Genomic DNA, 72089 nt, shown 5'->3' with positions numbered 1-72089 from the left:
TTTCAAATTTTAATTCGAAAGGTTTAGATCTGAATTTTGGATTTAATTCGAATTTTATGTACTTCTTTTGTATTTATGATCCAGATTTATCCATTATGTTTTGTTCTTATTCTCTTAGATCTGAATTTTCCTTATCTGTGAGTTACAAATATGTTTCTATCTGGTTTTTATTATCTGAAAGCAACATCTTCATTTCATTAAAAACATGTTTTGAAAACTGTAGATTTAAACGGTCAATACTACTGGTTTACTGGTCAAACCGGTTAAATCGGGTAACGTCATAAATAATTTAAAAATATAGGCATAATTTATATATTACATAAAATTATTTAGTATATTATGTTTTTATATATGAATATTAAAAGAGATATATTAATTAAAAAACAAAATAATAAGCATAGAGTGAATGTATTTTTTTAAGTTGTATTATTCAAAAAATAACAATTTATATAAAGTATTACTAAAAACCGCCAGTCATTTAATCGATTCAACAGTTAAACAATCACTCGTAAAAAAACAGTCAGTCTAGCTAGTTTTCGTTCGGCGGTTTTTAATCCGACGAGTCGGTCTAGTTTTTAAAATATTGTTTCCATGATCATGAAAAGGTATTAAACCAAGATATCTAAAAGCGAAGATGGAAAATATGATGCAAAGAGTAAGAATGACGAAAGTGAATTAGGAAGGTGATGGTGATGATGATCATGTGGTGGTGGTCAGTATGGAACTTAGAAGTCACGTTAGAATCAGTGGATGCCAAAAAGTGCCAACCAACATATCTAATCTATCATGTACAAAAAGTGCCAGTCACACCGCCTACAAGTCATTTTGGAATCAAATGTTTAAATATTAAGTTATACTGTATGTAAATTTTGACATTTATATATTTATTAATAAATAAATGGCTGCTATTTCAATTTATATAGTATATTGGATTATATATGACTAAATTTATAAATGACATCGTCCTCAACCATTAAAAGTGCAACCACCCAACTAACAACGGTGATGGGTGATCTTTTCTCTTCATACATACATGCAATCAAACACAAATACATACATATATATATATATATAAATAAAATCTATTACTTCTGGCTCTAGATTCAATTAGTTTCACAAAACATTTCTTTAATACTTTTAAAAATACAAAACTTAACGCAACACCTTGGTATTATTAGGCTAAAGGACCTTCTGTATGTACCTTTAATACATAATAGTCGCACTTTTGACACTACTGATAGTTTACAAATATGAGTAGCAACATTAATCTTACGTTATATAGAGTAAATATTTTAATACATACTCACTACTAGAAAAATGGCTTTAATGACACGTACACTATGACACGCGATGATCTATGACTTGCAAAAGCGGGTGTCATAAAAAAATGTCGTAATTTCAAAAATCTGAGAAATTTATGACATCATATTTGTATGTCATCAATTCTTTGTCATAACAAAAAAAACACTATTGCACAAAAAACTATGCTTGTCATGTAGCCTTCTAAAATTTAAAATATGCCGGTTCTTTTATTTTTCACCAAATCCCCCAAAGTTTTCAAACCCTAAACAAAGAACAAACCAGCCACCGCTCACTAAATCCCCAAAGCCAACCCTAGAAGAATGAAGGATCAGGAGAGGACCTTTTCAGGTAGTCTTCACCGAATTCAGTTGTAATGTTTAATATTCTATGTAGGTTCAAAAGTTAATTTCTATAATTGATGGAATTTGATCCCATATATTAAAATACCAAACTTGATTTTGAGAGAATCAAGAAACGGTTTGGGATAAGTGGCCAGCAATCCGGGAGAGCTCAATAAGCCCATTGAAGTTCCTCTGTATGAATTAGATTTATTTATGTTTTTGTGTTTGATTTTGGATCTGTTACGTTTGCCCCTATTAATTTGTGATGACTTTTGCTCGATTGGGTGTTGTGTAGTTGAATTGAGAAAGCATATCAACCGTAACATGTAGTTACAGAATAAAGCGGATCATCATGTGGCTTTTAAGGTATTATTAATTTAGGTCAATTAATTAATATAAGGTATTATGTTCATGTGATGATGTTGATTTTGTAACTCTAATTTTATGAAAATTTGGTACAGAATTGAGGTTCATTGTTGAAATAATGAACTAAGGACTTTGTAGTGTGAGTTTTTTAATATTTTTGTTTTAGTTGTTTGGGTCAGGTCTGCCGTCATATGGGTCAAAACGGGTATTTTTCTTATAGCTATTCTTAGTTATTGAATTTCATATATTGAAGCCATGTTTTGATTTGTTATCACATCAAATAATGAACAAAAACTGAAGTTGAAAAAAGGCATTAATATAAAATAATTAATGAAAACTCCTAGTTGTTTGTATCATTATGGCCCTGATACGGATCAAAATGGTTAGACTGAAAGAATAAATCGAAGAAATCAAACAGAATAATTAATAGACTTGAAGTGGTAAACTATCTCGATGACTTCCATGATAATACGAGACTTATGATAGATAAACTTGTTCTTGGATAAGAATTTGCTCTGATGGTCAACTTGTGATGAACTAATGGTCAACTCTAGACTGTTGATTTTATGTTTTGTGTTTTAATATAGGGTTGGAGTATTAATCTTGTGCAGCTATATAACTCTTCCTCTATACGCACTCCTATAACAGGTTAGACAACGGATCAATTTGAATTGCAGTTTATTCATAAGGCTAAGGGTAATGGGGCTTGGTTGAGCCCCAAGTGAGCCAATCAAAACCCGACACGTAGGCGATGACGTGGACCTGGATCAAGCCTTCTCGTTCGCGCCCCTGGTCACATGAAGGGTGTAGTGGTGTTCGCGATCCCCAAGTGATCCAACGGCTATTTTTTAAGCTTGTTCGCCCCGCGGTCCCGGTCACCCCCCTCGTCCGCGCCCCTGATCACATGAGGGGTGTAGTGGTGTTCGCGAGCCACGTGATCAGCCACCTGGACCACGCCCACCCTTTCACCCCCCACTACCCTTGGCCTAACAGTCAAGTGTTGATATTTAACTAAAAAAACAGTTGATCCCATTAACGATAGAAATGAAGTGCCATGAGAATGTGTGGAGATTAAAGGATGAGATATTTTGATCTTAACCTTAGGTTAATTTACTTCGCCGAAAGGGAGCAAAATGGGTCGAACCATTATTCTTATTCATATTTTAAGGTCTAAGTCAAACGAGAATGGTATGAATTCTATTTTTTTATAACTGTATCTGAAACGTTTAGCTGGTATTTTAAAAGAGATTAACCTGAGTCTGAAATAGTTGATTTAATAAGCATAAAAGCTGTTGCATTTTTGCTGCTGTGTTTTTTTTTTGTTGCTGCGTTTTGCTGTCAAACTGTATATTATTTTGATTCTATGTTCATGATGGGGCAAATTTAACTTAAAATGTTACAACTGACATCAGTGGCAATATGTCTGTTCTTAAACCAATTGAGCTGCTTAAATAGAAGCAAATCAGCTGGTTTGGTGCTTGATTTATATGTTTTGGAACTAGGCTTAACAATTTTTAACATGGAACCGTTTTTTAAATGAGCCACAATAACAGCTCAAGCTCATTTAAGCTTGGCTCAATTCGAGTCTTTTAACAAGCCGACCTTGAGTAACTCACGAGTTTAGTTTTCACCCCATGGCCTTATTGAAATAAAGATTTCGATTTTTGCCTAAGTTATATTCTTTGTTTAATTTTCTTCTCAGGTTAGGGGGTAGGCAACACTGAATACATGGATGCGGATATTTCGTGAACGGTCAAGTTTGTGGCACCTTTAATTTTCCAGTGATAGATTGTATAGAAAATCAATATTTTTGTTAACTTGGGAATACTTGTAATATTTGACTAAGGATGTTTAATTTATGAAATGGATTAGTTTGCTATATATGTATTTTATTTGTATTTTGAGAATTTAATTGTCATATATCTGTAAATTAGTAATTATAGACAAAAAAAAATATATTTAATAAAAACACCTAAAACCATGACACGCTAGCAAGTCATATTTGCATGTCATAAATGCGAGTCATGAAAGTGTGTCATGTTTTAATGACACACCAAATGCACGTCATACTCAGTTTATGACATGGGCTTCAATGACACACATTTGCGTGTCATATGCACCTTTAATGACACACATTGAGTGTCATTAAAGGCATTTTTTCTAGTAGTGAATTAATTTAAAGTACAAAATTGTAAGAATTAAATAACGATACATTGTTATTTTTTAACTTTAATATTTAAGACAGTTATGCAATCGTATAGTCGTTTTTCTTATATTTTACTATATATATTTAGCGGTATGTACAATTTTTCTTGAACTATCAACAAAGATTTTATAAAAACTAGTATGTACAAAGTTTTGTGTGGATTTAATCTTTAAAGTTTGTAAAATGTTTAAGTTTCTTCTTTTTTTTTTTTTTTGTGAATTGCATAATATACCATTTGTAGAAATTTATGAAGGTATCTTGCTGTTCTTGAAAATTTTAGCAAGCAAATTTACTACTAAACTAGCACGACAATTTGTATAAATTGTATAAAATTTAATGTAAAATACAGAGAGAAGTATGATACAGTTTTACAACATCAAACCTCAAATAAAAATTCTTGAAATTAATATTTGAAACGTGCTTTAGTTAGAGCAAAGTAAATAGAGCTATGCAAAAACACAAAGTCGCGTTATAAATGTACTATGGTCACGAGCAATAAAATATGATTGAAAATAATAAAGAATAATATATCTATCTAAGACAATTAAAAGTTCCGTGTATTATAAGATAAAAATGACATGTAGATTACATAAACATTAGACTTTTTGAACATACTAGAACCTAAGATTGAGGAATCCAAGAAACACCTTTCTTTATATTTTAATCATATGGGCCTCAATTATACACTCTATTTTTCTTTGGAGTTCTAGCGTTACGTGCGGAATTGATAGGATCTCGAAGTTAACTTTGTTAGCAAAGGGAAATGATGAGGTAGAGTTTTTGTATTGTTCGATGTGGTGAGATGAAGGAGACTGAGCATGTTTTTGTCTCGTTTGGCTTGGCAAGCCGTATATATTTATTAGTGTAAAGTTCCACACATTTTTGCTTTTATGGTATTCGGGATCTCCTCGACTAATATAAATTTACTAAGTTTCCGAAAAGGATGGCGGAAGCTTTTCTTGCGGTTTACCTTGTTTCGATATGGTGCATATTGAAGACAAGAAATGAAATGGTGTTTAATGGCTTTTCAACTTCAGTGAGTGAAATTGTTTTGTCATGAAAAGATTGGTGTAGATTTAAAATCTAACCATGGTGTTATAATTTTTTGGTTGGTGATATATTTTACTGTTGCCCACAGGTTGGGGTGTAGCAACTTCCTATGCCCGGACCAATTATTTGTTTTGAGCTTTGTCTCGTAATAAATTTGTGTTTTGTTGGTCGTTAAAAAAATGACGAAAATAATATGAAACAAAGAAATCCGTAATGTAAATATAGAAAAGAAGATTTTATATCTACACCACATCCTAAAGAAGACAGGACAACCAATCTATGTAGCACATGAACGGGTACGGGATCGGGGTGCGGGGATGATACGGGAACAAGGAACAACAAAACTCAGAAATTCAAGATACGGGTAGGGCAAAGGTACGACAATAAAAAAAATAAAAAAAAATAAAAATATATTAAACAAATTCCAAAATAGATATATATTGTTTAAGAATTGAGTATGTAACTTTAAAACTAGGGTTACAAATGAAATATACAAACTTAGAGAGACTAGATTGGAGAAAAAGCAAACTTGTAATCAAATTATTTCTTAAAAGTGTAATAAAAGAAATTAGAGGGCATTAAGTGACAAAAAAGCAAAGTTGATTAAAAACCCTAAAAATAGTTTAAAACAACGCGGCTTCTATCTCATTTTCCAGCTATCGGTTTCTTTTCATCTCCCGTTTTTTCTCAACTTTAGTTGTTCCGGCGATGTATTCCAGCAACAACGTAAATGCTTCATGGCTGAATATTGACGACAAAGACAATGCAATCCTAAAATTTAATGGAAACGTCCTCAAAACATTTTGGATTCGTCCACATTAACCGGGAGCGTTTAAGAAACGCCCTCATGGCGTTTCCATCCCCAATGCATCCTCGGGACGAGTACTGGCTCTTAATTGTCGTCCATGTGCTACATAGCAGCCAATAAAAGTATATATTCAAATCAACTTATTCTTAGAAAATTGTTTCGTTTTTCTTCACAATTCCGTTTAGTGTTAAAACCTAAAATCAAAGTTTTCATAGAAGATTTCCGACATTCACTCTGATTTTTCCCTATTGGCAAATCTGTAAGCATATATTTCATGCTTATAGTCAAAATGCATGATCCCATCTGAATAGAATGTATCGTGGAAGAATATAGAAAACGTTTTTTTATTTGTTTCAAATAATTCATTTTATTAATTTAAAATTTAAATATAGCTCGTGTATCAGGTTCTAGAGCTAGATGAAATAAACAAATAATAAAATGAAATTACTTAGGTTTACACTTCTAGCCTAATTTTTCTTTTAATTCTCTTAGTTATAACCCTTTTGTCAAAATTATTTTGGGCCATAACTCATGAATAGTTATGATTAATGAGATAAGAGGATTACAAAGAAAATTTAGACTATGATTGAATGTGATTACTATACACAAACATCATTATTTTTGTTTATTAGAATAGTAAGACTATGTCACAAAAGTTAAGATATTAAGGAAAATGATTTGATTTTAAAATGAAAAAGTAATCTAAGAAATCGTATATTATTATTATTATTATTGTTGTTGTTGTTGGTAGATTCATTTGTATATTATTATATATTATAGGGATATTGGTTTTTAATACTCTCAACTTTCCCTCATTGGTAGATAACACTTCCAACTTTTGATTTGTCATCCACCACTCCCAACTTTCACCCTATTTTCCTGTACCACTCCCCGTCTAAATGAACACTAACCTCGTTAATGTTTTGGACTAACAATGTCATTCAAATTAGTTTAGGGGGTAAAACAGAAATTGTAGTTTTAACACACAACCTCCATTTCCGGTGACCTCGTTTTTCCGGCGACCTCGTTTTTTCCGAAGAATTTGAGTTTTTCGGCTATCTCGTCTTTCAGAACACCATATCCATCATTTCACCGAGCTTCACATATGAATTTGAGTTTTCCGGCGAGTTGCAGGTTTCCGGCGAACACCATATCCATCATTTCACCGCCCACCGCCCCAAAACTGCAACCCCCGCCCCCTCGCCACCACTAGTGTCTCACACAGCCACCTTTCGGGATCGCCCGCGTGCCAGAAAATCGAGTTGCAGGTTTCCGGCGAGCACCATCTTCATCATATCTCCACCGGTGTACAATCTTCATGATCTCCATCACCTTTTTACACCTCTGAACCATCTCCATTTTTTGAAAGACGAGATAGTCGGAAAACTCAAATTCGTCGGAAAAAAGAGGTCGCCGGAAAAACGAGGTCACCGGAAATGGAGGTTGCATGTTAAAAATAAAATTTCTGTTTTACCCCCTCAACTAATTTGAATGACATTTTTAGTCCAAAACATTAACGAGGTTAGTGCTCATTTAGACGGAGAGTGATACAGGAAAATATGGTGAAAGTTGGGAGTGGTGGGTGATAAATCGAAAGTTAGGAGTGCTATCTACCAATGAGGGAAACTTGGGAGTATTAAAAACCAATATCCCTATATTATAAATTAAAACTGAGGTTGTTTACATATTTCAATTTCAGTTTTAGTTTTATTTTTTCTCATTTAAATTGCAATAAACATTATTTATTTTATTAGTAACTAGCTTTAAAGTCTGTGTGACACACGTGACGCTTAAAAGAAATGCAATTAAGCTATAAAATTAATTGAGGTATCTATCTAGCAGTAGATCCTTTTGATTCAACGTCAACTATGCTACAACCCCGGATCGTCGGTGAAGAACATTATGAAACTGCACAACAGGTTAAGCAAACTTTATAACGTTACAAAGAACTTCAAGATATTATAGCTATTCTTGGATATTAAGTTTAAACTAATAAAACTATATTTTATCAAGTTAAATGGTTTTATAAGTATAAATTATATTTTCTAATCGAATATCCATACGAATACGTGGTGGATTGTTATACAACTCCTTCGTAATCACAAAAAATACGCACTTGGTGATTTTATAAGTTTTTATATTTTTTTAATGAAATAACAAATTCTAACAAAAGATGATAAAATGTTTCATTAATAATGACATAAAAACATCATATATAAAATTAGCATTAATAAAACATGCTTGTACTATAGTTTTGAAAGAGATAGATGAAAACTCCATGGATCCATGGAGGTTGAATTAGAGTTGTCACTTTTACTTGAAACCCGAACCCAAGAAACCCGAGCCCGAACCAAAACTAACCTGACCCGAAAAACCCGAACCCGAGAAAAGGCCAACCTAACCGAAACCTAAGTAATCTGGCTTGGTTCTTGGGTTTGATGTCTATGTTTTGGGTCAACATGAAAATTCCAAGTAAACTATTTGTTTAAAAACATAATATTATTATTAGGTATGTACACGTACAGGGAACACTATACGCATTCCACTTGTTCTTATTCTATCTATTATAGTTGATCGACTATTTATTGTTTAAAAACATAATGTTTATTTTGCCGGGTTATGTTTATTCATTATTTGGTTATTTACATAAGGGATAAAAAAGTGTGCGTTGCTTTAGTTTTCACGTTGTAGCTTTTATTTACTTTTTTATTTACATTTTGTTTTGTTAGACACCCGAAACTCAAGTAACCAACTTGAAAAACACAAACTCAAACAACCCTAACCAGAAAAACTGTGACAAATTTGGATTGGGTTTCAGTTCTAAATTTAGAACTTTGAAACCCGAAGAACCCGACCCGAGAAGCCATAAACCCAAAAGGCAAACTCGAAGCACCCCTAGGTTGAATAAATATGTGAGAATAAAATTTTTATTCATTCAAAATTTATTTCCTATCATTTTAGACCTATATTTGATTTCATTAAAAATATAAATAATTTAATTATATTTACATAAATACTTGTATATTTGTAATTTCTATAATTTAGGTAATTAGTTATTTAATTAAAAGATGAACTGATATGTTTTGATTACACTGACATAATTATGATTTTATTAAAAATAGAAATTAATTTGAGCGGGAAATTGTGGCTAGGAGCCTATGAATGAATCTCCAAGTGACACGTGTCCCAGTTATTTTATTTTATTAGAATAGGTAGATTGTCCAATTTTAGAATATATTTAATCTTTATTATAATATGGAAAGTTCTAAAATGCATATAAAAGAATATTAGGAATTTGAGCGGGAGTCAGGAAGGAATATGAGACTGTCACATCATCTTTATTATTTTACTTTATTAGTATCGGTAGATTTTTATAGTTTCTTTAAAAATATTTTTATAAGCATGTACATTGAAATTTATATTAATTTTGATTAAAAGTAGTAAAGTAAATTCTAAAAAGTAAAAAAAAATATATATGTTGTAAATTCCATTTGCAAAATAATATGTATATTGCGACTCGTTTTATCTTGAATTTTTTTCTTTATATAATGTTCCTTTTTAAATGGATTTACACCTTTTCTTATTACATTTATATCTCCTTTCAAAATTTTTTTTATATAACTTATGTTAATCGTTTCCATAAAAAAACACTTAAATGGGATAAATTGAATGGAGTGAAAAAGAATTGGATATACCATAAAAAACGTTTTAACATAAAGGCATTTTTTAATAGAAAATACAATAATGTTCTTCGTTTTATCATGATATTTTTTGTAGGCTAAATACCTTTTCTTAAACATTTTTAAGCCATTTAAAACCTTTGTATAAGTTATTTATAAAATGAATATAATATTTTAAAGAAACTAAAATAATAGTTATAAAAACAAAAAAGACATTTGTATTTGTAAATTATCGTTTTACAAAACGTTAAAGCCACATCATCCATAGAAAATAAAAAAAACATTTAATATTTTTTTAATAAAGTATCATGACCCGAGATAATGTTTTTTTTTTTTTTTTGATAAAATATCTAAGTTTTAATTAATAAATTATTTTAGATTAATAACCCAATAAGCTTAGGAGTGTGAGAAAAAGTTTTAGGAAATACCTAATTTTGTATATACTTTTAATCAAATATTTTATTTTAGTAAATATTTATTCCTCTCATCCCATATTAACAAATACTTTTATTAGAATGCTTGATTTAAATTGCGATTTAGAATAGAAGAAATTAAAGAGACCCATAAACCATGATTATTGATTAATATGTTTTTTTATGTATGTACATATATGAAATAATTTTTGTTATATAGAATGTCTAAGGTTATTTGTAATTATATGTAGATCATACAAGTTTCATTAAAAATGTTTTTTTTCTTCTTGATTGGGTCGCTTGTTAGCCTAAACATTAGGTAAGCGTGTCAAAATAGTGAGTTGGTTTGAAGTTTGATAATGTTTCATTTTCATGAATATCAATATTTTTATTATTTTGAGAAGGTTGGTTTCGACATCAAAATGTTAAGTCAAATTGTTGAGTTGGGATGTATATATAAAAAATAATCAAAGAAAAATACAACACGTTATCATGTTAACTCAACATTTTAACTTGTTTTCTCAATAGTTTAACTTCTAGTTTTCTAACTAAGTTGATTTAGGTTGCTGAATAACATGAACGAGATTAAAACCGTATCTTTTAATGATGTCGAGAATGACAAATACATTTATGTTTTATATAAAGAATTAACAAGAAATGACAAGAAACCAATGCCTCAAGCCCTCAAGTATTTTCAAACTTAATATTTTACTAATTACATCATTGTAACAAACTCAAAGTAGCATATAAGTCCAATAATCTTTTGACAATGTAACACCACGGTTAAATTTATTATTAGTCTACAACTTAAGCCATGGCGCAGCTTAGACACGAATGTCGGGGGAGGAGGGGGGTCGAACTCAAAATGTATTTAAAAATTCATAAACGAGGGGGGGGGGCTTAGACTTTTGGCCGGAAACGGGTAAATTTACACTACATATAAAAATTTTCGGACAAAAACGGCTAAATTTACACCGTTGCACGAAAAAAACAGGGGGAGCCGGAGCCACCCATGGCCCTCAATATCCTACCCCATTGAACTTAAGTGAATAGAGGTTATAGTAATTTTTTATTATATGAGACGAGAATAAATATTAAGATTATCTTTTTTTTTGTTAAGATTCGTTTACAGGTCGGCCTGCAACTCAACTGAAACTATCTACACGATTGATCAATTCAGTATTTGGGCTGTCTTATTTTAGGTCTGTTGAATATGACGTCTAATGATTGAACTGACGAATCGACTCAGTGGTTAAACCAAAATTTAAAAATGTATATTTTACTTTATTTATTTTGTTCTAAAATCTTATCAAACGACTTATTTGCCACTTCAAACTTCATATTTTGTTTATATCATATTTGTATTTTGTTAAAACTAAAAATCAAATAAAAAAAAAAGAGTTCTGTATTTCATTTTAAGTTTGATATAGAAATATAGAATTACTTACACGCCTAGTCCCCGGTGGTATGTTCGTATTAAGGATCATATACATATTAATTAAAATTTACAAACTTAGTTCAAAGTTATACACACAGGTAGGGGTGTGCATGGGTCAGTTTGAGGGGGTTTTGAGTCAAACCCATAACCATAACCGATATGCCGGTTAACGAATAATCATAACCATAACCAATCCGTTATGGCGGTTTCGGTTAATCGGTTTTAAAGGTTAAAGCGAGTCGGTTATAGGTCGGTTAACTGTGACCAAAACAATGTTAATGGGTGTAACAATGAACAAAAAAAGAACGCTTAAGAATAAGAATAAAATTAAGTGAACAAAGAACCTATCGTTAAATCAGTTGTCGTCTTCAACCATGAGATGATCGCTCATTTGTTGAGATAGTTACTTGTGAGGGTTATTATATATTGATTTTTGGAGTGGTTACATATATGCTTTCTGATTATGGAATACAAATATTTCAAACGCATATATTCATTTGATTGTGAAGATTAATATGGTAACCAGTAACCACTGACCAATATTATCAATCTAACGTAGGGGTATATTATGAAGCGTCCAACTGGATGCCAAAGAGTCAACATTCCCTCTCTCATATTAATTCTGAACCCCATTTATCCCGCTTCTTATTTAAATTGAACGGGTCGGTTCGGTAATGGCGGGTTTGGAATTATGTATAACCAAAACCGACTTGTATTTAGCGGTTTTTAAAAATTTGTAAAACCGACCCACCGGTTATGTTGGTTATCGGATAAAATAGGTTCGGTTATGTCGGTTACGGTTCGGTTATCGGTTATGACGGTTAACTTACACACCCCTACACACAGGTAGCACTAATGATTCCTGGTACAGATGGACGTAAACTCTTTTAGGTGAATATTAAATGATCAAAATACCTTTCATTGTTATAATAGAAAATATATACCTTTTTTTAAAAAAAGAATACTAAGCTTAATTTACATGTTCATAAACACATTACCCCCGTGATTAATATATCGTTATCAATAATAATAATAATAATAACAATAATAATAATACCACCGAAGCAAAGAAAGTAAGAAAGAAAGAAAAAGAGAAAATGATGGATCGATCACGTGGGAGGTGGTAGTGGTGTTGGGTGTACGCAATCCACATGGGAGTGATGAATGAATCTTTGCACGTGAAACTCTTTCCAGTAACATGTTCCTCAACACCCTTTTGTGGCATAGGATTCCGTGAACGCCGTTATTCTGAAACAAGGATACGATCCCTATGTAATTCTTATTATTTTTTTTACTTTTTTATATTTAATCAACCAAGTAAAAATGGAGATACAAAGATATAATTAAAACGGAATATTATTTATTTTATATAAAAGTGTAATGTATCATTTTAACTTATATTTAATTATAAATTAACATTTTCTATACTTAATTGTTTTTAAGATAAGTTATTTATTGTTATCTTAAAAAGCTAAATTCATACTATACTAAAGAGCTAGTTAGACCATCCTCTATGGTGGGGGGCTTCGAAGCCTCTCCATCGTGTCACGTAAGCATCGAGGGCATCGAAGCCCCACTTCAAAGATGCCCCGCTATGGTTTAATGCCTTAAGGGCGCCCTATTATATATATATATATGGTTGGTATCATTTAAGAGCTCCAAAAAAGTTAAGAACTCTTAGGAACTCTACATAACCAAACATTTTTAAAATTTTTTTTATATATTAACATTAGTTAAGAGTAGTTTTATCATACTTTATATAAAAAAATTTGATTAAATATATTAATTCACAAGTTTACATATGTGTAAATTTATGTAGTAACAAATTTACATATGTGTAAAACAAAAAATAGATATGTATAAAAACTAATTTTTAAAATTGTAATCGTAAATATAGATATACAAAATGATAAAACTACACTCACATAATATTAACATACAAATTTTTTTATAAAAGACGTTAGTTTTCAAGTGTTCCTTCAAGTTCTTAAATAATTTATCAGTTCTGTAATTATACTCATCATATATATATATATATATATATATATATATATATATATATATACATATGTATGTATGTGTGTGAGAGAGAGATGGAGATAGCTGCTGAGAGAGGGCCCACCCACATTCATCAACCGCGCCGGCTGTTGCATTGCCCTTTTCCTCGTCGCCCATGGTTCGTTGGCGCCCCACTATGGTGTTTGGCGCCCAAGTCGCCCAAAAACCCTCCTTGAGGGCGCCCCATAGTGGGTGGTCTTATGGAATTGAGATATTTGAATTTAAACGACATAAAGCAATCAGTATTGTTACAAGAATATAAATATTTTCTATATGACGATTGTTTAATAAGAATCAAATTCTATTGTATTGAAACATTGTTTAAATATGCTTCTATTGCCTAGATTTGTAATGGTTTATGGTAACCATTTAAGTATATTACGAATTCTTATTATTCTACAACCTAGTATTTAGAATGATTATAAATGAATGTATTAAACTTTTGTTATTTTAAATTAAAACAATACACCACCGCTTTAGTTGTGGCCAACTTTGCTGGACAAAAAAGAGCAAATATAAAAGTATGGAAAGGTGTGGACTGTGGCTGCCACATTTCTGCCATGTACGAGAATGTGTAGTATGGGATCACTCTATAAACAGCCAGACTCATATATTTAATGCTCTTATCTGTGAATTACCCATCTTGGAAATGATTTATTTTATAGTTTCTAAAAATTAATAGTAAATTATATAAAACTTTATTGTAATCGTTTGCCTGCCACTTTATTGTAATCGTTTTATAGTAAATTATATAAAACTTCGATTATTAATAGCAATAGAAAATTAATAAAATTATATCAGCAGGAAGCTGCCCAAATACAAAGTACATAGACATTAAGCCCTAAAAATTACCATAAACAAGAACTCACATAAACTACAAAATAACGAAGAACAAAATACAAACAAGAAGAGTTTGATCCTGGCTCAGAAGGAACGCTAGTCGTATGCTTAGCACATGCAAGTTGAACGGCATTTAAAAATTAGCCAAACGGTCATCAAAACTTATTTTGTTCCATGCAGTGGCTAACTGGCTAGCCGCTAAGAGTGTGTGAAGTGCAATGTGCGACGTCAATACGCCACTCTGGGCCAACACTTTAAAAAATTGCCCCCCCCCCCCCCCCCTCTTCCTATATGGAACAAAATGACAAATTTTAATGAATTTTCGTAGGCTTTAGTTGTTCCAACCACGTAACTTAATTTGAGAATCGGTAACACATTCAACTTAGCTCCATCTGGGCACGGTTTGGTTCGTTACAAAGCTCTCTCTTAGTAGAACACAAGCCCGTGAATAATGATCTAGATAACACATGTCATGATATACAAATAGATATACAAATACATTAATGGTGTTCAAAGTTAACCAAAAAAAAATCTAAAAATTTTCCCAGACAGTTTAATGGTTGTAGGAATCCAAGAATAAGGTTTAAAATGCGACTTGAAGCCTCACAAAGTACAATCACAGGTTCACATGTACATTTGGCAGAAAATTAGTTAAAAGAAATGTCACTTTGTGAGCTGAAATGTTTAGGGTGTATACAAGTCGATCGAACCTGTCGTGAGTTCTTGGATAACGGATCGCTAAAATTTTGAATCGAACGAGCTTAAACAAGCTTGAGGTTCACATATTGGCTAAGCCATTCGAAAAGCTCTTAGGGAGAGTTCGGTGTTGTGAGGCCTTATAATCTATCTAGTGGTGCTTCACCTAGGCTTAAACCAGGGAATATGGCACATAAGTGAGAATCAAACCTGTGACATCAAACAAAATAAACCCTTAGGTGAATCAAAGGTAAAACTCATGACCACATATTGAGCTTATCTAAGCCCACAAGCTTAAACGAATTCTGTTATTTATATAATTTTTATTTAATATATTATGTGTATTGGTTTTTTTATTAATCTCAATTATTATCTTTTAGTCGATGTCGTTCAACTAACGAATTAGCTGCTAATAGTCCCATCTTTTAACGTATCTGTTTGTAACGATCCATAACTAACGGAATCCTAACGTCGTTAGTTGCAGGTCGCCGTAAAAACGTTTTTGGCCGGAAAAATCACATTTTTTTTCCGGATAACTCAACATTTTTGTCTAAAACATCTTTGTAACCTTGGATCAGATATTTAGTAACATTTTTTAGTAAAATAATCAATTATTGATGTCGCTGGAACCCTAGAACCATCATCGAAATCGGCTGCTGGTGGTGGTTAGTTGGTGGCGGTGGCAGTGGCAGTGTTCAGGTGGTGTTCATGTTGAGTTTTCCAGCAACGAATATGATTTTTCCGGCTAAAAATGTTTTTTTGCCGACAACTTACGTATAATTAACGGCGTTAGGATTCTGTTAGTCGCAGAACGTTGAGAACAAATACCTTAAAAGATAGGACTGTTAGCAGCCAATTTGTTAGTTGAGACCGACCACAACCAAATAATTATAGTTAAAATTAATTAAACCAATACCAATATATTAAATAAAATACATAATCAACAATATTATATATAGAACTATGATATGTGTATTGTATTATATGAAAGTTAAAAAATCATTAATATATAAAAATTAATATTTAAATAATTTGTATATAATAAAGAAGTCAGGCACAAGCTTTAAAAAAATAAAACTCTTTATTTTTACACCAATAGTCTAAATAAGTAAATATGTATAGAGATAGTCGATAAAATAGTTATAATGTTCTTGAAAGGTGTATAATGATATGAACAACACAAATAAAAGTCCAAACTGTAGGGGTATGGTACTAAACCCGACTTACGACCTTAATTTATTATGTTTGGCTTATTTTATTATATGGACTAATACAATATTATTGGGCTGAGGGGGTTTTGTGGAGGTAACCCTAACTGGGCTAGGCCCATTAGGGTACCATGATGGTGGCCATGAGGCTCTCTATATAAGGAGGTCTCCACCTTCTTATTAAGGGGTCATGCTCAGTAAGAGCTGCCATCATATCATTTTTGTGTCTGTAAACAAGAGATCCTCGAGATTTCTTAGCAGTCACCTCCACACCCCTAAAAAGCCATTGCAGATCTCAAGCTAGTCGGAGAAGAAGATCAAGGCGCAGCTCGTTCATCCCGAAGACCCGGGAACATCGTCATGGATCAGGTCAGATTCATCTCATGTTTCTACATTGGCGCCATCCGTGGGACGGCAACGAGCTACCCTTCGATTTTCGTCTCGGTTCTTGGATCTGTTCATCCATTATTCAGATCTGTTCATCCATTTTCTCCCAAGAAAAATCCAGATCTGGAAGTTTACAGAAAGATGCTTCAAGATTTGTTCTATTAAAGCTCAAAAAGATCCATAGATCTAAAAGATGCTTCCAGATCTGTGTTTCTGGAGTGACGCAGATCTGCGTTCACACGCAATGGGTGTCGGATCCAAATCCGATTTTTCAGTGTTCAATGCTGGAATAAGTTCTAGATCTATGGCCACAAAGCAAAAATTGGGAGCAAAAAGGAATGCACAGAAGAATAACAGGCTGTGTACATCGGTGCTCCTCCATCACCACTAGAGCAACTAAAGTTAACAGTCTCGGAGAAACTCCGCCACCGCGGAAACCACCATGTGGGTTTTGCGCAAAAGACTGCCACCATGTGGGTTTTGCACAGAAGACCGCCACCATGCATGCTCGCCAGCGGGTCACCATTCCGCCGACATGCGTGAGCGCCCGCGGAAACCACCGCGGAAACCACCATGTGGGTTTTGCGCAAAAGACTGCCACCCGTGCATGTTCACCAGCGGGTCACCATTCCGCCGCCATGCACGCGCGCCCGCGGATCCTCACTCCGCAGCCATGCATGCGCGCCCGCGGAAACCACCATGTGAGTTCGAAAGACGACTCCATGCTTTTGGCTTTACGTAGAAGACTCCAACGCCATGCATGTGCGCGCAACCCTCTACCATGCTTGTGCGCAACTCGCCGCCATGCATGCGCACGCAACTCTCCGCCATGCACGCGCGCCCGCGAGTCACCACTCCGCCGCCGTGCATGCGCACTGCCAAGGATCAAGCTTCGCCACCATGCATGCACGCCCGCGAGTCACGACTCCGCCGCCATGCATGTGCGAGCCTGATTTTAATTTTGCATACATGTTTCATACTTCCCTTTATTAATTTGAGCAATATGACAACATTGTATTGACATCAAACTAAAAATAAAACGAAGTAAAACATACAGACGCGTTGACTAGTTTTAACTCTAAAACGTCAGGGCCTTAGCCCGATAATATGAGCCTTAGCTCAAATTACTCATAGCATCCATCCTACGTATTGCGCAGCTGGACCATAAAATACCTAAGCACAACTAAGGCAAAGCACATGCCAAAGCATAGTTGTTAAGGTTTCAGGTCGGGGCCGCGCATGGGATTATAATGGATATAGGCAGAGTAACACATAGTGACACGTAAAGGCTAAAAAACTCATTCATAATTCCCTATAATAAATGCGCGATAACGTCGCGCAAAAGAGGAATAATGAAATGCCAAGGCACGTGTCAGCATATTCAAAATATCGCAAAATAACTTGAAATATGACAACTGTTAAGGAGTAAGTAAAAATAATTTCCTTACAACCTTGTTCAAATTTCAATGTGTAAGCATACTTTATAGCACACGCGCGCGCCATCACGCATGCGCCACCGCGGTTCGATACACCGCCACCTCGCATGCGCCACCGCGGTTCGATACACCGCCATCACGCATGCGCCACCGCGATTCAATACTTCGCCACCACGCATGCGCCACCGCGGTTCAGTACATCGCCATGAAGCAGCAGCGCGTCGCCGCGGATCATGATGCGCCGTCACGGGTCAATACTCCGCCACCATACATGCGCACAGTCGCGGATTAACATTCCGTCAACATTCACACGTGCCACGACAAGTGAACCTCGCCACCGCGTAATGTCATTGCGCCACCACGCGTACACGCCACCGCGGGTAACCATCTGGCCGCCATGATACATGCCACCATGCATGAGTTTCACCGCTATGAAGCAGCAGCGCGCCATCACGTATTCGCGCTGGCGCCGAGCACACGAAAGGTCTGAACGTCTCTGATGCATGTCAACACCAACCAACCACATGCATTGACGATTTCATTTTAACCAAAGGGATGGAATTTCGCGCAACGCGCGTACAAGAAGAGAAAAAGAAAAAAACAAGCCCTATTAAAAAAGCAAACTATTAAGTCTAATATCTATCTTACCTCGCTCGCGCGAGACAAGACACACATTAGACTGGGGGGGCTTGAAGGGGTATGCACCCGCCTTAACATCGAACGGGGCGGGTCAACCTACAAGATATAGATAAGAGGCTTGAAATCAGGATGTCATGAAGACACAAAGCCAAAACCTATGCGCGTGGTGCACATCACATGCTCACGCATCGCATCTGTGCGTGGCACATCACATGTTCACGCGTCACATATGCTCAGGCATCACATGCTCACGCGTATCACATCTGCGCGTGGCGCATATCACATGCTCACGCATCACATATGCTCACGCATCACATATGCTCACGCATATCACATCTGCGCGTGGCGCATATCACATATGCTCACGCATATCACATATGCTCACGCATCACATGCTTGAAATCAGGATGTCAAGACAAAGCCAAAACCTATGCGCGTGGTGCATATCACATATGCTCGCGCATAACACATCTGTGCGTGGCGCATATCATATATGCTCACGCATCACATATGCTCACGCATATCATATATGCTCACGGATCACATATGCTCACGCATCACATATGCTCACGCATATCACATCTGCGCGTGAGAATAAAGAGGACCTCACGCATCCCCAGGATAAGCGCATATCACATATGCACACAACCAACCACGTCCCTATCCAAATCAAGATAAGGACAACCATGATTGTGCTCATCAGACAACCTTCCAGAAGGTATCTTTTAAGGAATAAAGAATATTCTGATGTTGACAGCTGCCAATGAAGGGTGGACAACTCAGCAAAGCCCATGTGCCACCACGTGATGGCACATGGGTCAGGTGAAATACCTTGGTCAGAGAATAATCAATGAAAAAGCACCAGGTGTCCCAAGTACACGTGGCGCGAAGAGATAGGAGGAGGCCAAAAAGGCCCTAATTGGGTCTGAGCCCAATCATTGGAAACCCTAATACTATAAATACCACACCACCTCCACAGGTGGAGCCAGGCAAGAAAATATATTCTAAGTCCTTTACTCATTTACACAGCACACCGCCATCATACTTGCGGATCACCACTACGCAATCACGTCACAAAAGAACACTGCGCCACATGCGTGGGCGTCGTCGCGGAACAACACCGCGTCATAATGGATGGGCGCCTCCAAAAGTTTGGTTTCTTACATCCGCATCACTGTTCAAGTGGGAGGATGACTCCATACCTTGGTTCTATGCAAAGACTCCACTGCCATGTACGCGCGCCCGCGAGTCATCACTCCGCCGCCATGCATGCACCCACGGATCACTCCGACGCCATGCAAGTGCGCTGCGGACAAACTCTCCCGGCCATGCATGTGCCGCATCGGAGGAACACCCCGACGCCATGCATGCGCAGTGCTGAGGGTCAAGACTAATGCCATGCATGCGCGCTCAACTCGCCGCCATGCATGCGCGCTCAACTCGCCGCCATGCAAGCGCGCTCAACTCGCCGCCATGCATGCGCGCTCAACTCGCCGCCATGCATGCGCGCTCAACTCTCCGCCATGCATGCGCGCCCGCGGATCACCACTCCGCCGCCATGCATACGCGACCTTGGATCACCACTCCGCCCCATGTATGCGCGCACCGCAGATTAACACTTCGTTAGACCAAGACCGATCACTAAAGAACGCATACATCTTCGCAACGCAACTTTTTAAAATCGGCAAACTGGGGCGGAGGTCTTATTCTGCTCCGACACGTATAACAAGAAAACCTTCCTCGATCTGAAAGAATTCTCGAGTCATAGGCACGGAACACTCATGTCGGAAGCGTGGAATTCTCATGGCAAAGCAAAAACAATCCTCGCGGCCAAATCCCAGAACGCTAACAATAGCACATGCTTGGTTACAAATTCCTCAAGTAAGTGAATTACTTCACAAGTTTTTTACAAAACCTAAAACTTTTTGCCTATATTGATTTTGGTTTAACAATCAAAATAAAACAAAACGAAAAGTATGAGTATATAAGATTTGCATGAAATGGCACAAAAAATTGTGCTTATATTAATGCAGAACACACAGCTATGCACCAAACACTAGGTTGGGCACACCTCATAATTTGCCTAAGGATGGAAGACATCCTAATCATTGGTTGGGAATCCTCATAAACCCATACGCTACACGCCATACTTAAAGGTTGGGAATCCTCATAAACCCATACGGCTACACGCCATACTTAAAGGTTGGGAATCCTCATAAACCCAAACGGCCACGCGCCAATTTTATATGTTTTTGCAGGTTCGGCTACGAGCCGCACAAGCACCTATGACATTATTATTATTATCTGGCCGTTTGTGCCTCCATTATTATTTTGAAAACAAGCCGGGATAGTCATCCCGCGTAGAAGAGGCCCCTGTGGGCCAGTCATTATCATCATATTATAGCTAAAAAGCCGCAAGATTCATTATTTTTATAGCTCGTAAGCTGCTTCGCGCGCAAGTCGCATTACATTATTATCGAGATGCGCACTCTATCTTTTATCAGGCCCCGCGCCACTATTGTTATGATGCGTGCTATATCTTATTCATGCCAGTACACCATCATTACTTTATAGAGAAATCATTCGCTTCATGTCAATGATTTCATCCCTGCTGTACATGCATGTGCCTCAGGCAGTGTAGAGAAATCATTAGCTTCTAGTCTTTGCTTCACATCAGTGTATAACGACTTCATTATTTTATAGCTCGTAAGTCGCCTCACGCGCAAGCCTCATTATTTTATAGCTCGTAAGTCGCCTTGCGCGCAAGCTTCATTATTTTTATAGCTCGTAAGCTGCCTCGCGCGCAAGCTTCATTATTTTTGTAGCTCGTAAGCTGCCTCGCGCGCAAGTCGCATTACATTATTATCGAGATGCGCACTCTATCTTTTATCAGGCCCCTCGCCACTATTGTTATGATGCGTGCTATATCTTATTCATGCCAGTGCACCATCATTATCATAAGGATCACAACATGTCACCATCATGGAGAAAACCTCTCAAAACTCAAAGACAATAAAAACAAGGCCAAAGAAAGGGGAAAAAACCGCCTCATATCCTAACACACCTTATGAAGTCCAGCGCTCCACCTAAACGCTTGCACGCCTAGTAGCAACACTGGACTTGGGGGGCTTGTAGGGGTATGGTACTAAACCCGGCTTACGACCTTAATTTATTATGTTTGGCTTATTTTATTATATGGACTAATACAATATTATTGGGCTGAGGGGGTTTTGTGGAGGTAACCCTAACTGGGCCAGGCCCATTAGGGTACCATGATGGTGGCCATGAGGCTCTCTATATAAGGAGGTCTCCACCTTCTTATTAAGGGGTCATGCTCAGTAAGAGCTGCCATCATATCATTTTTGTGTCTGTAAACAAGAGATCATCGAGATTTCTTAGCAGTCACCTCCACACCCCTAAAAAGCCATTGCAGATCTCAAGCTAGTCGGAGAAGAAGATCAAGGCGCAGCTCGTTCATCCCGAAGACCCGAGAACATCGTCATGGATCAGGTCAGATTCATCTCATGTTTCTACACAAACATTAAACACTACTAATAAAAAAAAGTAATAGAATTATATTGATAAATCCTTCCCCTATAACAACTCAACGGCCTGAAAAATATGGGAACAAAATTTGCAGTTCGTCTAAATACGACCAAAAAAAAGTACACCATCTAAAGGACAAAAATTTCGAACTAAATACACTTTGGCCTTACCCATGTACTTCTATTTGCAGATATAGATATTGGACACAACTTTTTTAGCGAAGTACATTTTTAATGGAAAAAAAATTCTTTTTTTCTTCTTCGTTTTATGTATCAGCTACCCTCATTCGTCATTAATTTCCAGCCCTGTCAATGAAAATAGTCACAACTTACCACTAACTGAGTATTATCAATTGGTGTTCAAAAGAAAATAAAAAATAAAAATAAATAACATTATCAATTGCAACCAAGCCGAATCGGTGACTACTGAACCCACCTTCGAAATAAAGTGACTAGTCGATGCGATACGAAGTGCAAAGTGTATTATCAAAACGTCACGTTGGGCACCATTTAGGGTCCCCATTTCAACGTTTGTCCTCCCACGTGTGTAGGACAAGTTAAACTTTAATCCACTTTCCTTTCAATTTCCGCAATTTTGGTAGTTACAACCACATAACTTTGAAAATCGATAACTTTATTTGAATTCCATATTAGACACAACTAGATTCGTTATGAAGTCCTCACATGGTGTAACACAAACCCATAAATATTTTATCAATATAGCACATGCATAAATACAATTATTTACTAAAGTTAATGAAAATAATTTTCACTAAAACTTTTCCAACAAGGTTTGATGGTTTTAAGAATTCAAGAATAAGGTTTGCAATCGGACTTGGAGCCTCACAAAGCACGATCAAAGGTACCTTTCGGGGGGGAAATAGTGTAGAAATTTCACTTAAAGTTGTGAGCTTGAATGTTTAGGGTGTATACAAGTCGAACCAATCATGAGTTACTAGAGATCAGATCACTAAAGTTTGAATCGAGTGAGCTTAAACAAGCTCGACAGTCATATATAACTAAGGCACTAAGCCCACAAGCTTAAACGATAATTAATATTATATATAAAACAAGGTAGAATAAAATATGTATACTGTGTTTTATATAAAAGTTAAAAATAAGTATAAACATAGATAAATAAATAATTATACAACTTTTAATTTTAAATTATAAATCACCCGGACACAGGCTTTAAAATTGAAACTCTAAATAAGTGAAGCCCAAATTCTGGCCCATTTACACCCACAGTCTATTTGTAAACCCAACTAATAGAAAAAAAAGCAATATCATTATATTGAGAAAATCTTTTCCTATAATGCATTTCGGTTTTAACCGGCATAACAAGTGTACATCTCAACGGTTTGAAAATTTTCCTATAAAATTTGCAGTCCATCTAAAGAAAACAAAAAATTACACCACCTAAATAACAAAAATAATTTCCGACTCCAAGACTGTCGGCCACCCGTAGACTCAGGCCACACCCATATATTTCTTTCGGTTTATACAGCCAAACGCGTATATACTCATGTATCTTTTGATAGTGTCAATGAGAACCCGATCTCCGATTCACTGGAATACCCAGAAAGTCGAGCCAGTCGTTTCACAGGTAGAATTTAGACCGAAAACTTGAAACAAGTTCTTTCTACCCTGCAAGTGTGGGCTGCCTGTATCCAAACTTCAATCTTTCAACTAATTTATCTTTTTGTTTTCTCTTTTTGTCCATTTTAATTCTATATCCTTCTTCCCTTTCTCTATCATATACGCCTTGCCAATGTACCTCCCCGGTTCTTGGCCATAACCACCTCTCGTATGGGTGGTCACCATCATCTGCTGCTTCGGCTAGATCTTCATCCATGCTCTTTAGTAAAGTGGCATTGAAATATTTGGGCCACATGAACCCTTTACGTTGTTCTACAGGGTGTTGTTCTTCTAGTGAACCTGTATTTGGGTCAATGTAAACCATGGTTCGAGCGCCATGGTAGGCCCACACGTTCACCAACAGTTCCAGTAGCCGACAATAGCATTGCCGTTTCTGTATTTATGAAAGAAAAGGACTTTTGAGTATTATAATCCAATCAACAAAACTTAACCTTATATACTATTGTGCGTCTTACTAGAGGTGGCAAAATTGACGAACCGTACTAGACGGATAATGTGTCAAAACTAGGTCTGTAAACGAACTAAAGTTTTTTGTTCATTTAGTTAAACATACGAACATGAACATGTGTCATGCGTTCTGTATGTTGGTGAACGTCCGTTACATTCGTTAACGTCCGCACGTTTATGTTTGTTTTAAGTTTGTTTGCTTACGCTCGTTTACATATTCACTTTAATTTTTAGGCCCATTACAATTTACTCTAGTTTTATTAATATTTAGGCCCAGCATATCATTAATGTTAAATTATATTAGTTCATCTATATCCAGTTATGTTTGTTCATTCATGCTATTAATGTACACACATAAACAGATACGAACACGTTTATTTACTTAACGAACGAACACTAACAAAAAACCTTGTTTGTTTTATTGTTTGTGTCCAATTGTTCGTCCTGTTCGTTTACAGGGCTAGTCAAAATAAGTCCAGGTTGAAATCCGTAACTCTACAGTGCGTGTTAACTTAAAACGCATTTGTCTAACTTTTTAAAACTATAAACAATAGATATGTCATACGATTAAAAGACAATATATATTATGCAATAATATTTTTTTTACTTTAAAAAGATCGTATGCAAAAATGATACTTTGGCCAATTTGACCCGTTCCATTTTTAGTTAGAAAACTTTTTAGCCAATTTGACCCGTTCCATTTTTAGTTAGAAAACTTCATTTGATCCGTTAATCAAAATCAACCCATTCTTAATTACCTCGCTTGCTGAAGTTCCTAGAATGCATTCAGTGGTTGTACTTGCATTCATGTGCAAACTGTCAAGAGAATCCGCAAACATCCTGCAATAGAATCAAACAAATGAGCACCGAGATCAATTGGATTCTATTCTCTCACAAAGGTTTACTTAATATTCTATTTTTAGATACCGTCTTACCTAGAAAACATCATGAATTCTAGGAAAGAAGGTGTTGGCATCACCCAGCTGTGCAATGAAGACCAGTGACCGCCATCTTCAGGCATTGGTGGCAGAGCTTCAACATATAGTGGCAGTGCATACATCCGGCGGAAAGCATCCTGAAATGCTGTTCTGTTTGCAACAAAAGAATAGCAAAGTTATTTACAAATTATTGTTAATAATGATATTTTTTTAATTGTGAAAGACTTGGAATCATAATGTATGTCATAAGGGATTTTGATATTCAATGTACCTGCAATTTCCAGCATTTAAGATATCACACATGGACCAAAATGTTAGAGCACCATCACCCCTTGCAAGTTCACCGTCCATGTCTACACGCGCCCAAAAATATATTACATCTCCTTCATGATTCTGTGCACTGTTCCTTCCAGAACCCTTTCGGCTTTGGAAGACAACGATACCTGAAACAAAACCAGATTTAGAAAGAAAAAAAATGACCCACGTGCAAATACACATGCCATAATCTAGGGGAATGGCAGATTGCAATATCATTTCACAGGGAACATTAAACTTCAAATAGTAACTATCCTACAAAACCCTGATTTCTCCGGATGACAGATATTAAAAGAAGTAGACGTCAGACGTGCCATTTCAAGCCACTTGCTTATGATTGAGCCATTTCAGGTTGTGATAACCAAGACCAATAAAAAAGTAGCTAAAAAGTAAGAGTGTAAGCAAGCCAATTCAGGTTGTGATAACCAAGACCAATAAAAAAGTAGCTAAAAAAGCAAGCCAGCTGGCTCGAGAGCTACTTTATATCGGATTGTTAAAAGCTCGAATCAAGCCAAGCTTAAACGAGCACGGGCCTTAAAATAAGCTTGTTTAATAAAAACGAGCCCGAGCTTCAGTTATCGAGCTTAAGCTGGCTCCAGGGCCTAAACAAGCCTATTAATTATATTACTTTTGACTTAATATATTAAATATATATTATAAAAATTACCATATATAAACTTACAATAAAAAGAAACTAAATAATATATATATTATGCTAAATATAAAATTATAATTAAAAAATATATAGAAATAATTTAAAATGTATATAAATTAACTAATGACATAATTACAAATTTTTCCTTTAAATATATATGCGATTTATGGATCAAGTCCTTTAAAAAGTTTATTTGCGGGAGGTGTCCTTTATATGACAAAATATATTCGCTTTTTGTTCTTTACACTAACTGTCATCCAAAAACTCAGTTAAATCCAAACATGCCAAGACTTAACGGGGTTTCTGTTTAACATATTTATTTAGTTTCTTTTTCTAATAATATATTTAATTTGTTTTTTAATTATAAATACTTAAATAGTATGCGTAAAAAGACTTAAATGCCCTCACATGCCAAGACTTAACGGGGCTTTTGGATGCCAGTTAGTCACAAGGACGAAAATCAACAAACATGCCATGTAAAGGACACCGCGTGCAAATAAACTTTTTAAAGGACCTGATCCATAAATTACATATGTTTAAAGGACAAAATTTGTAATTCTGTCTTAACTAATTAATAATAAATGAGCCAGCTCGAGCTTTAGGAAAAAGAACTCAAAGCCAGCTTGAACTCGAACTCGAACTCGAACTCAAACTCTCATAAGTCAAACAAGCCGAGTTCGTACTCGGCTCGGCTCATTTACACCCCTACTAAAAAGAAAAAAGGCCAAACGGGTCAAAATAACCCAATGTGTACCTTTTAAGCATAAATCCTCCTAAATCAGTTCTCGAAAGTCAGAATGTTATTGAAACGTATATAATATTTATCATTATATTTGGCACGCTAAGTAAAAGTTCATAAACTTTGTAAAATAGTGTTTTGGGTCAACCCGGCTGTAAAAGCCTACTCGTTCTGACCTGTTACCCGGCCCGCCTGAACCACCCATTTTGCCATGAGGACATCAAAATCTTACAAAGTGTATGACCTACCTTCCTTGCAGCAGCACGCCTGAAACCCGATCCAAGGTCGCTTGTGAACATTATCCACTTTATTTGCAATTGAAAACATGCCACCCATCTCAAGAAGAAGATCTCGGTAGTAAGTCTCATTTAAAATAGAAAGCCGCCCAACTGCATCCACATCATCTGATCTCAACCTTCTAGATTTTGTAGACTGAAGAACATACAAAACTAAAACCATGAAAAAGAGTGCCAAGAATTATAGAAAAAAAATCCTATAAGAGTTGGGAGTAACTTACAAGACTTAATCCACGGTACAATGAACCATGGTGAAGAAAAGGCCACGCACCGGCTCCATTGTAAACCTCATAAATGTATACAGGCTGACCTGTCCTCTCTAGCTCCCCTTCATCCCTTTCATTTGCTTCAAATTTTAATTTGTCAGCTCTTTTAGCATCGTGATATAATTCCTCCCACACACCATAGCTTTTATCTGTTCTTCCCTCTATCTACATCCATTGGAAAGTGATACATTATCAATAAGGCAAAGAAATAATTTACAAAATGATAAATTAAGTTTCGCACACAAGAAAAAGAGGTGGCAAAACGGACAGGCCAAACAGGTTGGGTAACCGGACAAAAGGTTGTGTTATCCTAGAAACACGTTTCGCCTATATTAATTTTATCATAAGTAACTAATGTGTTAACTACGACTATGAAACATTATTACGATAACGATGTAAATATTTGGATAATAATTAATAACTCTTTTTAAGAGTTTGTATTATGCACAAAAACCAGTTTGACATGTACCTCTATTAGCTAATTTAATTTTTAAAATTAACCCTTTTTGAGATTAAACACGACCCAAATCATAATAAAACACGAGCACCGCCTCTTAAAATACATACCTCCTCTAACTCTACTCTTTCAGTTTCTTCCAAACTGTCAATTTCACTTAAAACATCCCAGTCCAGTTCAGTTTGAATATCATCCAGGTTGATCCCAGGTTCATTCTGTAATCCTGTTCTTGAATCTAATGAATGTGTCATATGTTCCTCAATATCATAAACAACACTTGTATTTCTAGCATCCTCTTTCAAAGTCATATATGTCATATTACTGGACTCTGTTTCCTCTGAGAATAAATCCCATTCCCATTTTCCCTGTGCCGGTTGAGAACTTACACCTGGCAGAATGGAATCTGAAGGAAGTGTAAGAACACTTTCTAGAAGCTTCATATAACCACTAATGCATTCTGATGCTTGCATGTTCTTAGCAAGAAGCTTCCCTGAAGAACCAATACTATGAGCATAAGTTGATAGTTTTCCTTTGGATGTTAGAAGCTTAAAAGCTTTCATCAACTCATCAGGCTTGTCCTTTGAAAAAATAATTCCATGTTCTCCCTCAACAACCTGGAGATTCGAGAGATCTTTATAGAAAAGAACAAAAATAAAATCATGTATTAACCTCACCTAACCTACATCAACAGAAATGAATTATTAAGAAAATATTAACTTACATATTTTGTTATGACAGGGTAATCAGGGGCGATTATAGGGACGCCAAATGTCATGGCTCGGGTGATTAATGAAGGAAAGCCTTGTTCATCTTGAGAGGACCCGTATACAACAATATCAGATATTAATAACATCTCGTCCACGTCACCATCTAAACCATAGTGTCCAACAGAACCACGACGAAGACCAAGATGACCAGCAATATCCTGCAAATATGTCATCCATCAAAAAATACTATCGTCATGCACAAGTAGTTGCTTGAAACCTCATTTTTTACATATAAAAAAAAGAACAAAAAGAACAAAAAGAGGGCTCGAGTATCCAATTCAATGCTTGATGAGGTCTTACAAAAGAACTTCAAAAGTGAATTCTGTGAATTGCATAACCTTCCATCATTTTTAGTTTTAACTAAAATTTCCAAGTTAAAAGAATTTACTTAAAATCAAGAAACTCGTAAAACTACCCACTTTCTAAGCCTCTTCAATTCTTGAGTCTTATTACCACATTTCAAAAATATCAAATACCAGATTATAGTGAAAATGATGACTATACACACACATATATATGTATAATAGAATATTAGTTATACAATATAGATTTTCTCCCTAATATTAAGAATTTTGGTACTACTAGACTTAAATTTCAAATAGCAACTACCCAAAAGTTTTGAAAACAAGGAGTATTTCTATTATAATAAGTTGATCTTTATATTATACACATGGAAAAACACAAAAATGTGACGATTAAATTTTATACCTGTAAAGCATCATTATAGACACTGCTAGAGTTCCCACACACAAACACAAACTTGAACAATGGCCCAGCATCACCTTCCCTAGCATAACTGGTCAGCAGAGAACCTAAGTTATGCATTGCAACTGCATAATCCCATGATAGCTCATTGTAAAAGAAAGAACTTCCAACAACCAAAACCAGCATATCATAATAGGCAAAGCCGTGTTTAACCCTTAATTGAAATTTGGTGTGGGATTTTTGGTAATTTTCAGCTGCCCACACATCTATTGGTGATCCAGGAATCACAAAGAAGTTTCCAGTGTCGAGCACACTATATAACATCTGACACATGAATAAGTCATCAATTGAGAAATAAGCTACGAATAGCGTTTATTGATTGCAGTAACTACTATACTAGTGTAGGATAGGGAAGCTTACAGATAAAGAATAATCAGGAAACACAACCACATCAGCCCTTCTAAAAGTATTCTTCCAATATGCAATTAAATGTTCCCGTTCCATTTCTTCATAAAAAGAAAGGCGGTTAGCCAAGGTGTCTTCTTGAATTATCCAGATGAGTGGTACAGAGCAAAAGGGCTCCTGCATAAGGCTGCATAAATATAAAACTCACAAACCATAGTATCTACAAATAAATAAAAAACAAGCATGAACTTGCTTTCACCAGTTCAGAAAATTTTCCATTGTTGACACTTGAGAGTACCATAGAATATTGAAAATAAAGTTCTGCATGTTGCATCATACTTTTAGGGGGTGTTTGGGATTCCTTATAAAAATCTCCTTATAAATTTTCAATAAGTTAATAAGTTACAAAAGCGTAACTTATTAACTTTTCCCTCTCACATCAAAAGCAATCCCAAACACCTTATTCCTTTTCAAAAAGTTAATAAGTTGGTTGACAAGAAAATATGTTAATAATTCATATTAAAGTCCCCAAACCTTGAAATAGCATCATGTGCTTCTAGCGAATTTGCAACAATACCATCAAATCTGCAGCAATAGAGATAACATAAGTTAATTATGTCTTCAACATAAATAAAACTATAGAAGAACATGAATGAACTACATGTTATTGTTCAAATGTTTATAAAATGTTTATTGGCTAAGCTCTAATATTGTCTACAAAATCATAGCATGCTAGAGTGAAAGAAAGAGCATACGTTGACCAATCAATATGACCATAATTTTCAGGACTTATAATTGAGACTTGGCCAATAGTCTTCTCCCAGATTGGTTTTGTGTCGCCATCCTCTGTAGCATATATCTGCATAAGAAAAATATATATATTAAAAAGACAAAAACTGGAAGTACTTCAGAAATCTACTTCCACAAGGTTTTACAATAAGTAGAAATCACTTCAATAATCTTATCAATCTAACATTAAATTACTTCATATTCCATATAGAACATTTAGCTCTACATACAGAATTAAAGGAGCTGAAAAGATACTAGAGTTTTAGAAAATAACCTGAAGCATATAACCCAATCCACGCAAATTCTTCATCACGGTAAGCATCATCAAGGATGATGGATCGTTCTTCATGTTTCCTACGATCTTACAATAATCAAAACAAGGCACAGTTGTAAATATGTGATCATAAATGTTCATGAATATATACACAATCATCGGAACAATTATGTGTACTACACTAAAATCTAATAACTCTCAATGCAGACATCAAATAATCCCAAAATGTTAACTTATCTACTAATAGGTGAAACAACACCAATAGTAATCCAATAATATCAGTTACTAGATTCACAGTTACTTCTACACCATACCATAGCTAACTATTAATATTTCTGATCCTTAAAATGCAGGATATTAATCTATGCGTAAATCCGCTACTAACATCGACCATCAATTCTAGACTTTAAAATATGAAAATGTTTGGTACAAAAAAGTACCTACCAATTCTAGATTTTAAAGATGTATCGTTCTTCATGTTTCCTACGATCTTACAATAATAAAAACAAGGCACTTTAGTACATATGTGATCATGAATATTCAAGGACACACACACACTTATTCAGTTATTCATTGGAGCAAATATGTGTACTGAACTAAAATCAAGTAAAGCAAGGTAAAACTAATAAATCTCAATAAAATAAATTAAATATTCCCAAAATGCTAAGTTATCTACTAATAACTAAAACAATACCAGTAATAATCTGTAGGTTCCCAGCCGGATCTACACGGAATATCTCGTTCTACGTAGGTGCGGAATCCCTACGTAAGACGTTACGAGCGTAGAAGACGATACGAGTTAACACGATCGAACACACGTTACAATAAGCAAAGACACGTTGTATATTGCAACCGGAAACACGTGATATCAATCACTGATTACAGGACTCGTAAACACGTAAACTAAAAACTCAAACTTATGAAACTCAAGCCGTAACCTAGACCTTATATCAGACGACAACTTCGCCTGGCATGTTCAGGCAAAGTTGTCACCAACTTCGCTTATCTAACAAGTTCGCCTGTATCAGCGAACTTGTTAGCTAACTTCGCTTAATACAAAACACTAATCCAAACGACTCGATTACAGACACTATATACTGAACTACTGACATCATGTACCAACAGACTCCCCCTTGGCAGTAGCTTCAATCTTTATCTTCAAACACGTGTCTTGTAATCTTCAACAATCTTGTATCTTCATCATTAAGCATGAACTCCTTCACGTACACAAACTGATACAATTCTTTGATATTTCTTCGCTTCGTCTTTCCAAGCAGGAATATAAAATACCTTCTTCTCATTCAGCACCTGCAGATCAACTTGCGACAAGTTCACTAGATGCATCGGATCATAGACTCTCAGCAGCTCTTGTTCATCTTCGTCCTCCATTACTGCTTCAGCTGTCTCACAATCTACATACCACCACTTCAGATCTTTCAGCACATCCTTGGGCATTTGTTTCATCGGCACCTCTTTTAGACACCGGATCGGTTTATACTTCATAATCATCCAAGGCTTGCCATCTGCTCTCATCCCTCTATCTTTGTCTTCAATGAGTTTTCCCTTTTGTGGTTTCAACAGCTCGAACTTCTTCTCTTTTATACTTTCCTTCCAAACAATCTTCCCAATGACTCTAGCCATGTTATCATCACTTCTGTTGATTAACCCCAATCTGGCTAAGTCTCTCACTTCACATTCTGGCAATGTATTCAATGATCTCAACATCCTCTTGAAGTATTGAACACCATCATACCTTTTAATCACAAAGAGCCTCAACTGCTCATCATATATCCAGCATATAATCCCCTTTCTCGATTCAGCATAGCCTCTAATGTTGTAACTCTTCTTAAACATAGTAGGGACCGCCGGTTTCTTCGTTTTTACAAACCATTGAGCATAGTCTTCTTTCCATCTTGGCTGCTCTTCCCATTCCGTCTCATCATTTCCAATCTCTTGACTCATATCTGCCTTATCGACTTCTGGAATCTCATGCTCCACATTCTCCTCTACTATCTCTCCCTCTTCTATATCATTTTCAATAACAATCTCTGCACCAATCTTCTCTATCTCATCCATCGGTAATACATCATCATCACCTACAAATTCATCATCCATCTCCTCAACGTCCACTACCACCACATCATCACCACCAGCTGCACTTGTCGACTCCCTCTGAGTTGTGGAAGTCCCAAGAGCTTGATCAGTTCTTGGCAACTCTCCACCTGCACCTTTCGATGCATTGGGATCATCGTCTCTGTCATTTCGCTTCTTAGTCCTCAGCTCATCGCCCTTACAGCTCGTCTCCCCCTGAGATGCCAAGAACTCCTTCAAAGCATCAATGATTTTGCCATGTTCTATCAGCAGGGACGACTGTATCTGATTCTCTGCAACGAGGCGTTGAATAGCATGGGTCTGGATAAGATTCACCCTTGATTGTTCTGCCACGACCCGTTCAAGTGCTGCTATTCGTTCAGAGTCTGATAAGGTTGCATCGAAATCAAACCTCAGATGTGATATATCTTGAGTGTACTGAGGAGGGATTTCCGATGTAACCGGGACCTCAGAAGTAGGCATAGACGTAACCGCATGTGGTATCGTCACCGATAACCCTGCAGTGGCCACAACCGTCGACTCAATAAATCGTGCCACGACCTCCGTTGGAGTAAGAGTTGGAGGTGGCAACGATACAATCACCGGAGCCAATAGTTGGAATGTAGTGGGTGGGAGGCCAAAGGCAGATGAGGTAGCCACCACGGGAACGTCCGTGGCGCTTGGCCTTGTAACTTGTAATGATGAGGGAACGATAGTCATACCGGACAGTGCGGGTGGGGTGAAACGTACCACCCTTGAGCTCTCACCGGCTCCCGAACCTGCACCTGCCCGTTCCCTTCTTGATCTCCGAATCAACTGATGAACTTCTTCTTCATAATCTGACTCGCTGTCATTATCAGTTCTCTTTCGTTTCCCTTGAACCCGTTCTTGGTTAACTAGAATTCGTCTCGCTTCAGCCAACTCATCATCAGAATCAGAATCAGCCACCGTTGTAGCTGTCCTAGTCACATTCACACTTGAAACTTGTACATTTTCCTCTGGATCCACCCGATCCATATCAAAGAAGCCTTGACCGCCAAACGTAGCGTCAAGGTCTACATTCTCCTCCGGTGACACAACAGGAGCAGCAGGTATAGCTTGAGGTGCTCCTGCCTGTTGTGGTGCCGGGTCCCGAAACTCGTCCCCACGAGCTGGCACATACTCCGGGTTGATCAAGTACCCAAAAAGTGGAGTATGTCGAGGACGGAGCTCAGGTTTGCTCCTCGCACTGGAAGATCTGCATTGGGCGAATATCCGTTTGCTCACACTTTCCACGTATCTAATTGGGCGGCGCTGAGGTAGCGTTGGAGCCACATGATTCAAGATCATTTGGAGGAATCTTGGATACATGATAAATCTCTCACGCGCCACCGCTCTTCTCTGTCGATCTATCTCGTAGAAGACCATCTGACTAAAGCTGTAACGCTTATTATAAGTCAGAGCAGTCATCGCCGACTGCATGGTCGCGCCCATGCCATCAGTGCCCGCCTTTCTCCCTGACATGCACACGATCATGACATGCATGAGAAAGCGCCACTGATCTAGTAAGAACCCCTTCCTTCTCTGAGTATCTCCCAAGGGACCAGAGTATCCCATCCTCAGAAACGCTCCATCTCGGAAAGGAGCTAAAAGTCTGTCGGGTCATCTCTTGTCTCATCTCCAAAACGCAAAGCCGCCCGGATCTGTTCAGATGAGAACTGAACAATCTGATTGTTGACCGTTGCTCGCATCACCGGGGGCTCGACGCGACAGTCATATTCCACGGTCTGCCAAAAATCCTCAATGTTTGGCAAGGATATCGGCAGAGTTGTGGTAATCGCGTGGAATATACGCGAGCGTAAAAGAAACGTGATGATTTCGCGGAAATCATCAACTCCGCTCGCCTCCGGGTCTAATGTTATGTACATGTTATGACCCGGAAAGAACTGTCTTTGGTTGTCTCCTCCATCATCACCGCCTGCTCCAGCTACAGCAGCCATATCTGCATCAAACAGACTAAGTTAGATAAACTTCAAAGCAAATCACAAATTCGCATGTTACCATGAGCGAAGTTGTGATCTGTTCTGTATAGGCGAAGTTAGAGGTGGGGCGAAGTTGGGAACAACTTCGCTTCAACTTGAACTTCGCCAGATAACAGTTAAGTAAAAAGGGCCAGGCGAAGTTATCATTAACTTCGCCTAACCACAACATCGCCTCATATACTGTAACCTAGTTAATTATTAGGCGAAGTTGAACCTCAGGCGAAGTTACGGATAACTTCGCCTAAACTGTAACTTCGCCGAATATGAAACGGCGACAGATTAGACTTTCAAACGAAACGAATTGGATCAATTTGGAGAATGTTCGGTGATAAACACATGATATTATGAAGATCTAGACGATTAAGTTGAGTATGACCAAGTAAAAACATGTTTGAAAATCGGGTGTTAAGGTTTCATATAAACGAGGTCGCTAATCGGGTAGATACGACCTCTGAATAACATCAATTGACAGAGATTATACGATTCGACTACCCTACACACCTTTAATCACGGATTAGAACTGAGAAAAGTGAACACAGAAGATTCGATCGATAACTTCGCTTAGGGTTACGAAAGTATAAGTTCGCTGGTTTTGTTGAAATAATGAACAGTCTGACCTTTAATATCCTTTATATAGGGTCAACGTCATACAGGCGAAGTTATGGATAACTTCGCCGGTATTAAAATTTTTAAAACAAACCCTATAATTTGAACAATTTGCAATTAAGTTTTAAAACAACCTTTAAAGTGTTAAATGATACGATCAAGACCAAGTAACCAGGTATAAAATCATACAACTACATAAGTAGAAAAATTTTAAAAATAAAGTACACGGGATCAAATTTCAGTCTCGATAGGGACTACCATGTTTTAGAAAAGATCCGAACAGGAATCATACTAATTACGTAACTGTCACACAGATCCGTGTTTAGCTGTATTATGACATAAAGAAACAGGTTGTAAGCAGGTAAATGACTTAGAATGGTTTTCATCGTTTCTGTGATACGGGTTAGGTTCAATTAAGCTCAAAACTTAAGTGGGCAACAACTCAGAGATTATGATGCCTCCTATCTATTCTCAAAGCGTATTTGACTTTCCCCAAGTCACCCCGAGTTGACCTCGACCCGTAGTGTCTGATTAAATAGTAATTACTCTTCGATCTTCAGACTCTTCTTCCCGTTCTCTTTCTTACATCTTGATTGAGAAGTCTTAACATTATGAACTCTAGAATGTCTCAATAACACACATTTTTTTAAGCAAATACACAAACTTCAGAGTAGTAAATAACTGCAAGTCCCGAATCTGGATCACTGCAGTTTCTTGACACGCTATCTTCACGGGAATCAGAACACTCACGGGCTCGTGTATGACTGGGTAATCGCTTTTCTGCCTATCATTCGGAAAGATATATATGGAGACATGCACAACTCATAAGGAGTTTCCACATAAAATCGAGTAGATTTAGTTAGTATCACTTGTACTTTAACGCACCATAAAAAGCTACCATGACATACAATGACTGTTCTAAAGTCTTTTAGGCCTTATAACTTCACTAGTTAAGCACACAGAATCAGTATATCTATCACTTTCCAAGGTTGGATCAATTTTCTATTAATCATAGTAAAGGAACTTCTTACGAAGTAGTAGACTTGAAAAATAATTTCATTTCCCGAAAAAAAATTTTAACTTCTATCGCCCCGATCAAGTCAAAGTCTTCAGGTAAACGGCTATCCTGAAGATCCAATGGATCAGCTGGACCGACCACATTCGAGTATGTGTCCTTCTAACTAAGTTTGAACGACTAATTTTCAGCGAAAGAATAAAAACACATCATAAACCGCCCCGGTCACTTTCAGTCATCTGGTTAATGGCTATCCTTATATTCTACAAGTAGAGATGAGGACCAAACATATCCGAAGATATGTCCTTCAAACTGAGGCAACCGACATAATTCTAAGCGATAGTGACGTTTTTTTTTTTTTTTTAAATAAAGACAAAAACACGGTTACTCGGGATTGATCATCCCATTCAGCTCAACAAGGTTTTGAAAACGATTTTTGTCAAACGCTTTAGTGAACAAATCAGCGAAATTATCTAGCGTATCAACCTTTTCGAGCACAATCAATTTCTTCTCAGCACAATCCCGTATAAAATGATGACGGATGTCAATATGTTTAGTTTTGCTATGCTTTACGGGATTGTTAGTTACTGAGATAGCAGCAGTATTATCAATGCAAATAGGAGTATGAGTGAAATTCAGACCATAATCGCGCAACTGTTGTTGAATCCAAAGAACCTGGGAGCAGCAATTGGATGCTGCCATGTATTCTGCTTCACAGGTTGAAATGGCGACTGAGGTCTGCTTCTTGCATTGCCATGACACTAATCTGCCTCCAAGAAACTGACATCCACCTGTTGTTGACTTCCGACTCTGATTGCACCCTCCATAATCAGAATCTGTGTAGGCGACCAACTCCAAGTCTCCTCCTCTCGTGTACCACAACCCCAGCTTAGGTTTGCCTTTGAGATAGCACAATATCCTCTTCGCACCCTTCAAGTGAGATTCCTTTGGGTTTGCCTGAAAGCGAGCACAAAGACAAACTGCAAACATAATATCAGGTCTAGAAGCAGTTAAGTACATTAAAGAACCTATTATTGCCCGATATTGGGTTGGGTCCACGTCTGCATCGTTGTCTGAATCAGCACCCAATTTATGGTTGACGCAGACTGGAGTATCAAATGGAGTGTTGTCCTCCATCTTGAAGCGTTTGAGAACATCATGGACATACTTAGTCTGATGAATGAACATCCCATCTTTCTTCTGATCAACCTGCAGTCCTAAAAAGAAAGTTAGTTCACCCATAGCACTCATTTCAAATCTCTTCTTCATGACGGCCTCAAACTCCTGACACATGGCGACTTTTGATGCAGCAAAGATGATGTCGTCCACGTAGACTTGCACCAGTAGAAAGTCGCCCCCTTTTCTCTTGAAGAACAATGTGCTATCGATCTTTCCTCTTTCAAACTCATTCTCAAGCAAGTAGTCGGATAGTGTTGAGTACCAGGCACGAGGGGCCTAATGTAGTCCATACAGTGCTTTACTTAGCTTGTATACGTGATCAGGAAAGTCTGGGTCAGGAAAACCCGGAGGTTGCTCAACGTACACAACCTCATCGACTTTACCGTTAAGGAACGCACTCTTCACGTCTAACTGAAATACCTTAATCTCCTTATGTGCAGCAAATGCCAAAAACAATCGAATGGCTTCCAATCTTGCCACAGGAGCAAACACCTCATTGTAATCGATCCCCTCTTGCTGATTAAAACCTTTTACAACCAGCCTCGCCTTGTTCCTGATAATAATCCCTTTCTCATCTCTCTTGCATTTGAAAACCCATTTTGTGCCAATCGCATGCACATTCTTCGGTTTTGCAACCAAGTTCCATACCTCCATCTTCTTAAACTGGGCTAATTCTTCTTGCATGGCTTCGACCCACGAGCTGTCCTTGAGAGCCATTTGATAGTTCTTTGGTTCAATCTGGCTGATGAAGCAGGTGTACAAGCATTCGTTGATTATGCCCGTATATTTAATGCTTGTGTAAACACAGGTGTGCTCATTCAAGCTTTGTCTTGTTTGTACACCGTCGGACAGATCACCTATCACATTCTCCAATGGGTGATTTTTGTGAACTCTCGTAGTCGGAACTGAACTGACATCCAGATTGTCTTCCAGGTTCGAAGGTAGCTCATCAATGGGTGTTTGTTGTTGAGAGTGAAAAGGATTGAAGAATTCCTCTTCAATAGAGGCAGCATGGGTATCGACAGCATTTGACGAGGAAGGCTGACACTCATCGTACAGCGGTCTTTGCACAACATTGTCTTCCTCATCGTAAAGCATCTTCGTAGCTATTCTTTCATCTACTTCTGCACAATCCAAGTAAGGTATGTTAAAAGATTTAAAAAGTCTATCATAGTCGAAAACCCCAGCGGGTCCCGTGCTTGGTTTTGGTGATTTGTAACTTGTGATATCAGTGTTACAGACCACCTCAACCTTGCTGGTCGATGTATTAAAGACTCGTCTGTTGGGAGTCCCAACAACGTATCCGACCAAAATTCCTTCGTCGGCTACTTCACCAAATTTAGAATTTGTCTTTAATATCGAACACGGGGACCCGAATAGTTCAAGACCACTCAAGTTGGGCTTTCTCCCATGCATAAGTTCATAACATGTTTTATTCAGTCTTTTAACAGTTAACACTCTATTAAGGATATAACAGGCTGTTGCAACGGCTTCAGCCCAGAACACCACAGGAAGTTTTGAATCAGCCAGCATGGTTCTGGCTCCTTCAATTAATGTTCTGTTCTTCCTCTCAGCCACTCCATTTTGTTGCGGAGTATACGGAGCGCTGTACTGGTGTTCTATTCCTTTCTGTAAGCAGAAGAGCTCCATCTGATAGTTCTTGAACTCAGTCCCATTGTCACTCCTGATGTATTTAACTCTTTTTCCCATAATATTCTCAACTTTGGTAATCAAATTTATTACCATCTGAACAGTTTCATCCTTTGACTTCAGGAAATATACCCAAGAGTATCGAGAGAAATCATCAGTGATCACCAAGCAGTAAGATGTTCCACCTAGGCTTTTTGCATTCACGGGACCAAAGAGATCCATGTGAAGTAAGTCTAGGGTACTGACTATTGAATTAACCTTCTTGGTGTGATGGGATTTCTTGTGTTGCTTTCCCTTTTTGCACGATAAGCATTGGTCTTCAAAGTTGAAATTCTTCAAGGGAACACCCAGCACAAGCCCATTCTTGACAATGTAGTTCATTTTCCGAAGATGAATATGCCCCATTCTCCTATGCCATAATTCGGACTCCGATTCAGTTGCTTTTGACAGAAGACAAGATTCTTCTGTTGCTATCTCAGTCGACCTCATGTCCATAATATACGTATTCTTTTCTCTTGGAGCCTTCATAACAATCCAATCTTCTGGTATCTTGAAACCAGGATATAGCACGATCGCTTCATTCTTGGTAAAGTGCACGGTGTAATCTTTGTCACAGATCTGCGATACACTCAGCAGATTATGCTTCAGTTCTTCAACGAAATTTACTTTCTCTAACGTCATCTTTCCGTTAGTCACCGTCCCAATTCCTGTGATCCTTCCACCACTCTCTCCAGCGAAACTCACTCTTCCTCCCTGAACAGGTTTCCATTCGTGTAACAAACTCTTGTTACCCGTCATGTGCCGGGAACAGCCGCTATCCACAACCCATAGATTGTTTGCAGCCCTGTTCAACTGTTCCTGCACGATTAAAGCAGAGGATTAAAATCTGGGGACCCAAGACCTATTGGTCTTGGGTCGATACATCCCGTACTTTCGTACTTTGGCTGTCCAAAGTTAGTATCAAAATAATTTCTGTAAGTCCTAAAAGGATACCTTCTTGTTGATTGACTATGAGGCCATCCAAACCTTCTTGAATTAAATGAATTATTACTCATTCTTTGGTTGTTAACAGGGAAAAACTGAGATTGATTTCTTTGAAAACCAGGATTAGTCCAATTTCTGAACTTTGATGAGTTTTCATTTTTACCATTATAGTGATTACGGTTAGTTCTGTTCTCAGTTTTCGAAGGCCTCACACCTCTGAATCTCTGCTTCAGAGGGCAATCTGCAATTAGGTGTCCTAATTGATTACATCTGAAACAACTCCTGTGTTCAACTTTCTTTTCAATAGCTTTTTTAGATGTTGAGGCTGCATTACTGCCCGTTTGTCTCACATATGGTGGGACATACGGGTTTAGTGGAGATTTCTTTTCAGTTGTTTTATGTTTCTCTCCACCTTTTGGTAACGCTGCCTCTTCTTTTGTCTCTCTCGACTCGGATGACTTGTCCGAGTTTGATGAGACAGGACTAGGAGCAGAAATCTTAACACACGAAACAGGCTTACTTGTTTCGCCTTTACTAACTTCTGGTTCTTTAATAGTAACCTTAACCGGAACTGTCTGACCAAAATTAACATCAACAGATTTCTGATTACTAGGATCAAAAGTGTAATTATGACTGTACGGTGGTGGAACTTCATGATATCCAATTCCTCCCCTTTTAACTGAGGAACCTTGATCACTAACGAGGTGATCAAGTATAGCGGAGGAATTTCTGAATTGCTCAAGTTTCCTGTTTAGTTCCACCACTTTCACCTGGTGATCAGCTATCTGTTTATCCCTTTCAGCTATTAGTTTGGTTTTCTCTTCTAACACTTCATAGCTAAGATCAATTACTTGAATTTTTTCAGCTAGATTTGCTTTAAGACTTCTAATATCTTTCTCACTAGCTTTTATTTTTACTTTATAACTGTTTTCTCTAGCTTTAGTGAAATGATGATCTTCTTTTAATGTTTTAAATTGAGCATCCAAACTAACAAACTGATCAGTTATAGTTGTCAATTGTTCAGACAGATTTTCACATTTAGTACAAGAGAGTTTAGTACTTACCTCGGAGAGCTGGTCTTTCACTTCTGCCATGAAAGCTTCATTTTCGCCAGTCACTTTCTCACTATATGCAGCTTCGATGTTCGCCAAATTAGCCTGTTCGAAAACTTCCTCAACATGCAGATTCCAATTGTACTCCCCGTTCTGTCTGGAAATCATGGCTCTATTCTCACTACCACCCCCATTCTGTTGTGTAGACCTGTTTTGACTGCGTTCTACACGTTCATTTGTGCACTCCTTCGCAAAGTGGCCATTCTGCTGACAGTTATAACATCGCACCTTTGACTTGTCAAAACCCGGTCTCTCACCAACAAACTTTCTACCTGTCTTCTTCATAAACCTCTTAACCCTTCTCACAATCATCGCCATCTGCCACTGCAGATCCATTTCTTCCAGATCATCAGCATCGATCTGATCATAGTCTTCATCCAATGTTGCAGGATCAACAATCTTACCCTGAATGTAATTTTCATACGAAGCAATGAAATATGCATAGAGAGCAAACTGCTGTTCAGCAGATTTAACACTCATGGGCATCTTTGAGTAGTTGTTGTTCGATACACTTGGGGAAAAACTGCTCTTGGTTGCTTGAGGTTTAGAAGCGTTTGATCCACCAGCTACAAAACACACATCACCATTCATGTTGAGAGATACATGACCTTCATGTGTTGAGTTAGCGCCCGAGTCTCCTTTTGAGTAGTAAGCAGACGATTCAGACTTCGAACTTGAACTTGAGTTAACTTTTGCACCATACATTCCTGGATCCTGAACCTGATCAGTTGGTGTCTCTTTACGAACCATGTTAAGTTCAAAAGTTCTTAGTTTGTTGACTGCTGTTTCCAAGTCATAGTCGGCAAACTCTTTGTCTTCTCTCATCAACACAGTGTACATCTCCCATTTCGGCGGGAGAGCATCAAGAAGCTTTTCAACGATCTCATCTTCTTTGTAAGTAATGGAATAGTTGCTGAGTTCGGTCATCAGATGATAATATCTAGTGATGATATCATCAAGTGATTCATTCTTCAAGTACTTGAACACCGAGAATTGGGTTTTAAGTAGTTTAATCTTTGATGCACGAATCCCCACATTACCTTCAAAACGGTTTTCAAGTGCTTCCCAAAGCTCTCTAGCAGTTTTATACTTTCTGAAGGTGTGAAGAATCTCTTGTGGAAGAGCCATTGTTATCGCTGCATGAACTTTGCTTTCAGCCTCATACATTTTCTTTTCTTCTTCTTCCATCTCTTTGTATTTCTTAATCTGATCACGACCCTCATACTCAGCAGTTGGTGGAATGTAACCATCTTGTATGCACACCCACATTTTAGCATCTTGGTACTTGACATATTGTTCAAACCGATCTTTCCACGCTACAAAATCAGTTCCCTTAAGCATCTTTGGTGCCTTTGTAGCTGAACCCGCTTCCACTTCCATCTTCACCAGTTCCGTAATGTTTATTGAAGACATCTTTCACAAAACACAAAGAAACCCGAAAAATAAAAATTTTATTTTTAACAGTACTGTAGGCGAAGTTGTGGATAACTTCGCTTAAGTCTGAACTTCGCTGATTCTGAACTTCGCTCCCTTTGTTAAATTCGCCTGATTCGGCGAAGTTGTGTATAACTTCGCTTAAGGTAAGCGAACTTGTGAGGTAGGCGAAGTTGTGGGTAACTTCGCTTGAGATAAGCGAACTTGAGAAGGTAGGCGAAGTTGTGGATAACTTCGCTTAACTTATATCTTCGCCTAAACCCTACAAACAGTGACGGCAACTTCGCCTGATGAACACGATGGTTTTGCAGGTTTGATTTCTGGATTTTACGAGGTTTGTGAAGGTGTTATGGGTTGTTTATGATGGTGGGAGGTGAGTAGGACACAAAAACTCGGTAAACTCGTCCCGCGAATAGTCGAACGGAACGATTTCTACACCCGCGTGATAATCCCGAACCACACAATCACGAGCAAAAGCTCTGATACCAATTGTAGGTTCCCAGCCGGATCTACACGGAATATCTCGTTCTACGTAGGTGCGGAATCCCTAAGTAAGACGTTACGAGCGTAGAAGACGATACGAGTTAACACGATCGAACACACGTTACAATAAGCAAAGACACGTTGTATATTGCAACCGGAAACACGTGATATCAATCACTGATTACAGGACTCGTAAACACGTAAACTAAAAACTCAAACTTATGAAACTCAAGCCGTAACCTAGACCTTATATCAGACGACAACTTCGCCTGGCATGTTCAGGCGAAGTTGTCACTAACTTCGCTTATCTAACAAGTTCGCCTGTATCAGCGAACTTGTTAGCTAACTTCGCTTAATACAAAACACTAATCCAAACGACTCGATTACAGACACTATATACTGAACTACTGACATCATGTACCAACATAATCCAATAATATCAGTTACTTAGAAAAAAAATATATATGATATTTTAAAATACAGAATATGGATCTATGTTTAAATTCACTACTAGCATCATTCACCATTTCTAAATTTATTTAAAATATCAAAAAGTTTGGTCCCAAAAAGTACCTACCAATTCACTAAACCACTAAGGTGCTGTTTGTTTTTGCAGACATAAACTGTCTGCAAGCTGATTTCATCTGTTTTCATGTCTGCAACTGAAGATGTGGTCTGAAGATCTGCAAGCTGAAAATATAAGACTGTTTGTTTTTATAAGCTGATACTGTCTGCATAACTGTCAAACTTATCTCACAAGATAGAAGTCATTTATTCAAGTTACATAGAAAATATAATAATAAAATTGTGGCGGCGGACGGTGGGTAGTGGCGATGGATGGTGGTGGTGGACAGTGGGTGGTGGTAATGGACGGTTTTGGTGGGTGGTGGACGGTGGTAGTTGACGGTGATGGCGTCCGACAGTGGGTGGTGGTGGTGATGAACGGTTGTGGTGGGTGGTGGACGGTGGTGATTGGTGGTGGCTGTGATGGATGGTGGTGGTGGTGGTGGTGGCGGACGATGGGTAGTGGTGGTGGATGCTGGTAGTGGCGGCGGACGGTGGGTAGTGGCGGTGGATGGTGGTGGACGGTGGCAGTGGGGGATGGTGGTGGTGGCGTACGGTGGGTGGTGGTGGCGGACGGTGGTGGGAGGAGTGGATGAGAGGGTGGCTTCAAAGGGATAAGAGTATGATTTTTTGCGAAGATGTTTTAAGCAAGATTTCTTTGCTTTTCTTTTAGATGAAAGAAGATAACTTAAGATCTGTTTTAAGAAAAAAAACAAACAGTCTTCAAGGGTAATGTCTGCGCGCGTGCAGACATTAGCTCCCTTGAAGATGTTTGAAGAAAAAACAAACACCCCCTAATTCATTATAGTTATCAATTACACTCTACCCACCACAGTACACAGTACCTTCCTTTAGTAGCATACAAACATCATAACCACAAACCACAAATACAGTCAAATTCTCAAAACACATAACACAATTACCATCCAATTAAACTAAAAATAACTTAAAACACTCACAACCGCAAGCCGAGGCGCCCGAACACCAATCCGAGGCCTCTTCCTCGCACCGACACTCTCATAATCCCTCACACTCCTCGACGAAACAAACTCCAACGAGCTACCGAACTTCAACCCCTCGCGAACACTCCGATTAACCACATCACCGCGGCGGAACACCATTGAAGCTATCGAGCTCTGTAACACCATGGACACCAAGGCAAATGCGAAAACAATGATTAATAAGCATAAGTAGAATAAGTTGGATCCTCTAATTGAAAATAGCTTCCTAGGGTTAACGGATCGAGCGTGAGATCGACGGCGATGATCGGGTAAGGTGGATGCTGAAGGAAGTGTAGAGGTTGATTTAGGGTTTCGTTTTAAGCGGAACATGGTTATGAGATTAACTGAGTGAAGAATGAATGTATATATATATATATGTGTGTATATAAGAATGGTGAGTGTGTATTGGAAGCACAGAGTGAGTCAGTTCTGTTGGGGTAGATGATGATGGTAGTTATGATGATGGTGGTATATACATATATAGATATAACGTATGTGTATGTATGTGTGTAGTGACGGTGGTGAGATCTGATTTATTATTTGTGATTTTTTGTTTGTTTTTGGGTTTAAACGCGTTTTGGAGAGACGGCCGAATTAGAACGCTGAGTTGGTATGTGACATGAAATGTGATGTGTTTAGTTTTTTTTTAAATGACTGAGTGATGTTCCACTTATTCGGACAATTATCTTTATTTCTTTTTAATGACGGACGGTTAAGGGGTCTTAGGCTGGTATGTTTTTATAAAAGGAAGTTTGTATATCGGTCTATGCTAAAAGAATGAAAGTATGAAAAAAATGAATAAAGTGTGTATGCACGTATGAAAGAAAGGTAGACATGTTAAGTATGTAATATGTATCTTCGGATACGTATATATGTGAATATATGAATGTATTGTATGTTGTCTGATTAACTAAAACTCTCTCAGCGTAGCTGACTTTTAGTATGCACGCAGGTGAATAGGCTAACGCAACTCGCTTGAATGAAGACACATAGCATTGGACTGAAGTATTGGCATCTTGAGAAGAATGTTGTGATGTTTTAAAATGACTTTTTAAATTATGTTTCAATACAACAGTTTAGTTGTTGACACTATTTGAATGATTTGTAATATTGTGGTCCGGATATAGCTTGTGTAGATACTTACCATAATATTATGGTCCGGATATAGCTTTCATCACTTTTGCAGCATGAGCCAATCGATTGCTATATATTGAGCAAAGTCAGAAAATATAATAAGTGGATAACACAGAGTTTGCACAAATCATCAACTAATGCGGTCTAATTATATGTGCATACCCATTGTGTTGGAAAATTCTAGGACAATGTTCTAGATAAAAACTTTTAGCATGCTTAGTTGTAAAAATCGGACGACCGTCTTTATTTGGAGCAGTTAACATAGCCGTCGCAAGACCACTGGTGCTTGTACCGGCAGTGATATCAAAATAGTCAGCAATTCTTGAATTATCCCCATCTAACATCTATCAAGCCTCAACAAGTCTTAAACAGATACTATTCTATAAAAAATGTATATAATCACCATAGTCATAACTTATACCAGTAGTTCGCTCTCCATAAAATCAAGGATCAAGCTTGGAATAATCCCTCGTACTCCACCACTGTCGATGTTGAGGATCGTAATTAGATTTCTATTTGTTGGTGCTTGCAATAATGATTGTGATTCTTCCTTAAAATACATGATAGATTTCAATATCAAATGGACTTTTGGTTATTGTGTGAATAAATGTTGAATGTTATGTGACTTATGTATATATATAAAAGATGAATTTGATAAAAGATAAATACTACGTAAAATTTAGATCAAATATATAAATCATGACTTATTATATATCTAAAGTTATAGCTACTATATCTGTGAAAAATATATATATATATGTGAAAATAATCAAATCATGGCTATGTATTAAATTTTTTGGTAACTATATATGTAACAATAATTTTAAAGTATAATTTAGATGGGTTCATCATTTTTTTTGTTTATGATTCTATAAACCAAGGATTATTTATTTATTTTTTGGTAATGTCCATTAACTATTTTAAAATCTTTGGGTTAAGGAAGGAAAGTAATTTTTTTTTTTGAAACGGTGACTTTCTCTATAATGGGATGCCACATCTTCTCCGAGAGGAGCCCCTCCACCCCACTCAGGCCAGACTATGTTGTCCTAACCGGATCCATGCTGGCGTCAGAGTTTGGCTTGGGCGTTCCCCGGAAAAATCCGATAGCCTCAACCCGCCCGAACGCACGACGGTCAAGTTAACCTATACTATGGTAACTATAATTTCATTTAGTAGTTGAATCTTTTCCAATTCCAATTTATTTATTTGACAACCAAACATTGTTTTTCTTCAATGAAGAAGAATGAGACACAATATGGCCGACCAAATAATGAAACTAATTAGCAACAAAGTAATTGCTATCTAACACATTTTCCATCTATGAATTTTGTCATTTTCATTTAATAAAAACTTATTATAATAAGATAATGATAAAAAGAAATCACTTTAGACCTTCCATAATAATTATATCAATAATGTAATAAACGTCACTCACGACTCTCTCACTTCTACGGTTAAGGGAGTGTTAATATGGCGGGGAGGTAATTTTATTTGTCCATATACTTATGTGCCTCGATTCGGTTTGTTTGGAATGCAAGAATATATGACCATCGTTGTTTGTCCACGGATGCAATTATGGAGAAGATATTGCTAAAACTTTAGCTAATAAGGAGATTTCTTGCTAAACCAACCCCGAGAAGATATTGATACTTTCGAGTGTTTGTTTTTCGTTTTTGTTGTTGCGGCCGTTGGTTCCTTCGTTTATTTCTTTAAAATTTGCTTGCCTTTCAAATATAGATACTAGCTATACCCCCCCCCCCCCCCCGCGTACTACGGGGTTGTTTTATATTATCCGAACTAACAAACCGATAAACAGCGTGTTACTTTTTGTACCAAACAACTACATCATACAACAATTAATCGCACAGTGAAAAAAACATATCAATTAGCTCAAAAACCCTTACAACACCAGTCATTTTAAAAATCAACTCTCTAAACATTTTTTGTGTATTATCTTATGCACACTTCACTTCTAATTTAGTTCCAGCTTTTATTATCTACACATACGGAAACAAAACACTAATCCGAGCCAATACACAAACAACCAACATGCAAACAACCTTACCCGTATATTACATTAAAACAAAACAAACAACCTTAAACGTGCAACTAAAACTTATCCAACCCCACACTTGAACAGAACATTTAAAACTCATCCGACCCCATATACAAACAACAAATCCGATTAACCAACACATAAAAAAACCAACCTTACCCGTATACCACAACACAAACAACACAACACACCACACTATCAAAACAACCAAAATTAACACCAACCACCTTACCAGTATCAAACAACACACCACACTTGAAAAACCCAAAATCACCACAACATTGAACACACCAAAATAAAATCCACATTTTCTTGTATTGTGTTTTCCGTTGAGAGTCGGCAAAGTATATACAATCAACAACTTAAAACACACTAACAATCAACCTAGAAACTGAAAAAAAAAATTCAAACCCTAGAATTTGGGTGTTTCACAACACAACAAATAGAACACAACCTAGAAACTAAAACACAACAACTAAAACACACCTTGATTCTTCATAATATCGGTACGTGCATTTAGAGGGGATTTCTTCTTCTCCATTGTAGTTGAACTGTACACCCGATTAAACAACAAATCAGAACCAATGCACTATTTGATTAACTCGTTGAACGATAATAAATAAAACTCACATGCGTCTGCACCAATTTTATTTTTATGTCGGTGATAATTGATAGATGGTGGAAGTTTTAGAGAGTAAAGTGACGGTGGAAGATTAAGAATAAAAATATATTATATTGTTAACCATATTTTGGAAGATTTAAAGAACCATTGCTTAAAAGTCGGAGCTTCTAAACATATTGAGTTGACAACATGTATGTTATCATACCTACTATGACTAAACTACCATTTAACACACCAAACTAACCCTATAAAATAAAACACTCCTCATCTAGTTTCATCTTTCAATCTTGACCATTGACAACCAAGATTTAACCCTCTAGATTACTTCCTACATTTTTTAGACACACCCATCTTTTTAGGATAACCCATTCCTATATATAGTACAAGATTACGGTGCCGAATATTTCAAAAAAAAATATCTTTTTTCTTAGTTATAATATTTATGGTGTCTCAAGTTTGAAATTTAAAATACCTGGTAGCTTGAGAAGATCGTTGGCTGCAGATACTTGATGTCAAATGTTGGTATAACAACATTTGTTAATGCTTAATGGAGTCGTATTTTTCGTAGTTTTTCTTGTATAATCTTGCGTAGATATTTACCATAATATTGTGGTCCGGATATAGCTTTCATCACTTTTGAAGCCAATCGATTGCTACATATTGAGCAAAGTCAGAAAATATAATAAGTGGATAACACAGAGTTTGCACAAATCATCAACTAATGCAGTCTAATTATATGCGCATACCCATTGTGTTGGAAAATTTTAGGACAGTGTTCTAGATAAAAACATTTAGCATGCTTAGTTGTAAAAATCGGACGACCATCTTTATTTGGAGAAGTTAACATAGCCGTCACAAGACCACCGGTGCTTGTACCGGCAATGATATCAAAATAGTCAGCAATTATTGCATTCTCCTCATCTGACATCTATCAAGTCTCAGCATGTCTTAAACAGATACTATTCTATAAAAAATGTATATAATCACCATAGTCATAACTTATACCAGTAGTTCGCTCTCCATAAAATCAAGGATCAAGCTTGGAATAATCCCTCGTACTCCACCACCATCGATGCTGAGGATCGTAATTAGATTTCTATTTGTCGGTGCTTGCAATACTGATTGTGATTCTTCTTTAAAATACATGATAGATTTCAATATCAAATGGACTTTTGGTTATTATGTGAATAAATTTTGAATGTTATGTGACTTATGCATATATATAAAAGATGAATTTGATGAAAGATAAATACTACGTAGAATTTAGATCAAATATACAAATCATGACTTATTATATATCTAAAGTTATAGCAACTATATATGTGGAAAATATATATATTTGTGAAAATAATCAAATCATGGCTATGTATTAAAATTTTTGGTAACTATATATGTAACAATAATTTGTAAAGTATAATTTAGATGGGTTCATCATTTTTTTTTTGTTTATGATTCTATAAGCCAAGGAATATTTATTTATTCATTTTTTGGTAATTTCCATTAACTATTTTAAAATCTTTGAGTTAAGTAAGGAAAGTATAATTTCATTTAGTAGTTGAATCTTTCCCTATTCCAATTTATTTATTTGACAACCAAACATTGTTTTTCTTCTATGAAGAAGAATGAGACACAATATGGCCGAACAAATAATGAAACTAATTAGCAACAAAGTAATTGTTATCTAACACATTTTCCTTCTATGAATTTTGTCATTTTCATTTAACAAAAAATTATTATAATAAGATAATGATAAAAAGAAAACACTTTAGACCTTCCATAATAATTATATCAGTAATGTAATAAACGTCTCTCACGACTCTCTCACTTAAACGGTTAAGGGAGTGTTAATATGACGGGGAGGTAATTTTATTTGTCCATATACTTATGTGCCTCGATGCGGTTTATTTGGAACGCAAGAACATATGACCATCGGTGTTTGTCCACGTATGCAATTATGGAGAAGATATTGCTAAACATTTAGCTAATACGGAGATTGCTTGTTAGATTGGATTAGATATCCTTTATATGTTGTAATAGGTTGATACTTTCGGGTGTTTGTTTTTCGGTTTTGTTGTTGTTGCGCCCGGTGGTTCTTTCATCTATTTCTTTAAAATTTGCTTGCCATTCAAATATAGATACTTGCTTCCCCCCCCCCCCCCCCACGCGTATTACGGGGTTGTTTTATATTATCCGGACTAACAAACCGATAAACAGCGTGTTACTTTTTGTACCAAACAACAACTACATCATACAACAATTAATCGTACGGTGTAAAAAACATATCAACTAGCTCAAAAACCCTTACAACACTAGTCATTTTAAGAATCAACTCTCTAAACATTTTTTGTTTATTATCTTATACACACTTCTTTTCTAATTTAGTTCCAGCTTTTATTATCTACACATACGGAAACAGAACACTAATCCGAGCTAATACACAAACAACCAACATGCAAACAACCTTACCCGTATATTACATTAAAACAAAACAAACAACCTTAGACACGCAACTAAAACTCATCCAACCCCACACTTGAACTAGAAACATTTAAAACTCATCCGACCCCATATACAAACAACAAATCCGATTAACCGACACATAAAAAAACCAACCTTACCCGTATACCACAACACAAACAACACACCACACTATCAACACAAACAATTTAACACACGGATAACAAACCACCTTACCAGTATCAAACAACACACCACACTTGAAAAACCCAAAACCACCACACCATTGAACACACCAAAATAAAATCCACACTTTCTTGAATTGTGTTTTCCGGTGAGAGTCTGCAAAGTACACATACAATCAACAACTTAAAACACACTAACATTCAACCTGGAAACTGAAAAAAAAGAATTCAAACACCAGGATTTGGGTGTTTCACAACACAACAAATAAAACACAACTTGGAAACTAAAACACAACAAATAAAACACAAACTGGAAACTAATACACAACAACTAAAACATACCTTGTTTCTTCATAATATCGCAACGCTCATTCAGAGGGGATTTCTTCTTCTCCAATGTAGTTGAATTGTACACTCGTTGAACCAACACACCACACCTACGTCTGCACCAATTTTATTTTTATGTCGGTGGTAATAGATAGATGGTGGAAGTTTTAGAGAGTAAAGTGATGGTGGAAGATTGAAAATAAAAATATATTATATTGTTAACCATATTTTGGAAGATTTAGAGAATCATTGCTTAAAAGTAGGAGCTTCTAAACATATTCAGTTGACAACATGTATGTTATCGTACCTACTATTAGGGATGGCAATGGGTTGGATTTGGTTCGGGTTTAGGTATTCTCAAACCCATACCCGGTTATTAAAGTCCATCCCAAACCCGTCCCCAACCTGTCGGGTTTTAATTGGGTAATTACCCGTCGGGTTTCGGGTTTTCCCATCGGGTTTCGGGTTTCCTATCGGGTTTTGATAAAATACCCGTCGGGTATACCCGACTCAAAATCCATCGGGTTTTGGCAAAACATAACTAATTGATTACAAATATGGTTACCATAAAGATAAAATATCTCAAATAATTAACATAAATAAGTTTCGACAAATAATATATTTGGAATATAGTATATATATAATATAATAAGCTATATCGGGTACATCGGGTATATAATCAGGTAAATGGGTTTTTGTTATCGGGTAATCTGGTCGGATAATCGGGTATATTAGAAATGCCAAACCCGTCCCAAACCCGCGAAAAATTTTAAAACTAATCCCAAATTACCCGTCCCAAACCCTAATGGGTCGGGTATTACTCATCCCATTTATGTCGGGTTTCAGGTTTTCCCATCGGGTTCGGGTTTCATTGCCATCCCTACCTACTATGACTATACTACCCTTTAACACACCAAACTAACCCTAAAAAATAAAACGCTCATTATCTAGTTCCATCTTTCAATCTTGATCATTGACCTAGGGATGACAAAAAAAACCGAACCCGATGGGTATACCGAAACCCAAAGCATTCGGGCCGGGTAAACGGGCATGGGACCAGGTATGGGATTAAAAAAAATTTCGGATTCGGGTACGGGCATGGGATTAGGTGATACCCGACCCGATTAGCCGAAATATATATACCCGATTACCCACAATTATACCCGAAATATCTTATGTACATTTTTAATTTTTAATACTATAATTAATAATTAATACTTTAATGCTTTATTTATGAATTAAGTTTCCCAGGTGACTCTTTGTATAGCTTATCAAATTAACAAGTTAACATTGCCATCAAGATTTTAGTTACTCAAATAGACTCATTATTTCATTAATACAATTGTCACTCCCCTTAACCCTAATATCATCGACGATTCAATGTGGTTCATATCCGAAGTGATATCATTCATCCATTCATCTAATCAGTTTTCAGTTGCAAAGCCTAGAAGGTAAATTTTCTCCTTCTTTATCTTTAGTTGTTTTATTCTATAGTAAACAAACAAACTAATAAGTAGCCCACTAATGAAATAATGGGTCACATATACTTGAAAGTTTTACTCATCCGTCGTGCTTATGGCATGTTGTAAAGAATATGATTTGAGTTTTGGAAGAGATCAATTTGTTTATGTATTGGCAGGGGGGGGGGGACTTGGATGATTGAATACTAATTTATCATAGAATGAAATGTACACACACATTGCTTATCATTGCTTATAATTGAATACTAATTTCTTCATGTTCTAGTGTGCCTTTTTAGAATTTTTCTTCATTTGATTTAATTTGTAGAATTGTTTTTAGTTTTTTTTTCATGTGCTTACTTTATGTTTATATATTCCTTTTTAGGTAATATGGATATGGAAGGAGAAGGAATCATAAATTTTGATAGCTCGAAAACAGATACACATGATGGTAGTAATCAAGAAAATCAACAAACTCAAGAACAAGAACGAGAACAAGAACAAGATCAACAAACTCAAGATGAGAGCAATCATGTTGAGAGAAAAAGAAAATTAGTTTCAGAAGTATGGGAACATTTTAAAAAGATAAAGGTGAATGGTGAGGACATGGCAGAGTGCAATTATTGCATGTCCAAAATAGGAGCAAAGAGTATAAATGGGACACGGCATTTACATGCTCATATGAAAAGTTGTAAGAAACGAAAAAATAAAGATATACGCCAACAAGTGTTATCGATGAATCAGATAAAAACATCAGGACCATCATCTAATCTCTCTTGCTACAATTTTGACGCTGATAAGTCAAGAAAAGATCTTGCTGAGATGACAATTATGCATGAGTATCCACTTACTATGGCTGAGCATCATGGATTCAGAAAATTTGTGGGGAGTCTTCAACCTTTCTTTAAGGTTCCATCTCGAAATACCCTCAAAACTGACATATTGAAGATTTTTTATTATGAAAAATAGAAGACAATGAGGTATAGCTTATTATTTTTTTTATTAAATCTTTATTAATTTATGTTCATACTAATGATTATTTTTTTAGGATATTGGAGAAGAATGCGAGTAGAATTGCAATAACCACATATATGTGGACATCAAGCAATCAGAAAAAGGGACTCATGGCGATTACTACTCATTTCATCGATAACAACCGTAAGTTGCAAAGTCGAATAATGAGGTATATCATGTTATATTTATTTATAAATTTCCATTTAATTGTTTAACTAATTCTTAAAAAATTACACTAGGTTTATTTATGTTCCTTGTCCTCATACTGCTGAAGTTCTTTCTAATGTATTATATGAGTCCATGTGTGATGGGAACATAGATAGGAAAGTTTCAAAGGTAACCGTTGATAATTGCTCAACAAATGATTTGTTAATTAACCTATTGCTAGACGAACTATCTATGGGTTATCTTATTTTAGAGGGACAATTAGATCAGATGCGTTGTTGTACGCACATTCTAAATCTAATTGTCCAAGATGGGTTGTCGGTTGAAATAATGGGATAGAGAAAATTAGGGATAGTGTTGGTTTTTGGACAGCAACTCCCAAACGCCTTGAGAAGTTTGAAAAAGCAGCTCGACATTTAGCAATTCCATCGACAAAAAAGTTGTCCCTTGATTGCAAAACTCGTTGGAATTCAACATATCTGATGTTGAAAGTTGCTATTATCTACAAAGATGTTTTCAAACGTCTTAAGCAATGGGATACTCATTATAATAGTTTACCAACAGAAAAAGATTGGGAGTTGGCTTCCAAAAATTGTAACAAATTGAAGGTATTTCATGATGTGACCGAATTGAATGCTGGATCAAAATATCCAACAACAAATATATTTTTCAAATCTATATATGAAATAAAGTTTGCTTTGGACAAGTGGAGTAGAGATAAGGAGAAAGTGATCGAGGACATGGCCAAGAAAATGATTTTCAAATACAATAAATACTGGTCAGTCTTTCATGGCTTTATGGAGGTAGCAGCTATTTTAGATCCTCGCTACAAGTTGACAATTATGAAGTATTTATATCCCAGGCTTTACGATTCAGCAAATGCTGCAGATGATGAAGTTAATAACCATAGAAAATTTATATATAAATTTTTTGAAGACTATTAGACAAAAAGTTATGAGAATGTAAGGAACAAAGATTATAGTAGTTCGACTTCAAACAATGACAAGAGTAAAAGTAGATTGTTTGATGACTATTTATCATATGTTGACAATGAGAATGCATCAGGTATGGCTTGTTTTTACTATATTTAGTTATTATGTACATGTTCAAATAAATAGTAAGACCCTAAAAATTAATTTAAATGTTGTAAGAGGCATTATATTGGAGCTTGATCATTATCTTGAAGAGAGTTTGTTCACCGAACATGGATATTGATATACTAGCTTGGTGGAAAAGAATGGTATGAAGTATCCGATTCTCCAAAAGATAGCCCGAGACGTATTAGCAATCCCTATAACAATGGTTGCATCCAAGTCCTCTTTTAGCACTAGCGGGAGATTGGTAAGTCCTCGTCGTAGTCGTCTTCATCCAGATACATTAGAAGCGTTGATGTGTGCTCAAAGTTGGTTTGCTAAATGAAATAAGAGGTAATTTTATTTGACTTAAGTTTTAAAATGATCTTATTTCTTGAATTTAATTGTGTTGCATTTTTTTTTGTAAACACATCAACTTTCTCAAAGGAAACCGAAGCATATTGTAAAACAATCGAGTATGACTATGATGATGGTGATAAGGTAAATGTATACATAAATACATACATATATGTGTGTGTGTTGCATGTTCTAAATTAATTATATATTGGTTTAGTGATGATTTATATAATAATATGTTCTTTTTTCTTTTTGAATTTTAGGAGTGACATGGAAATCAAAGCAACCTGTAGCTTCAAGAAAATGAAATTATTGTCTTGGATATGCATTTCTGAACGCAGCTACAAACTTTTTTTTTGTTTAACTATATATTTTGAATGCTAAATCAAACAATGGTATTCATATTTTCATGTTATTTTGCCTTTTTGGGATCATGAAGTTTACATTATCTTGATATTTGATATATTATCTAATAGTGATGTTATACCTTGTATTTTGTCACATTAAATGTGTTGAAGTTTCTAAAATGATACAGTTAGAATCAAGAAAATGTACTCAGAAATTCTTGCAGATAATTTTTTTAAACTAATGGGTATACCCGATACCCGACGGGTAATGGGCCAGGTATGGGACACAATTTTACAAACGGGTATGGGCTTGGGATTATCAATACCCGGCCCAAACCATGCATGTTGCCATCTCTACATTGACTACCAAGATTTAACCCTCCGGATTACTTCCTACATTTTCTAGGCACACCCATCTTCTTAGGATAACCCCTCCCTATATACAGTACAAGATTACGGTGTCGAGTATTTCAAAAAAAAACATATCTTTTTTCTTAGTTATAATATTTATGGTGTCTCAAGTGTGAAATTTAAAATGCCCGGTAGCTTGAGAAGATCGTTGTCTGAAGATACTTGATGTCAATTGTTGGTATAACGACATTTGTTAATGTTTCATGGAGTCGTATTTCTCGTAGTTTTTCTTGTATAATCTTGTGTAGATATTTACCATCATATTGTGGTCTGGATATAGCTTTCATCACTTTTGCAGCAGGAGCCAATCGATTGCTACATATTGTGCAACGTCAGAAAATATAATAAGTGGATAATACAAAGTTTCATCAACTAATACGGTCTAATTATATGTGCATACCCATGGTGTTGGAAAATTTTAGGATAATGTTCTAGATAAAAACTTTTAACATGCTTAGTTGTAAAAATCGGATGACCATCTTTATTTGGAGCAGTTAACATAGCCGTCACAAGACCACCGGTGCTTGTACCAACAACGATATCAAAATAGTCAGCAATTCTTTCATTATCCCCATCTAACATCTATCAAGTCTCAACAAGTCTTAAACCGATACTATTCTATATAAATGTATATAATTAACCATAGTCATAACTATACTAGTAGTTCGCTCTCCATAAAATCAAGGATCAAGCTTGGAATAATTTCTCGTACTCCACCACCGTCGATGCTGAGGATTGTAATTAGTTTTCTATTTATCGGTGCTTGCAATGATAATTGTGATTCTTCCTTAAAAGACATGATGGATTATAATATTAATTGGACTTTTGGTTACTGTGTGAATAAATGTTGAATCTTATGTGACTTATGTATATATATAAAAGATGAATTTGATAAAAGATAAATACTACGTAGAATTTAGATCAAATATACAAATCATGACTTATTATATATCTTAAGTTATAGCAACTATATCTATGAAAATAATCAAGTCATGGCTATGTATTAAAATTTTTGGTAACTATATATCTATATCTATATTATATATAATGTATATAAGAAGGGCAAATCAAGACACTTTGATTTTAAGGGTTTTTATAAGTCAATCAACACATGGTACAACATTTAATACATCTAGGAAAAAGTCATATATGGTTATTGCATAATCTATACTATATATAATACACCAAACAAGGGCAAATTAAGACACTTAGATTTTAAGTAATTTACACCTTAATTAACAAATGATACAATTTACATAGCATATTGAAGATGGGCAAAATAGTAAACTTCAATTTTTTAAATATAGTTACAATATTGTCCCCTCAACTTTAATCAAATTTTATAAATTTAAGTAATAGTTACAACCTTAGCTCTTTAACTTTTAACCATATATTATTTTTAATTTCACATTTAACCTAATTCCACCCAAAACTTTTAAACGATCATAATTTTTTCATACACTTATATTTTTTTTAAACGACACCATAAAAACAAGAATTTTATTCTCTTTAATTAGAGTATGATATCGCCTTAGCTTTTATTAGTTAAAAAAATTAACATCTACGTAGCGATGTTTGCAATCCGGTTTTGATGGCCTTTAAATAAACAATTAGTAGCGGTTTTTGATCATGTAAACCAAAACAGAACGGTTAAAAATTGAAACCAAATCACTATCAACGATATGTGTTCCCGCTGCACCGCGCGGGCACCCGTCTAGTAGTTAAAACATTGACCCCTTTACTTTGCTTCACTTTTGTAAATTTTAAAAATAGTTACAACTATGATCCTTGATATTTCACTCTTATATTATTTTTATTTTCATTTTAACTTAACTTGCCTCATGATTTTTAAACATTAGTAACTTTATAATACGCTAATATTTTGTTAAAGAAATTACACCATAAAAACGAGCATGTTTTTCTCTTTAATTTGAGTATCATACTGTTATAGTTTTTTTATTTAAAAAAATAACATTTTACGTAGGGGCGTTTGTTGTATGGTTACGATGACTTTTAAATTAAACTGTGTGTCAAACCATTAGTAACTAGTTTTTCTCGTCGAAAAAGCAAAACAGACCTTTGAAAATTGAAAACGACCGGCCAAAAGTTAATGAAAAAAATCAATGGTGAAATAAAACCAATGACCGGTTTGAACGTTTTTCAGTTTCAAATCGAATAACGAACACCCATAAACTTGTTATATGATTACAAATGTATGCGTTTCCCGCTGCATCGCGCGGGCATTTGTCTATTGTAACAATAATTTGTAAAGTATAATTTAGATGGGTTCATCATTTTTTTTGTTTATGATTCTAGGGGGAGGTTCATGTACATTTTAATCTTAACGTGAGAACGTAAGAAATAATACTAATTTAAAAAAAAATAAGGACGTAAGAAATAATACCAACTACAATATCAATCTACATAAATAATGATTTATAATAATAAAGAAAAAAACCTAAAAATTATAACAAAACAATCAAAAGCAAGAACAAAATAATAACAACATATATTAGCAATTACTTATAATAGCAAAAGAAAAAAAATCTAATAATAACAACAAAATATAATCAGCAAATACTTATAACATCTCATTATCGAAAACTAGCAAATACGAACAAAAAATAACAGAAAACACCTATAAAAATAAACCTAATGATAACAGCAAATTGGTTCTCACTGTTTTCATGTTAAAAATAAAATGTATTTGATCATGTTTCTATGATTCTATAAGCCAAAGATTTTTTTTATTTTTTGGTAATGTCCATTAACTATTTTAAAATCTTTGGGTAAGGTAGGAAAGTATAATTTCATTTAGTAGTTCAATCTTTTCCCATTTATTCCAATTTATTTATTTGACAACCAAACAATGTTTTTCTTCTTGAAGAAGAATGAGACTCAATATGGCCGACCAAATAATGAAACTAATTAGCAACAAAGTAATAGTTATATGACACATTTTCCTTCTATGAATTTTGTTATTTTCATTTAGTAAAAACTTACTATAATAAGATAATGTTAAAAAAATCACTTTAGACCTTCCATAATAATTATAACATTAATGTAATAAACGTCACTCATGACTCTCTCACTTCTACGGTTAAGGAAATGTTAATATGGCGGGGAGGTAATTTTACTTGTCTATATAATTATTTGCCCTCAATGATGCGGTTTATTTAGAACGCAAGAACATATGGCCATCGGTGTTTGTCCACGGGTGCAATTGTGGAGGATATATTGCTAAACCTTTAGCTAATAAGGAGATTGCTTGTTAGATTTGATTTAATATCATTTATATGCTGTAATAGGTTGATATTTTCGGGTGTTTGATTTTCAGTTTTGTTGTTGTTGCGCTCGGTGGTTCCTTCGTTTATTTCTTTAAAATTTGTTTGTCATTCAAATATAGATACTAGCTTTTACCCCCCCCCCCCCCCCCCCGGTATTACGGGGTTGTTTTATATTATCCGAACCAACAAACTGATAAACAGCGTGTTACTTTTTGTACCAAACAACAACTCCATCCTACAACAATTAATCAGAGTGTAAAAAACATATTAACTAGCTCAAAAACCCTTACAACACTAGTCATTTTAAGAATCAACTTTCTAAACATTTTTTTGTTTATTATCTTATACACGCTTCTTTTCTAATTTGGTTCCAGCTTTTATTATCTACACATACGGAAACAGAACACTAATCCGAGCCAATACACAAACAACCAACATGCAAACAACCTTACCCGTATATTACATTAAAACAAAACAAACAACCTTAAACACGCAACTAAAACTCATCCAACCCCACACTTGAACAGAACATTTATAACTCATCCGACCCCATATACAAACAACAAATCCGATTAACCGACACATAAAAAAACCAACCTTACCCGTATACCACAACACAAACAACACACCACACTATCAACACAAACAATTTAACACCCGGATAACAAACCACCTTACCAGTATCAAACAACACACCACACTTGAAAAACCCAAAACCACCACAACATTGAACACACCAAAATAAAATCCACATTTTCTTGTATTGTGTTTTCCGGTGAGAGTCAGCAAAGTATATACAATTAACAACTTGAAACACACTAACATTCAACCTTGAAACTGAAAAAAAAAATCAAACCCTAGGATTTGGGTGTTTCACAACACAACAAATAAAACACAACCTGGAAACTAAAACACAACAACTAAAACACACCTTGTTTCTTAAAAGTAGGAATAAAAATATATTATATTGTTAACCATATTTTGGAATATTGATAGAACCATTTCTTAAAAGTAGGAGCTTCTAAACTGAATATATTCAGTTGATGACATGTATGTTATCATACCTACTATGACTAAACTATCCTTTATCACACGAAAATAACCCTATAAAATATAACACTCATCATCTAGTTCCATCTTTCAATATTGACCATTGACTACCAAGATTTAACCCTCCAGATTACTTCCTACATTTTTTAGACACACCTATCTTCTTAGGATAACCCTTCTCTATATATAGTACAAGATTACGGTGCCGAATATTTAAAAAAAAACATATATTTTTTTCTTAGTTATAATATTTATGGTGTCTCAAGTTTGAAATTCAAAATACCCGGTAGCTTGAGAAGATCGTTGTCTGCAGATACTTGATGTCAATTGTTGGTATAACGACATTTGTTAATGTTTCGTGGAGTCGTATTTCTCGTAGTTTTTCTTGTATAATCTTGTGTAGATATTTACCATCATATTGTGGTCCGGATATAGCTTTCATCACTTTTGCAGCAGGAGCCAATCGATTGCTACATATTGTGAAAAGTCAGAAAATATAATAAGTGGATAACAAAAAGTTTGCACAAATCATCAATTAATGTGGTCGAATTATATGTGCAAACCCATGGTGTGGGAAAATTTTGGGACAATGTTCTAGATAAAAACTTTTAACATCCTTAGTTGTAAAAATCGGACGACAATCTTTATTTGGAGCATTCTACATAGTCGTCACAAGACTACCGGTGCTTGTACCGGCAATGATATCAAAATAGTCAGCAATTCTTGCATTTTCCCCATCTAACATCTATCAAGTCTCAACAAGTTTTAAACTGATACTATTCTATTAAAAAATGTATATAATCAACCATATTCATAACTTATACTGGTAGTTGCTCTCCAGAAAATCAAGGATCATGCTTGGAATAGTCCCTCGTACTCCACCGCCGTCGATGCTTTAAGGATCCTAATTAGATTTCTATTTGTTGGTGCTTGCAATGATGATTGTGATTCTTCCTTAAAAGACACATGGATTACAATATTAAATGGAGTTTTGGTTATTGTGTGAATAAATGTTGAATATTATGTGACTTATGTATATATATATAAATGATGAATTTGATAAAAGATAAATATTACATAGAATTTAGATCAAATATACAAATCATGACTTAAAGATATGAAGCATCATATTCATACGTGACACGTAAGCGGTACATGGGCGACGTGGCTTTCGCATATACACCAAGTTAGATGTGCTATGAACATATCACATATTATTAGTGGAATATGAAATATAATTGTAAAGTGAGTTAAAGTGGAATGAAATGTTTGGTCTCTTTTCTAATTATATATATACTAGTTTTTAGCCCGCGTATTACGCGGGTTTATTTAGGTTTTCTTAGTATTATTTAAACTATAAAAGATTAGAAAAGGTAAACCTTTTGCTATATGGCTTTATTACTTCTTCAACATATTCTTGTATCACTGAATTGCTCATATTATTATTATTCTACTATGGCAAATTCCCCAATTAAGAAACCATAAAAGTTAAGTTATCCAAATTCATATCAAAGGTAACAATTAATTGGAAAAAGAGTCAAATGAAATTAGAACGCGAAATTGACCTCTCGTATTAGCATCAAGAATGCCTTAATAACAAAATCAATCAAACTATCAAGACTAACCATCACCGTCGTTCTTCGAGGATTCTGTTTTAACCCCATCACCTCTCCCACGTCAGTCGATGAAAATACGACCGGTACATCGCCCGGTGAAACATGGAAAGAGACCACAACGCTATATAGGATGAAGAAACTGAAGGAGACGTTTGGAGGGCATGGATGTTCGATTTGAGGTGAGGATCAATTGAGTGAGAAGTGAGAGGTGGGTTGGATATAAGCAAAACTTATGTCATCTTTTGGAATAGAGAGGCTACTTCCAGCGAGACCCGGGGCTCCACTTTGTCGCTTTTCAAAAATAAAGAAATAAATCTCTCTTTGTTCTTCACAGTTTATATAAACGGGGTTTTGTAATCGCGCTTTGCTTTCCATCGGTGTGCGGTACCGAGACGCTTCACAATAACATGCACAAAAATATGGTCTGTAGCTCTATTGCCTATGTCTAATGCTACCAGGATTCTTTATACACCTGCAATATACGCTCCCTAGTTATGCAAAATATATTATGCAAATTCAATTGCTGAGTTTTCGTCTTTGTTGTCCTATGTACACTTGTCGGTTAAGCAGTAAGTTTCAAGTTGGGCATTGTTTTGAAACTCAACGGGCTTCTAACAGCAAGTTGACTTTAATGCGTTCTCTACAAGGTAAAGGTAAAATACGCATAAATATTGATATTCACAAGTAAATGCATCGGCAATTTTACCATAAGATATAAAAAAATCTCATACAAAACCTAGAAATCGATCACTAATCAAAAAAGGGATTCAAGCCGAACACTATTGATGAACCAATCAAATAAATCCATTTCAAAACTCCTAATTTCAAAAATTCCTTTAATCGGCTTAGATTTATAATGGAAGTAATAATCACACACAAATACACAACGCATCTCATGCTTTCTTGGCGGGTCACCAAAGTTAAGAGGACAAACATGGCTGCAGATCGGTGTAAAAAATAGCAGTACCATATATACTAATAGGATTTGACACGACCAAAAGACAATAATAAATTACTTTGCCATAGGATATTAATTATTATCCCTTTTTTCTAATTAAATTAGAATGTTAGCTAACACAAATTATCCATGGTCGCTTTGACTATTTCCTCTTGAGTAGCATTAGAAGGTAAATCTTAAGATTACAAACAACAAAAGTGAAAATAAGTTCGAGATGGTTGTACATTTTGACCCATTATAAAAATGCAAACGGGTCGATGGGGGTTTCGTTTTATTTCTGACCCGAAGAACACGATAAAAAAATGAAGTTATTCGTCCACTCTAAAATAAAAACATTTTGACCCTTTATAAATATGCAAATGGGTTGATTTGGGTTTTTTTTTGTACCGACCTGAGTAAACACGTTTTAACCAGATAAAAATTGAAGTACTTTGTTCACACGAAAAACAAAACCATTTTGACCCGTTATAAAAATGCAAGCGGGCCGATTTGTTACTTATTTCTAACCTAAACAAACAAACAAACTAAAAACCTTGATTCAGAACACATTCACATAGACACTTTAGTTATTCATATTACTTACCATGATCTATTGACATAGGAAAAATGACCCGTGAACAAAATTTGTAAAGAGCCTTTTCAATATAATCAATTGCAGAAGTAGTAGTAATTATAAAAGACCTTTTTTTATTTTAAACTTTTGATGCATTGTCTTTTTAATATGGATAGGTGATAAATAAAGCAGATAAATTGAAGGATAAACTAATCAAACTTTCAGAATTGTACATTAAACTCTTAAGTGGTGATAGAACATGGTTGTAAACTTGTAAAGTAACCAATTAAATTCATAACGTCATCAAGAAACCCTATTTACATATATTGAACAAAAGCTAATAATTATTGTGCAACGCAGATCATTATTGGAACAAAACTTTTATGCAAGAAAGAAAGAAGAATGACAGATTCAGAAAAAAAGATCTGTATTCATGGATCATATAATTTGAGTTACGCCAGTGTTAAGTTGTTTTCTTGCTACACCATGTAAATGAGCTTCGTTATTTCAATTAACCAAAAGTTAAAACAATTTAATAACTGCAAACAATAGAGGGGTCAAATTTTGTATACTCATTTCTAAACTGTTAACACATGCTTATCTATATTTGGTCAATTTACGCGCATCAATACTTATTTTCTAGATGGTGGATGTAAGATGAATCCTATTGTTATAACTTATAAGCCTAACTTATATATGGTAATACAATTTTCAAGAACATTAAAATCAAGAATACCTTTCCGAAAAGGCGGAAGTAACTGTTAAATCGTAGTGACTCGATCTTCTAGCCTCTTTATTGGAACCTGTAAAAACAATGTGACCTTCATTCAGTTGGTTGCATTACAAACCCAAGAAACGAAATAGTCTTTTTGTTTAATTAGAAATCAATTCAAATTTGAAAATAAAATATTAAAGCACACAAACAAACCATATAATCAGATTGATTATATGAAACAAATTGCAAATAGCCAACATATTTTTTGGAATAATATAAGCTCTGCATAGACTCTGAAATTGTATCAAAACAAACTATTATGTGTTTTTCAATATTTGAAGTTAATGACTTGAAAAATAAAAGTTATATCAGGATGGTTATGTTAGCTATCTGTTATGATTCGAATAAGGTGAAATAAAGGAAATTAAGATACCTCTTGAGAGCACTGACTCCTCTGCTACCCATGACCAATGTATTCAGCTTTAGGTCCTCAATTAGCTTCTCCCTTGCATCTCCCTAGTACAAATCAAACATATTTAAACCTTTAATCCATCATCATCACGTGGAGAACCTAACAACAACTAATATATAAAACAATAAATTATATAGAAAACCTTATACCATGTGTAGTCATAAAGCTCCACCATCAGGGGTTATGCGTCACGTGGCGCCCAGTCAGAGTTATGATTTGTTCAAAAACAGGTTGTAGTCATAACTCTCCACTACCAGGGGTTATGCGCCACGTGGCGCCCAGTCATTATTAATTTTATTTGTTTTTTAAAATACTAAATCATTTAAATAAATTAACATAAAATTAAAAATTACATTAAACTTCCAAATAAAAAATACATTAAACTAAATTAAAAAAAAATACATCAAATTAAAAATAAAAAAACATAAATAATACTAATAAAACTAAAACTCATTTATATTTTTCTAAAATTTTCGCTCGTCGAGTGGCTTTTAGAGATTGGACTATCGGGTCGTCTTCGGATAGCTTGTTTGATAAAATCTCGATGTCTTTGTCCATCTCATTCCTTCGAAGTAGGTCGACGACGTCCAAATTTACTTGAAGTCGTTGGGTTCCAAGTTGGTGTAAATCTTGGAGTCGAGAGTTCATTAATTGGAATTGGCTTTCCAATTCGGGATTCGAACCCGTTGCCGACGACGAACCGGCCCCTTTCCCCTTTCCTTTGCCTTTGGTTCTTCTACCCCCCGGCCGAGGCATGTCGGTAGTATTCACGGGGTCATTATCGCTTAAGTTGAAGTTTCGAGCGTCGGAACGGGGCGTGTCTGGATCAACCGAAGAAGATGTTTTAGACTTTTTTTTACGCGGACCACCTTCGGCTTCGGCATCCAACACCAAGCCCCATTTTGGGTGAAACCTCAATAGGTCTTTCCAAATGCCAAAGTAGTTGAAGGTCCCGCTGACCTTATGTTGAAACTCAACCAACGCGTTATCCATGACTTCCGCGTCCGAGACACCGCTACTCCTAGTTCGATTCATCCGAGAGAAAACCGTATGGAAAGCCATGCATTTGGTGTTTATGTCGCCCCATTTCGACAGTAACGAATCTTTTTCTCGACGCGAGTCCCCGCCAAGGTTGTGAAACATCTCTATAATTTTGTGCCAAAATACCCCCGTTTTTTGATAGTTCGCTAAAAAAATAAAAACATTACAAGTTTAATGTTTGTTATAAGAAATTTAAAAAAATATATATGCATTTTAAAAACCTACCGCATTTGGCATCTTCCGATATTTGGCACCAAGCACGAGCACATAGTACACATTCGTCGGAACTCCACGCTATCACCGTCTTTTTAACCCGAGGTTCGCCGGCGGGCTTCTTTGCGTGTTTTTTCGAACGTCCGCGTTGGCTTGAACCGCCCTCGGGTTGTGTCTCCGGCACGAACTCGACCTCGGGTTGGGTCTCCGGGGCGGGTTGGGAACCCGAAGCCACAAAAATGTTTGTCATTGGGTTTTGGAAACCGGGCACCGCATTTGGCATAGAGTTTTGTAGAAGTGCAAAGTACGCGGCCATTTGCGGGTCATACATTTGCGGGACGGGTACGGTTGGCGTCGGGGCGGTAGATTGGTTCGGTTGTGGATTTTGGTTGGCTTGACGGGCATATTGACATTAACCAAGAATATTTTGGTTGTTGTTTGGAAACATGATGGTAGAAATATTAGTGTAAAAGATATAAATATTTGTGTAAATTGGTAGATTGGAAGGAATGTGTTAAAAAATGAGTTTGGTTTGTTTATATAGTATAAATATAATTAATTAATTTTTTTTTAAAAAACCCCAACGGCTCCAAGCCAACGGCTCCAAGACCAACGGTATTTTTTTTGGATCTGCGTGCCATTCTCGCGTTGTATCTAAAACGCACAAAAAAAATTCAACATAACGCGGGGGGGGGGGGGGGGGGGCGGTGTACTCCCCGCGTTTTCAACGTAACGTGGCCAACAACGTGACCACTACACCTGGTCTTATACCCATTTTGTAGATTGATCATCATCTGATTCTTCATAATCGTCTTCAAATAACCGTCTCAATCAACCCTAACAATCTATTTGATTTTTGGAATCATAAACGACTAATTGATTCAGAATTAAGGTTTGTTAAGTTAGGATGAGATGAAAATCATTTATATTAGAAATAGAATTAGAGATGAGGAAGAGCAGAGAGAGAGAGAGGCATGCGACAGAGCAGATGAAGAAGGCTGCTATAGGGTTTGTTGAGTGAGGATAGATGAAGGGATAACTCATTTTCGCATATTATAACCCGTTTCAACTAATAGGGTTGCGCCAGACCCGTCAGATAAAAACCGGGTTAAATTAATGAGAGTCTTTCGCTTACAAATCAAGCAATCTGGTGACTTTAGAAAGGATGGGGAGCGACGTGAGAGCGACACATAGGATTTTATGGTAGGAAATTATATAGATAGTTAGATATAAACGATAATAAATCATTTATCTTGCCCTATAGTCTACTTAGAGCCTCACGCTTTCGCACCTGCTCCATTTTAGCAAGGGTGTGTGGTGGTCTTTAGTGGTGTTCATCGGTTTGGATACCTAATATTCGGTTAGTTCAGATCGGTTTACTCAAATTTGATTTTGTTTTTTCATATCCAAAAATCCAAACTGATCCGATTCGGAATTGTCTTGCCGAATTGAATTAAACCGGAAAACCGAATTCGCCATAGAAGTTCTAAACAATATATACAAAAGGCCACATTGGCACTAAGATTGACACCAAGCTGAGGTGCCAACGGGTTTATAGGTGACATATTAACATGCGACAAGATTATCTGTTTAGTTCAGACAACCTCTCGCATTCGGAAACATTTGTTTCAACCGTCATCTATTTGTTTCTTTAGGTGTTATGCTTATTTTTACCAATTACAAATATGAGCATGATTCATGTGTTTAAAAAGGGTATAACTTTACACAATAATAATCATGTGTCTCAAGTGTTCCACTATATCCGCTTAGTTTTTTTCCCCTCTAAATAGGGTTGTAAATGAACCATGAAAAAAAAAATAACTTTAATTTCATTAAGCATTTTTTTTGTCAAAACACGATTTACTCATTAAGCACATTCCCATTGTATCTTAATTTATAAGTTTGTCTCGTTTGACACATAACATAAAAGTCAAGTATATCTTGTACTTCCCAAGCATTGTAGGTTATATCAACGGTTGATCATGCCTGCCAGCTGTTTACTTCGAGGTTTTATTTCTGTACCGATCATAAGCCCTCGATATAGATTTTGTGGTCAGTTTCATCAAATTGGAATAACAGACACGACACTCTATTTTCTCCTCTTTTATCATCAAAATTTCCCCTAAATTGCAAACATCATTCATTGATTTAAAAACTACATGAGTGTAATCATTAAAAACATAAACCCTAAATAAATGACTTGGTGACTATACAGCATACATTTATAACTGTGACAGAAGCATATTTTCCCCTAAACTTCAAACTACAACCAAATCAGTATCAATTACAGAAACACCACTAATTGAATAACCTAAAACCCTAAAATCATGATTTCATCATTTCATGAGTTGATAGTAATTACTTATCAGTGTTATATTGCATTTCAGTTGTTGCCCGGGCCATGTAAATATTTGCAATCCCAAAACAAAACAGCACAACAGAAATATTAGATTATTAAATAGATACATAATCATTTACTAAAGAAAGTGATGCAAGTTTCGCTGTTGGTGGGAAAATGAGCCATTTTCAGGTGGCATTTTAGTGCCAATAACCTAGATATATTACTATTACTGATGGATCCTTACCTCTTGCGTCACATGTTTAGAAATCATCTAAGGTTATATGTTGTGTGCTTGGTAGACCGAAGAGGCTCTAGAGGGACTTTATGTTAAATGTGATATTGGTTTGAGATTGCTAAATCGATATGATTGTGTGGATATATTATTTCATGTTAAAAGTAAAAAAGCATCAACCTTCCTCCACGCCCTTAACTCCAGCCATGCCCTTCACTTAATCTGAGCCTCATGTTGTAGTTTTCGCTCCTATGGTGCAACCCGTGTAGCACACTAGCACCAGGCGCTACCCCTTCCAAGCCCACAACACATGGTCTAATGTATTTCCATTATTACTGGATTAAGTGTAGATAATTAAAATTCCAATTATTAGACATGATTTTTGTAAGAGAATTTACTATAGTAGTGCTGACAAAAGGTTTATGGAGATGAAGTTTAATCATTTTTCTATTAGATTGATCAAATACAGTGTAAAATATTGCATGTGGTCATACCATTGTGGTTAATAAATCTACATTTACATAGCTGGAAAAACATGACTAATTTTGGGTTTTGTAGATAATTTTTTGAGGATGAAGAAGAAATAACAGAGATTCTTGGGATATTTGGAGTAAGCACCGGATATTATGCTAATTATGAGGTAATCTCATCGCTGTGTATTGTGACCAACATAAGAAAGCATGCACTATTTGGAAAGGAGACTGGGGCAGCTCCATGGGATGCGGGTTTATTTGCTTTTATAGTCGTGCTGGATTTTACTTGGATGGATTGGGTTTCTATTCAAAAATTTCCACATGAGATGCTTTTGTAGTCTCACTTATTGGTCAATTTTTGTAACATTCGTTTTTACGATAACAAACTTTTGATAGCATTTATTTATACACAACTCTGTCAGCAAGGGTCTTTATACACAACCCATCACCTCCATCTCCGCCTCACAGCTCCACCGTAACCCTCCCTTTCCGTCTCCGCCTCTCACCGACCACCGCCACTGCCGTTAACCCCCCCCCTTCTCCACCTCACTGCTCCACCCTTATTTTGCCACCGTCATCACCCATTCTCGATTTTTGCTTATTTGGTCTTCTAGCATTTCATTTTCTGGGCGATTTGTTTTGAATGACATTAGTTTGGAGGTTTCGCTAGTAATGCCCGCCAGGTGTTTGATTAAATGCCAACACCAAATTTTATTTTAATTTCCTTTGTTTCCAAAAACAAAAAAAGTTTTAATTTCTTAAGTGATTTATGAGGGCATGTGGTGGAGAGCCCGGTCCTGGATTTGGCGTTGCCCCTTTAAAAATTTTCATGTTTGCAAAGATGGTATCCCGGGATACAAGGGGTACTCTAGGTTACTCATGCATTTTCAGCGGGATCACTTCAATGTAAAGGAAATGAGAGATCAGTTAAAGGAGCGTCTTGCTTCGGACTTGGAACTCTACAATGACGTTGTCGAAACCTTGCGCTTGCTTAAGAACTGGTTATGTGGGGAGTGCATGGCCCTACATGCCTTGAATAGGCCTTGTCTGCACGGAAGAGAAGTTGTTAAATGCACCCCATGTGCAGGAGGCGACTTTGATTTTATTGTGGGGATCTCTCAACCCCGCGATTCGCAGGTGGAACTTGGGAGTGGTCAGTCTGAGACGTTTGTGGTAGATGTCGCTCTCCTTGAGCGCGTCCTCGCCATTCCTATTGCCACTGTCAAGAGTATCCCGCCCGCGTGTCGCATGGCTTTTGCCCAGGCTTTGTCAGGGGGCTCCGTAAAGTGGTGGATGCCCCGAGGTCTATTGAGGCTTGGGTTAAACTTTTGTTGTTGCCTCGTTGCACGTTACGTGTTGTCAAACCGGCTACTAGGCAAGAACGAAGGTCCGGTAACAGGAAATTGCTTCAATGTAGCTCCATTATGCGGGCTTTGGCTGTTTGGAAAGATGGGGCAGGTTTAGAAGAGTTGGTGCTACCGCTCCTTGAACTTCCAGTGATGTGAGATTGCCAACATAAAGAAGAGGGAGGGGGCAATATCAAGCAGTGCCTCCGGAAGGTAGCGGACGGCCATTACACAGCGACGATCAAAGTCCTGTGTTCATCCGGGGTCGCGCCTGCCGGGGGGGATACTTTGAGAGCATTGATTGATAAACATCCTGTGGTGGACCCCCCCCCCCCCGACCATGCCCTCCGTCGTGCCATCGGAACCGGCCTTGCAGGTGGACGGTGATTGTGTGTTGGAATGTATTAAAACTTTCCCGAAAGGTACATCTTGTGGGAGGGATGGTTTGCGGGCCCAACATATTTTAGACGCTTTCTGTGGCCAGGGGTCTCCGACCGCCTTCGGGCTCTTAAAGGCCATCACTGATGTTGTCAACTTGTGGCTTGGGGGGCTTTGTCCAAAAGTTCTAGCGGAGTTCATTGCTTCGTCACCGTTGACCCCCTGTTGAAGCCTGACAATGGAATTAGACCCATCGCAGTGGGGGCCATTTGGAGAAGATTGGTGTCGAAAGTCGCTATGAGTAAAATAGGGAAAAAGGTTGCTGCTTATCTAGGGGATTTCCAATTCGGGGTTGGGATCCCTAATGGGGCAAAGCGGTATTGCATAATGCTAACAGATTTTTGAGCGCGTTTCATTCTGACGGGTCCCTGGCTATGCTCACTGTTGATTTTTCTAACGCCTTCAACGAGGTGGATCGGACGACTCTTCTCAGGGAAGTTAGCTGCATATGTCCATCCATCTTCCCATGGGTCCAGTTTTT

At 36.3% G+C, this 72089-nt stretch overlaps 1 pseudogene across 1 annotated transcript; it reads right to left on the bottom strand.

Moving 5' to 3' along the window:
• Positions 1-23793: 23793 nt before the first annotated feature.
• Positions 23794-45693, bottom strand: LOC143537164 (uncharacterized; annotated as a pseudogene). Its single transcript, XR_013135995.1, has 14 exons — positions 45224-45693; positions 31126-31212; positions 30818-30921; positions 30597-30647; positions 30078-30249; positions 29661-29981; positions 28907-29110; positions 28296-28799; positions 27684-27893; positions 27415-27598; positions 25729-25900; positions 25455-25607; positions 25278-25359; positions 23794-24445 (listed from the first exon to the last, which is right to left on the bottom strand). The product of XR_013135995.1 is annotated as an uncharacterized LOC143537164 (transcript).
• Between the last annotated feature and the right edge of the window lie 26396 nt (positions 45694-72089).

Source organism: Bidens hawaiensis, unplaced genomic scaffold, assembly GCF_021521415.1.
Source record: "Bidens hawaiensis isolate Kalapana, Puna unplaced genomic scaffold, B.hawaiensis_p1.1 tig00011150_1, whole genome shotgun sequence".
Taxonomy (NCBI): domain Eukaryota; kingdom Viridiplantae; phylum Streptophyta; class Magnoliopsida; order Asterales; family Asteraceae; genus Bidens; species Bidens hawaiensis.
The sequence above is the reverse complement of the archived record's forward strand: the minus strand, read 5'-3'. Positions and strand labels throughout refer to the sequence as shown.